The 72089-nt window shown below is 42.3% G+C and overlaps 2 protein-coding genes across 2 annotated transcripts in view; both read right to left on the bottom strand.

The window, feature by feature from the left end:
• The window catches only part of EndoG (Endonuclease G), a 17596-nt gene extending 15350 nt beyond the window's left edge, over positions 1-2246 (bottom strand). The window contains exons 1-2 of the mRNA XM_070084805.1: positions 2106-2246; positions 575-815 (exon numbers count right to left, since the gene is read on the bottom strand). Coding sequence (XP_069940906.1) covers positions 575-796 — 222 coding nt within the window. The 5' untranslated portion in view covers positions 797-815; positions 2106-2246. The remainder of the gene's footprint in view (positions 1-574; positions 816-2105) is intronic.
• Positions 2247-29442: 27196 nt separating this feature from the next.
• LOC128695788 (probable glutamate receptor) lies at positions 29443-67302 on the bottom strand. The gene is made up of 9 exons (XM_053786622.2): positions 66557-67302; positions 66252-66347; positions 55417-55722; positions 52943-53046; positions 50837-51010; positions 40593-40807; positions 36841-37058; positions 35296-35552; positions 29443-31609 (listed from the first exon to the last, which is right to left on the bottom strand). Exons 1-9 carry the CDS (start codon positions 66830-66832, stop codon positions 31390-31392), a joined length of 1866 nt encoding a protein of 621 aa, XP_053642597.2. The 5' UTR covers positions 66833-67302; the 3' UTR covers positions 29443-31389.
• Between the last annotated feature and the right edge of the window lie 4787 nt (positions 67303-72089).

Genomic DNA, 72089 nt, shown 5'->3' with positions numbered 1-72089 from the left:
GGTTTTTGGAAGTTTATTTTGGGGTATTCTGACAAAACAAGTGTGGTCCTCAACATGGCATGGCAAAATCTAACCTAACACAGTTTTAAGAATTAGGTTAGCATAGCCTCTCCTCACTTAGTAACGTACTCGTTTATCAACGACTCAGATTTACGACAGGCTCTATGACTAGACTGCATACCTAAATAATGTATGTTAGAGCTGATTTCCTCTGTTCTGTTTATTAAAATATACAGTACACTACTGAATGAACATTTAAAAATATACCAGAAATGTTATAAATGGTGCAAAGGTGACATTAAAACAATATCCGAGATGGTATGGTATGCTCCTCACTTAGTGGCGAATTCGTTAACCGATGTGGTATTGGGACTGGAACTCCATTGTTAAGTGAGGAGAGGCTGTATAAGAAATCTGGTCTGGTGTCATGATAATGACATGAGTGACTGGTCCCATTATTATTACAATCAAAGCTAAGTGCTAAACCCAAAAGGATCTTACAATGCATAACTGGTGCCAAAATTCAACCTAACCAATAGCATTGTAAAAAAAATTCTATACAACTAATGCAAACCTGTGATATCCGAGGAGCATTGGATGCAGGTGGTGGAATAACATCTGGAGCCGTGATGTTCATAACGCTGCCCTGAATAGCAGCTGCAGAAACAGTTTCCAGTGCAGGAAATGAAGATAATAAACTTGATTTATGTGAGCCATTCTGGCCCAGGAGGTAGCCCATGCCCACAGCCCCTCCTAGCCCAGCTAACTGGAAACCTCTACGTAGTAATTTTGACATTTTTGATAATCTTCTTAATCTGCAAAATGGTACAGTAATTAACAGTTTTAAATATCTGAAAATATTATATGCTTCACTGCTGAGTAATAAAACAATGCTAATTTAAATTTCTATGTTAAGTTTTGTAAGGTTATGTTATATCATGTTAGATTAGTGCTTACTGATAGGTTTACTAAATTTATAAATGGGAGAAGTCTTCACCAGCAGGAAACTGAACAATGGCTTGGCACTGTCGGTGAGATCTCTCACATTCTATTATATTTACAAGGAAGCTCATGCAATGCATGCATGAATGAATGGGAGAAGTGAAGAGTGATAGGGTTAAAACTGAGGAAAAGAAGAGTAGCACCAATTTTTTATATTAAGATCCCTTCACCAGCTTCAAGATCCTTTCACCAACATCGTGACCATCATCAAGAGACCTTCAAATAGCATCAAAACCCTTCACCAGCATCAAGAGACCTTCATATAGCATCAAAAAGCCCTTTGCCAGCATCAAGATCCCTTCACCAACATCAAGACATCTCTTGAATTATTAAATTAGTGGGTAGAGTGCTGAAACTTGTCTGCGTTATACAGCGCCTCTTATATATGCTCTTGCACTACCGTCCACAGGATGGATATGGGTTGCACAATAAACTAGCCACTTCGGTGGCAAAATCTAAATCTCTATCTTGGAGTAAGTGGCAATCAGGCTAGATCCAAGGAAATGAAGCGTAAGTCCAATTTCCTGGATCAAGAGCCGTTCACTGACATCTTGGTACTCTTTAAGTGTCTCACTGAACATTATCCTCCACACCTTTACATGTCAGTTTCCCTTAATTTGCATGTTAGATTTCTTGTGGGACTAAACACGTAGGAAGCACTAAACCCATAGGATTATAAAATGCCTGTGGGGGGATGTGGAAGGCATTCAGGTTTAATTCAGGGAACTGGAGCACAGATCCAATTCCCTAGATCAAGAGCCCCTCACCAGCATCAAGAAACCTTCCTAGAGGGGACACACCACAGTGAAAAATGGTTTAGAAATCCGATAAGTTGAAGAATGAGACACTTATGCAATACACAGGAGTCTTTATTTAGGAAACATTTCGCCAGACACTGGCTTCATCAGTCCAATACATAGGTGTAAAATAAAAGAGGAGTTTGAGGTAATCAGTCCCTCAGCCTGGAATCGAGGTGTTCAGTCTATCAATTCTTCAACACAGTAAAATAACCTCTTCCCTTACAATACATATTTATGCTTATTTTCTAGTTTGGAAAAATCTTGATCCTGATGCTACTTATAGATTACCAAGAGGTTCCTCACCTCCTGATGACTGAGCTGTGACTGAACTCTAGTTGGTTCACTGATGACTGTTGTTACTGTGGTTGTTTGTGGGTATCAACGTCCCGGTGATGGTCTTGCCTCTGCTGGCTGTAAACACGCGATTATTGACGATGTTCAGATGTTGTAAGATTTGTTGATTCCTATTCTTGTTGGGTTTGTAAGAGCCATTGACAGCTTACATAGTATCGGGCTCTTTTTCCCGGTGTATGGAGAAGATATATTGACCAGAGATGGGCAATATATCTTCTCCCTTCGTAAATAAAAAAAGAAACTAGAAGTTACTAAATAGACCAGGTGGACACCTTCGCTAAGCACCAGTAGAGCGGGACGCCCATACTTCACCCAAGTTTAGTAACCGGCTCTTCTTCAAAACCGTTAGTGCATCCGTAGAGCAAAAGACGGAACTGGCTAAAATTAAGCAGATGAAAAGTGTTCCTTCTGTATAATGTCCAGCGGGTAAAGTGGATGAGAGTAAACGTCTCAGAGAGAACGGGGAAATTTATCACTAATGCTCAGGCGAGAGAGACATCCACACTCTTTAGCTACATCTTTAATGTAGTCTAAGGTTGTTCAGGGCCACCATGGCTGACCGGCATCCAAACAGCCGCTACTGCCAGACGTACAACTAGCGAAGTGAAATTCTCATCTTTACTGACGTTCATCTGTTGACAGTAGCATCATATCTGTACCACCATCATATCACCTGTACCAGTGCTAACGAGAGGGAAACACAGGAGACATCGTCAAATCAACAGTACAAAACTCCAAGGTTATAGGTCGGATATCCCTCAGTGCCAGACGTGAGAAAGAAGTGAATAGTTAAACAGTCAAGGTTAATGTTTTAGTAGCTGACCTATATTCAGCTGACCAGTGTACAGTGAGAGAATCATAGCAGAAAACGCCAAATATATCTATAAACTCAAGGAAAGTCAGGTTGTAGGTGGCGTTACTCCCCTCAGTGTTTTAAAAATGGCTGAGTCAGCAGAACAGGTCAGGCAGACAACAACACCACACAACCCCCGATAAATGGAATTGAGGGGGATTTGGAAGGATAAAACCATGGATTAAACCTTTCTGATCTACCAGAATGGAAAGGAGTTAGAAGTTAACTGGGGAAGCCAGACTGTGAAGTGAGATGGGAAGGGGAGTGTGTAATAAGGGGTTAACAGTAAGGGTTTTGTGAAGTTAAGGGAAAAGTGAGCAGTGAAGAGGGTTTTGAAGAGGAAATTTTACTAGTAATTCAGTGGTGATTGCTAAAGCAGATACTAAGTGTACTAGGGACTGGAAAAGAGAAATAAATATTATTGTATATGAGTAAAAGAGCGAAGAGTGAAAATGGCAGGCATTAGGGAGGTACAGGCTGCCATAATTATATTTATATTTCTTCTTCAATTCCATGAAGAAAGAAATCAGTCATGGGGGCTGGAAAAGGTGAATGGAGTAACAGCGCCCTGGACAGTAAAAGCCCAACAGTTGCCATCCTACCAGAAAAGTAAATGTCACTATCGCTGCAAGGTATGGCACACCGCATACCCAAACAAAAACAGTGGCACACAGCTCTTATTGTAGCGCTCTTAAGTGGTGATATCCAAATTAATCCAGGACCTCAAACTATTGTGCAGAGGCAAAACAGACAGATAAATGACGGCGATAATGATGGTCTAGTAGCTAGGAATGATAACCTTAACTCCATATGTAATGCATACATAAGTCAATGTGAGACAATACAGCCATTATTATCTCAAACACTACCAAACAGGTGCATACACTGTACTAAAGTACGCATGAAAAACAGAAAAGGCACCTTATGTAAAATGTGTAAGGGGTGGGTGCATGATGGATGTATGTACAATTATAGCAACGGTGCCAGAATTCATTTTGTGTGTAACAAATGCACTTTGGCACAGTTACCCTTTAGCAGTGATGACGTTGATTTACCTAATTTTAATACAAATGACCCATTGCCATATATTGATGATTATGATTGTTTTATGAAAACAGGCCTTCACTTTATTCATGTCAATGCAAGATCACTTCTTCCTAAATTGGCAGAGATTAGGATTCTAGCTAACAAAATTAGGGCGGCAGTTATAACCATCTCTGAATCTTGGTTGGATGATACGGTGACTGACGACGAGGTCAAAATAGATGGTTACAATATAAAACGCTTAGATAGGTACAGAAAGGGCGGTGGAGTATGTGCCTACATTAGAAATGACATAGCTTACAACCCAAGACCTGATTTGAATAGCAATAAACTGGAAATTCTATGGTTTGAAGTGCTGCTTCCTAAGACCAAACCCATCTTAGTAGGAACTAGTTACCGCCCTCCTACCCAGGACCAGTTCTTAGAAGACTTTTCCAGAGTCTTGTCCGGAGTTGAAAACAATTGCGAGACAATAATACTGGGCGACTTCAATATCTGTTTTCAGCAGCAAAATAACGGGCTATGCAAAAGGTATAAGCAAATTCTAGGATTAAATAGTTACACTCAACTAATTAATACTCCAACCCGGATCACACAGTTCTCAGCCACCCTAATTGACCACATACTTTGTAACCGCTCTGAGAACATTAGTCAGTCAGGCGTCATTACCACAGGTCTTAGTGATCAATTCATCATTTACTGCACCAGGAAAATCACTAGGGATAGGATAGGCCTATACAGGACAATAAAAATGAGGTCAACTAGAAACTACAGTAAAGAAACACTGGTAAATAGGCTACACAATTGTGACTGGACAGAGATAACAAGTTGCATGGACGTAAACGATGCCTGGGAAAAATTCAAAACAATGTTCACTACAATCCTTGATAATATTGCACCAGTTAAAGAGGTTAGGATTAAACGAAGAACTGAACCCTGGATGAATACTGAGATATTAGATAATATGAAATTCAGAGACCAGCTGCTAAAAAGATTTAAAGCAAACTGACAGGATATTGCAGCACTAAATGAATTCCAAAGGGTGAGGAACAGAGTACAGAGACTTGCAAAAGGAGCAAAGGCAAAGCACTACTGCTCAAAAATTGAAGAGTATAAGCATAACCCCAGAAAGCTCTGGCAACAACTAAAACAGTTGGGGTATAGCCATAAGCCAGTAGATAGGTCTAACATAGTACTCACTATCGATAATGAGGTATGCCACGAAACATCTAAGGTGGCAAATTGCTTTAATTCCTACTACACATCTGTTGCATCAACACTAGTAAGTAAACTACCAGCTGCATCAAATACCTTTAAACGACTCTTATAAGTTTCAAACATACTATACCAATAAAGGGGTAACCCCAAACAGTTGTCAACTAGTAAGTGTATCTCATGACTTTATTCAAAAAGAACTAAGCAGGTTAAACACAACTAAGAGCACAGGCCCTGATAACATCCCGTCTAAGTTCCTAAAAGATGGTGCTTCTGAACTGTCAATCCCTATTGCTCACATAATAAATCTATCAATCACCACTAATACCGTACCGGAGGGGTTCAAGGAGGCCAGAGTTACTCCTATCTTCAAGAAAAATAGTAGGTCTGATGTAAGCAACTATAGGCCTGTTAGTATACTCAGTATAATATCTAAAATTCTAGAGAGGGCGGTGTATTCTCAAGTAGTTAAGTACCTTAATGACAACAACATTCTCCATAGCTATCAATCGGGCTTTAGAAGATCCTACTCAACCGACACCTCCCTTATTAATCTGATGGATTACCTGAGAACTGAAATGTCAAAGGGGAACCTCATAGGTATGGTAACCTTAGACCTGCAAAAGACCTTCGATACTGTCAACCACAATATATTATGTAATAAACTTCAAGCTATCGGTATAGGTTCTGTAGACTGGTTTAAGTCCTACCTTAGCAACAGGAGACAAATAGTCAAAATCAACAAAACAGAATCAGAACCCCTGCCGATAACATGTGGAGTTCCCCAAGGTAGTATTCTGGGTCCCTTATTATTCTTATGTTATGTCAATGATATGCCTAGCAGTGTCAAGTGCAAACTCCTACTGTATGCAGATGACAGTGCTCTGTTAGTGTCAGGTAAAGACCCACAAGATATTGCTAATGTTTTAACACTGGAACTGGAGTCCTGCAGCAAATGGTTAGTAGACAACAAACTATCATTACACCTAGGGAAAACGGAAGACATTTTCTTTGTCACGAAACATAAACTGAGAAGGGTAAATAATTTTAATGTTCAATGTAATGGGGAGCCCATCACTTTGGTTTCATCGGTAAAATATCTGGGAATCCCCTTTGACCCATGCATGTCAGGAGAATTGATAGGGAACAGTGTAGTAAAGAAAGCGAATGCCAGACTGAAGTTCCTGTATAGACAAGCACAGTGTCTACCTACTGAGGCTCGCAGGACCCTATGTCTAGCCCTTATACAATGCCATATGGATTACGCTTGTTCTTCTTGGTACTCTGCCTTGACAAAAAAACTGAAAGATAGACTGCAAATCACCCAGAACAAAATCGTAAGATTCATCCTGGGGCTGGGACCAAGAGAACATGTAGGCCAGGATGAATTACAGCAGTTGGATATTCTGAATGTTGAAGACAGAGTAAAACAACTGAAGCTAAATCATGTTTATAAAATTGCTCACAAACAATGTCCAGAATATCTTGCTGTCAATTTTGTCAAGGTTGGGAACCAAAGCAATCATAGTACTAGGGGGAGAGAGCACAACTTTGTAGTAGCCACAGTCAGTGGCCAGGCGTCAGACACCTTTTATTGTACAGCAATAAAGGAATGGAACAGACTGCCCGCACATGTCAAAGCCAGTCATAGCATGAAGCAGTTCAAGAAGAGTGCCAAAAGGTGTCTGATGAATGTAGCTACAGAAAGGGAGGGGAATGATTTTCTATTTTTTAGCTAACATACGTGTAAATTTTACCATATTCCTAGTAATGACCCTCGTATTGTAGATAGTGTTAATGACCTTGGTGTAGTAGATAGTCTTTTTAGTATGATAATAAGATGTTATCTTCATTGTAGAATAATAAGAAAATATTATAACCTTTATATTATAATAATAAGGTAAAAGGACCCCAATGGAAATAAATCACTCTGTCTGACTTTTTTGGGTTATCCCAGGTTCTCTACACATATGCTGCTATGTATGATAATTCTATGTAACTGTATTTGTGTATACCTGAATAAACTTACTTACTTACTGTTGTGATAGAAACACAGGCCTTATCTCTAGGCTTTATTGAACATAGAATCTTCATAGTACTTCTGCAACAACAAAATATAATGACTAGTACATCTAATAATGGCTTCTACAGGGATGGTGATGTCTTGCATATGTCAAGAGAAAAGTTATAACTACAGGCCACATATTTAAACTCACCATGTAATCTGCATCGGTGATAAATGGATAAAGTAGGAGAGAATCACACACCATATGTTGGTGCCCATGACGCACGCCAAACTGTTGTTGTTGTTAAGGGCCCCTAGAGGTGGTGCAGTATTATCCTGCTGCTGCTCCCCACAGGACCAGTATCACTACAATCTCCCCCTTCTAAAATATCAGAGACAGTAATCTCCCAAACTGTTAGGTGGGCGACGTACACGTCCCGACCTTCGTAGCCCTTGAGCCTCTTCACCAGGTTCGATATTTTCCAGCGGGGTTTGATTAACTGCTGGAGCAGAATCCTCTATTTCCATAGGGGTAGTCTCAAGGGGCTTTCCAGGAGAAAACGAAGCATCTTTCACATCTATTGGTGTATCTTGAGATTCCACACTAATAGGGATTTCAACTGGGGCTAAATGTCTTGTAGATACTGTAGTCTCTTCACCATTTTGGTAGCGAATGTGGGCGTAATGTGGATTAGCTTGCAGGAGCTCTACCTCTTCCACTAAAGGATCCGTCTTGTTCATCCTACGGTGACTCTTCAGGAGAACGGGTCCAGGATGACATAACCAAGTGGGCAAGGAGGCTCCCGTAGAGGAACGACGTGAATAGTTGAGGAGTCTTTCATGAGGGGTTGCATTAGTAGCTGTGCACAGCAGTGATCTAATAGAGTGAAGAGCATCAGGTAGGACAGTTTGCCAGTGTTGAACAGGTAGATTGTGCGACTTTAATGTCATTGTAACTGCCTTCCATATAGTACCATTGAACCGCTCCACTTGACCATTGCCTTGAGGGTTGTAGCTTGTTGTTCTGCTGCAGGCAATACCTTTGCTAGCCAAAAACTCCTGAAGTTCGTTACTCATGAACGAGGATCCCCTGTCTGAATGGATATAAGCTGGCATACCAAAAATAGAGAACAACTGTGAAAGACAACTAATAACAGTTGAAGCAGCCATATTTGCACAGGGGAATACAAAGGGAAACCTTGAATATTCATCTACTATGTTAAGGAAATACTTATTCTGATTTGTGCTTGGTAGAGGTCCTTTGAAATCTATATTCAATCTTTCGAAAGGCTGGGTGGATTTTATGAGATGAGTCTTCTCTGGCTGATGAAAGTTTGGCTTGCACTCTGCACATACTCTGCATGCTCTGATCACTTGTCGCACATCTTCCACTGAGTAGGGCATGTTCTTTGATTTGACAAAATGGTACAGGCGTTGTAGTGATACTGGTCCTGTGGGGAGCAGCAGCAGGATAATACTGCACCACCTCTTGGGGCCCTTAACAACAACAACAGTTTGGTGTGTGTGATGGGCGCCAACACACGGTGTGATTCTCTCCTCCTCTATTTATATATATATACATTAGTCATGCAGATTACATGGTGAGTTTAAATATGTGGCCTGTAGTTATAACTTTTCTCTTGACATATGCAAGACATCACCATCCCTGTAGAAGCCATTATTAGATGTACTAGTCATTATATTTTGTTGTTGCAGAAGTACTATGAAGATTCTATGTTCAATAAAGCCTAGAGATAAGGCCTGTGTTTCTATCACAACAATTTATTGAACATAGAATCCTGGGCTACCTGGTGGTGATCCTGCGCTAGACTACATCACAACATGGAGCGTTTACTGAAACCTGAGAGGCTAGACTGTGACCCCAGCTTATCAACGGCTGCTCAGGAATGGAAGCACTGGTTTAAGACTTTCGAAAACTTCTTGGGAGCCCTTCCTAAAGAAGATCTAGATAAACTAAGTCTGCTCATCAATTTTGTGTCACCTAAGATATATGAGGCTATTTCTGAGTGTAATACCTACGAAGATGCTATCAAAACCCTCAAGTCTCAGTATATTAAACCTACAAATGAAATCTTTGCACGCTATCGCCTTGCAACTCGCCGCCAGCAGATTGATGAATCCTTAGAGGAATACTTTCAAGCACTGAAAATTTTAGGTAAGGACTGTCACTTCCAAGCAGTGACAGCTGCTCAGTATTGTGAAGAGTCCATCAGGGATGCTTTTATCAGTGGCCTGCAATCACCAATAATAAGGCAGCGTTTATTGGAGAATAAAACTCTCGACTTAGCCGCTGCCTTTGACCAGGCAAGAGCTCTAGATTCAGCCCAGAAGAATTCTGAAGTATACAGTACCACTCAGCCTTCTCGAGTGATAAGTGCTGCAATTCCTGACCAAGACTCTTGCAATGAAGTTACTGTGGAACCTGCCTCAGTGACAGCAGCAGCAGGTACGGTGTGTTTCTTTTGTGGTTTTTCAAGACATCCACGTCCAAAGTGTCCTGCTCGTGAAGCAATGTGCCATAAATGCCACAAGAAAGGTCACTTTGCAAAAGTATGTCGTGCTAATGCATCAACAAGAGCTAGTGCCTCCACACATTCCAGTGATCATGCGACACTAGCAACAGTGACTTCTGCGGCTACTCCAAATTCACTGTCAAAGGCAGTTGTGAAAGTATTCATCAAAGGAACAGAAGTAGATGGTCTTATTGATAGTGGCAGCTCAGAGAGTTTCATCAACCTTGACTTAGTTAAACGGCTCTCCTTGACTCTACATCACTCATCAGGTACCGTTTCCATGGCATCAACATCTCTCTCTATTCAGACCTTAGGGTTTTGTAAGGTAAATCTCAGAGTTAATGGAAAGGATTATCAAGATGTACATTTAGCTATTCTGCCACAACTGTGCTCTGATGTTATCCTTGGTCAGGACTTTCAGAAGCTGCATGGTAGTGTCACCTTAACATATGGAGGTGAACTGCCTCCTCTTGTTGTCTGTGGACTTAGCACTTTAAGGGTAGACCCACCAAAGCTGTTTGCAAATCTTACCGCGGATTGCCATCCTATATCAGCTAAGTCACGCCGCTATTCTTATGAGGATCGGATGTTCATTGAGAAAGAAACTCAGAGGCTGCTGAAGGAGGGTATTATAGAACCAAGTGATTCCCCTTGGCGTGCACAGGTTGTTGTTGTTAAAGATGGTTATAGGAAACGGAGACTGGCTATCGATTACTCTGAGACAATCAACAAATTTACACTTCTTGATGGGTACCCTCTACCTCGAATTGATGATACAGTGAACAAAATTGCTCAGTACTATGTGTTTAGCACAATTGATCTACAGAGTGCCTATCATCAAGTCCCTATAAGGAATGAAGATAAACCATACACAGCGTTTCAGGCTAGTGATGGCCTGTATCAGTTTACCAGAGTCCCTTTTGGAGTCACCAATGGGGTAGCCTGCTTCCAACGAATTATGGATTCACTCATTCAGGAAGAGCAACTCATGGGAACTTACGCGTATTTAGATAATGTTACCATTTGTGGCAAGACCCAGGAGGAACATGATGCAAACCTTGATAAGTTTTTGGAAGCCGCCAAGAAGAAAAATATCAGTTACAATGAGGAAAAGTGCACTTTTTCAACTAAAAGGCTTAGCATCCTTGGTTATGTAGTGGAAGGAGGTTCAATATTCCCAGACCCTGAACGACTACGACCTCTACGGGAACTTCCAATGCCTCAAGACAAAAAGTCACTCCGAAGAACTCTTGGTCTCTTTGCTTATTACTCACAATGGATCTACAACTATTCAAGTAAAGTCCGCCCATTGAGTGCTACCACATTTCCTGTGACAAAGGAAGCAGAAGCCGCTTTCCATACTCTCAAACAGGACATTGAAAACTCAGTAGTTAAAGCCATTGATGAGTCCCTACCATTCGAAGTGGAAACGGATGCATCTGACATTGCCATTGCTGCAGTCTTATCTCAGGCAGGACGACCAGTAGCCTTCTTTTCGAGAACTTTTCAAGGATCAGAGAAATGTTATGCTGCTGTAGAAAAGGAAGCCCAGGCCATCATAGAAGCAGTTCGCCACTGGAGGCATTATTTAACTGGTAGACGTTTCACCATAAGGACTGACCAACGGTCCGTGATGTATATGTTCGACAAGAAGCACAAAAGTAGGATAAAGAATGACAAGATATTACGCTGGAGGATGGAACTATCGTGTTATGACTTTGATATTCTGTACCGACCGGGCCAAGAGAACATCTCACCTGATGCATTCTCTAGGTCCCACTGTGGAGCAGCATGTCATGATTTGCAATCACTCTCAGCGCTCCACAAGGCTTTGTGTCACCCAGGAGTTACACGCCTGTACCATTTTGTCAAATCAAAGAACATGCCCTACTCAGTGGAAGATGTGCGACAAGTGATCAGAGCATGCAGAGTATGTGCAGAGTGCAAGCCAAACTTTCATCAGCCAGAGAAGACTCATCTCATAAAATCCACCCAGCCTTTCGAAAGATTGAATATAGATTTCAAAGGACCTCTACCAAGCACAAATCAGAATAGGTATTTCCTTAACATAGTAGATGAATATTCAAGGTTTTCCTTTGTATTCCCCTGTGCAAATATGGCTGCTTCAACTGTTATTAGTTGTCTTTCACAGTTGTTCTCTATTTTTGGTATGCCAGCTTATATCCATTCAGACAGGGGATCCTCGTTCATGAGTAACGAACTCCAGGAGTTTTTGGCTAGCAAAGGTATTGCCTGCAGCAGAACAACAAGCTACAACCCTCAAGGCAATGGTCAAGTGGAGCGGTTCAATGGTACTATATGGAAGGCAGTTACAATGACATTGAAGTCGTGCAATCTACCTGTTCAACACTGGCAAACTGTCCTACCTGATGCTCTTCACTCTATTAGATCATTGCTGTGCACAGCTACTAATGCAACCCCTCATGAAAGACTCCTCAACTATTCACGTCGTTCCTCTACGGGAGCCTCCGTGCCCACTTGGTTATGTCATCCTGGACCCGTTCTCCTGAAGAGTCACCGTAGAATGAACAAGACAGATCCTTTAGTGGAAGAGGTAGAGCTCCTGCAAGCTAATCCACATTACGCCCACATTCGCTACCAAAATGGTGAAGAGACTACAGTATCTACAAGACATTTAGCCCCAGTTGAAATCCCCATTAGTGTGGAATCTCAAGATACACCAATAGATGTGAAAGATGCTTCGTTTTCTCCTGGAAAGCCCCTTGAGACTACCCCTATGGAAATAGAGGATTCTGCTCCAGCAGTTAATCAAACCCCGCTGGAAAATATCGAACCTGGTGGAGAGGCTCAAGGGCTACGAAGGTCGGGACGTGTACGTCGCCCACCTAACAGTTTGGGAGATTACTGTCTCTGATATTTTAGAAGGGGGAGATTGTAGTGATACTGGTCCTGTGGGGAGCAGCAGCAGGATAATACTGCACCACCTCTAGGGGCCCTTAACAACAACAACAGTTTGGTGTGTGTGATGGGCGCCAACACACGGTGTGATTCTCTCCTCCTCTATTTATATATATATACATTAGTCATGCAGATTACATGGTGAGTTTAAATATGTGGCCTGTAGTTATAACTTTTCTCTTGACATATGCAAGACATCACCATCCCTGTAGAAGCCATTATTAGATGTACTAGTCATTATATTTTGTTGTTGCAGAAGTACTATGAAGATTCTATGTTCAATAAAGCCTAGAGATAAGGCCTGTGTTTCTATCACAACAGGCGTGTAACTCCTGGGTGACACAAAGCCTTGTGGAGAGCTGAGAGTGATTGCAAATCATGACATGCTGCTCCACAGTGGGACCTAGAGAATGCATCAGGTGAGATGTTCTCTTGACCCGGTCGGTACAGAATATCAAAGTCATAACACGATAGTTCCATCCTCCAGCGTAATATCTTGTCATTCTTTATCCTACTTTTGTGCCTCTTGTCGAACATATACATCACGGACCGTTGGTCAGTCCTTATGGTGAAATGTCTACCAGTTAAATAATGCCTCCAGTGGCGAACTGCTTCTATGATGGCCTGGGCTTCCTTTTCTACAGCAGCATAACATTTCTCTGATCCTTGAAAAGTTCTCGAAAAGAAGGCTACTGGTCGTCCTGCCTGAGATAAGACTGCAGCAATGGCAATGTCAGATGCATCCGTTTCCACTTCGAATGGTAGGGACTCATCAATGGCTTGAACTACTGAGTTTTCAATGTTCTGTTTGAGAGTATGGAAAGCGGCTTCTGCTTCCTTTGTCACAGGAAATGTGGTAGCACTCAATGGGCGGACTTTACTTGAATAGTTGTAGATCCATTGTGAGTAATAAGCAAAGAGACCAAGAGTTCTTCGGAGTGACTTTTTGTCTTGAGGCATTGGAAGTTCCCGTAGAGGTCGTAGTCGTTCAGGGTCTGGGAATATTGAACCTCCTTCCACTACATAACCAAGGATGCTAAGCCTTTTAGTTGAAAAAGTGCACTTTTCCTCATTGTAACTGATATTTTTCTTCTTGGCGGCTTCCAAAAACTTATCAAGGTTTGCATCATGTTCCTCCTGGGTCTTGCCACAAATGGTAACATTATCTAAATACGCGTAAGTTCCCATGAGTTGCTCTTCCTGAATGAGTGAATCCATAATTCGTTGGAAGCAGGCTACCCCATTGGTGACTCCAAAAGGGACTCTGGTAAACTGATACAGGCCATCACTAGCCTGAAACGCTGTGTATGGTTTATCTTCATTCCTTATAGGGACTTGATGATAGGCACTGCAGATCAATTGTGCTAAACACGTAGTACTGAGCAATTTTGTTCACTGTATCGTCAATTCGAGGTAGAGGGTACCCATCAAGAAGTGTAAATTTGTTGATTGTCTCAGAGTAATCGATAGCCAGTCTCCGTTTCCTATAACCATCTTTAACAACAACAACCTGTGCACGCCAAGGGGAATCACTCGGTTCTATAATACCCTCCTTCAGCAGCCTCTGAGTTTCTTTCTCAATGAACATCCGATCCTCATAAGAATAGCGGCGTGACTTAGCTGATATAGGATGGCAATCCGCGGTAAGATTTGCAAACAGCTTTGGTGGGTCTACCCTTAAAGTGCTAAGTCCACAGACAACAAGAGGAGGCAGTTCACCTCCATATGTTAAGGTGACACTACCATGCAGCTTCTGAAAGTCCTGACCAAGGATAACATCAGAGCACAGTTGTGGCAGAATAGCTAAATGTACATCTTGATAATCCTTTCCATTAACTCTGAGATTTACCTTACAAAACCCTAAGGTCTGAATAGAGAGAGATGTTGATGCCATGGAAACGGTACCTGATGAGTGATGTAGAGTCAAGGAGAGCCGTTTAACTAAGTCAAGGTTGATGAAACTCTCTGAGCTGCCACTATCAATAAGACCATCTACTTCTGTTCCTTTGATGAATACTTTCACAACTGCCTTTGACAGTGAATTTGGAGTAGCCGCAGAAGTCACTGTTGCTAGTGTCGCATGATCACTGGAATGTGTGGAGGCACTAGCTCTTGTTGATGCATTAGCACGACATACTTTTGCAAAGTGACCTTTCTTGTGGCATTTATGGCACATTGCTTCACGAGCAGGACACTTTGGACGTGGATGTCTTGAAAAACCACAAAAGAAACACACCGTACCTGCTGCTGCTGTCACTGAGGCAGGTTCCACAGTAACTTCATTGCAAGAGTCTTGGTCAGGAATTGCAGCACTTATCACTCGAGAAGGCTGAGTGGTACTGTATACTTCAGAATTCTTCTGGGCTGAATCTAGAGCTCTTGCCTGGTCAAAGGCAGCGGCTAAGTCGAGAGTTTTATTCTCCAATAAACGCTGCCTTATTATTGGTGATTGCAGGCCACTGATAAAAGCATCCCTGATGGACTCTTCACAATACTGAGCAGCTGTCACTGCTTGGAAGTGACAGTCCTTACCTAAAATTTTCAGTGCTTGAAAGTATTCCTCTAAGGACTCATCAATCTGCTGGCGGCGAGTTGCAAGGCGATAGCGTGCAAAGATTTCATTTGTAGGTTTAATATACTGAGACTTGAGGGTTTTGATAGCATCTTCGTAGGTATTACACTCAGAAATAGCCTCATATATCTTAGGTGACACAAAATTGATGAGCAGACTTAGTTTATCTAGATCTTCTTTAGGAAGGGCTCCCAAGAAGTTTTCGAAAGTCTTAAACCAGTGCTTCCATTCCTGAGCAGCCGTTGATAAGCTGGGGTCACAGTCTAGCCTCTCAGGTTTCAGTAAACGCTCCATGTTGTGATGTAGTCTAGCGCAGGATCACCACCAGGTAGCCCAGGATTCTATGTTCAATAAATTGTTGTGATAGAAACACAGGCCTTATCTCTAGGCTTTATTGAACATAGAATCTTCATAGTACTTCTGCAACAACAAAATATAATGACTAGTACATCTAATAATGGCTTCTACAGGGATGGTGATGTCTTGCATATGTCAAGAGAAAAGTTATAACTACAGGCCACATATTTAAACTCACCATGTAATCTGCATCGGTGATAAATGGATAAAGTAGGAGAGAATCACACACCATATGTTGGTGCCCATGACGCACGCCAAACTGTTGTTGTTGTTAAGGGCCCCTAGAGGTGGTGCAGTATTATCCTGCTGCTGCTCCCCACAGGACCAGTATCACTACACTTACTTATTTACTTACTTACTTACCATAGCTGATCCTTTATTGAGCCCCGCCCCCGAAAGTCCGGGAAAAAAATAAGATAAGATAAAACCAATATTGCAAACTAGAAATACCACAGGAAATAGCAAACAAGAGGACTCCACTAGCAATAGTGAGGATATATTACCAAAAACAACTGGTGGGAGCTCCATTGTTGGTGCTAGGGAGGATAGGAATAAGACAGGGAAACATGCACCAACAGGGAATACAGTCACAGAAACCCAAGGCAAACGAAAACCAAGCCTGTGCACATACTATGCACTTGGTATCTGCAGACATGGGAAATCTGGAAAAACAGACGGGACGTGCAACTATGACCACCCTAGAAAATGCCATGCCCATATGACAACAGGAAAATGCAAACTCCCTTCCTGTAAGCTTTTTCACCCTGAAATGTGTACCTCTTCAGTACAGGAAAGACTGTGCTATAACTTAAATTGCCAGGCACACCATCTAAAGGGGACAAAAAGATACAAAACATCCAGGCCATGGGAAAACCTGGGTAGCCACAGCTACTCAAGAGGGAGAGGTTCTTTAGTGCCAGGAAGGAAAAAAAACTGGCAGGAAATGGCAGAAATCGTACACCAACTCAAGTCATTCCTGGAGTGGAACCACAGTCGATGGCCTTCACTCCAAACCAACAGATACAGATACTAATGCCGGAAAAAAAATCCATCCCCAGTACCAACAATACCACCAGTCCGATGACATTCTTCTTTGCAAATATACAGGGTCTAAAGCCAGCAACAAACAACAAAATACCTTTCATCCGTGGACTGCTTGCAGAGGCAAAGGCAATGTTCGCGGCTTTCACTGAGACCCACATAAAGGATCACTTGGACAACGAAATATGGATCCCAGGTTACAACCTATACAGATGTGACAGAGTGAACAGGCAAAAAGGAGGGGGGGGGTTGGCCTGTACATTGCAGAGTCACTTGTTTGCACAAAACTGCTTAATGCCTCAAATAATGTAGTGGAAGTTTTAGCAGTAAAGGTCGAGAACCAAAACCTAGTCATTGTGGTAGTCTACAAGCCTCCGGATGCAACATCCCAGCAATTCCAGGAACAGCTGTTAAAAATTGACCACTGTCTGGAAAATCTTCAAGCTCCTGCACCCAACATCTTGCTCCTGGGGGATTTCAACTTAAGGCACCTAAAATGGAGGAATATAGCAAATAATATTGTTGCAGTAATAACACCAGGAGGCAGCTCTGATGAAAACTCACACTCACACGAGCTTTTAAATCTCTGCACAAAATTCAATTTAAACCAGCAAATAATAGAGCCTACTAGACTGGAGAATACACTAGACCTCATCTTCACTAACAATGATGATCTGATAAGAAATATCACCATATCAAAAACAATATACTCAGATCACAACATAATTGAGGTTCAGACATGTATGCGTGGAGCCCCAGACCGACATAATGAGACTAGTCACGAGGGAGCATTCACCAAATTCAACTTCAATAACAAAAACATAAAGTGGGACCAAGTAAACCAAGTCCTAACCGATATAAGCTGGGAAGATATACTAAGCAACACAGACCCCAACTTATGCCTAGAACAGATTAACTTGGTGGCACTCGATGTATGCACAAGGCTTATTCCTCTAAGAAAAAGGAGGAGTAGATGTAAAATAGAAAGAGACAGGTGGTCCCTTTACAGGCGACGGAAAAGAATAACAGAGCGGCTAAAAGAGGTCAATCTATCTGAAATGCGTAGGGAGACACTGGTCAGAGAAATAGCAAGCATCGAACTTAAGCTAAAGGAATCTTATAGGAGTCAGGAATCGCGGGAAGAACTAAAAGCCATAAATGAAATCGAAAGAAACTCAAAGTATTTCTTCTCCTATGCCAAATCAAAGTCGAGAACACCGTCCAGTATTGGGCCCCTACTTAAACAAGATGGGTCCTACACAAATGACAGCAAGGAAATGAGTGAGCTACTCAAGTCCCAATATGACTCAGTTTTTAGCAAGCCGCTAACCAGACTGAGAGTCGAAGATCAAAATGAATTTTTTATGAGAGAGCCACAAAATTTGGTTAACACAAGCCTATCCGATGTTATCCTGACGCCAAATGACTTCGAACAGGCGATAAATGACATGCCCATGCACTCTGCCCCAGGGCCAGACTCATGGAACTCCGTGTTCATCAAGAACTGCAAGAAGCCCCTATCATGAGCCTTTTCCATCCTATGGAGAGGGAGCATGGACATGGGGGTCGTCCCACAGTTACTAAAAACAACAGACATAGCCCCACTCCACAAAGGGGGCAGTAAAGCAGCAGCAAAGAACTACAGACCGATAGCACTAACATCCCATATCATAAAAATCTTTGAAAGGGTCCTAAGAAGCAAGATCACCACCCATCTAGAAACCCATCAGTTACACAACCCAGGGCAACATGGGTTTAGAACAGGTCGCTCCTGTCTGTCTCAAATATTGGATCACTACGACAAGGCCCTAAATGCACTAGAAGACAAAAAGAATGCAGATGTAATATATACAGACTTTGCAGAAACCTTCGACAAGTGTGACCATGGCGTAATAGCGCACAAAATGCGTGCTAAAGGAATAACAGGAAAAGTCGGTCGATGGATCTATAATTTCCTCACTAACAGAACACAGAGAGTAGTCGTCAAGAGAGTAAAGTCCGAGACAGCTACGGTGAAAAGCTCTGTTCCACAAGGCACAGTACTCGCTCCCATCTTGTTCCTCATCCTCATATCTGACATAGACAAGGATGTCAGCCACAGCACCGTGTCTTCCTTTGCAGATGACACCCGAATCTGCATGACAGTGTCTTCCATTGCAGACACTGCAAGGGTCCAGGTGGACATCAACCAAATCTTTCAGTGTGCTGCAGAAAACAATATGAAGTTCAACGATGAGAAATTTCAATTACTCAGATATTGTAAACACGAGGAAATTTAATCTTCATCAGAGTACAAAACAAATTCTGGCCACAAAATAGAGCGAAACACCAACGTCAAAGACCTGGGAGTGATCATGTCGGAGGATCTCACCTTCAAGGACCATAACATTGTATCAATCGCATCTGCTAGAAAAATGACAGGATGGATAATGAGAACCTTCAAAACTAGGGAGGCCAAGCTCATGATGACACTCTTCAGGTCACTTGTTCTATCTAGGCTGGAATATTGCTGCACACTAACAGCACCTTTCAAGGCAGGTGAAATTGCTGACCTAGAAAATGTACAGAGAACCTTCATGGCGCGCATAACGGAGATAAAACACCTCAATTACTGGGAGTGCTTGAGGTTCCTAAAACTGTATTCCCTGGAATGCAGGAGGGAGAGATACATGATTATATACACATGGAAAATCCTAGAGGGACTAGTACCGAACTTGCACACGAAAATCACTCACTACGAAAGCAAAAGACTTGGCAGACGATGCACCATCCCCCCAATGAAAAGCAGGGGTGTCACTAGCACGTTAAGAGACCATACAATAAGTGTCAGGGGCCCGAGACTGTTCAACTGCCTCCCAGCATACATAAGGGGGATTACCAACAGACCCCTGGCAGTCTTCAAGCTGGCACTGGACAAGCACCCAAAGTCGGTTCCTGACCAGCCTGGCTGTGGCTCGTACGCAGCCAGCAGCAACAGCCTGGTTGATCAGGCTCTGATCCACCAGGAGGCCTAGTCACAGACCGGGCCGCGGGGGCGTTGACCCCCGGAACTCTCTCCAGGTAAACTCCAGGTAAAAGAAACAAAATTTTCTAAAAAAAAAAAAAAAAAAAAAAAAGGCGACATCTAATTTCCAATTTATAACAGGTGGACCCCAGGCCTAAACATCTGCAAGCCAGATATTTTATAAGTCACTCTGCCTGACGTTTTTGGGTTATCGTTGGTACATATATATGCTGCTATGTATGATAATCTATGTAACTGTATTTGTGTATACCTGAATAAACTAACTTACTTATTCCCTGAGAAAACATGTCTTAACTCTAACGTCTTTGTTGCTTGCTGCTTTTTGTTGCTGGTGTTTATTGTTATTGTTTTGTTTGTTGTTGTTTTAATGTCTGTTGTTATTGTTAATGGTAGTACATTATTAAAGGCACTCACATCTTGAGCCGTATTGAGCCCCAGCTCCCGGTTCCCGAGGATTAGGGAGTTCTCAAGCCTTTCTTTGATCCTATGAGTGATCCTATGTGTGATCCTATGTGTGATCCTATGGGCGATCCTATGGGTGATCCTATGGGTGATCCTATGAGTGATCCTATGTGTGATCCTATGGGCGATCCTATGGGTGATCCTATGGGTGATCCTATGAGTGATCCTATGTGTGATCCTATGGGTGATCCTATGGGTGATCCTATGGGTGAACAGGGACAGCAGAGAAATGGCCAGAGCTTTCGTAAACTCCAGGTAAACCTGCAGCTCACAAGACTGCCATTCCCACGAGCCTCCGTTGGGCGGGGAAGATGGCAGACCAGTGGCCTAGCTTCTCCTTACGAGTCCCGTGAGGGCGGCGAATGGGGCTAGGCCTGGGGACAGTTGGTCCCAGAAGATGAGGAGGTACTTGTACCTCCTCCCATTGCAGACATAGGTCTCGGACACTCCCAGGACAGGGAGCCCAGGCCGGGTCACCATCTGGAAAAGACCTGGGCCGGGAGAGTACCGACGAATCAAGAAGAAGGGACAGCAGGTGTCTTAAAGGAAACACGTCCTAATGTTCTCACCCGTACCGGGGATCGAACCACGGACTTCACCTCGGAGGATCTTGGTTGTGTTAGACTGAAGTTTAGTAATGACGGCATAAGTCTGAGATTTAGAAATATTCTTAAGGTCTTCCTGGATTTTCTTAGATACGATTTTTTTTTTTTCGAAGTGGGTACTTAGCTGGAAGAGTGTGATGATTAATTACCCTTCAGTTAAGGCACGTTGGAGCACTGGTAATGGTCGTGCAGGATTTGAAATCGTGTACTTCTGTCCCACAGTTTGTAAAAAATTTCTTTTCCTTGATGAGGCAGTCCTTGGTAGTGTGGTTGTATGACTAGTAGGTCCAGCAGTGAGAGATATGTTTGAAGCGTTCAGGTTCGATGGCCAGTCCGCCAGATAAAGTTTGAGCTGCCATGGCAGTGTCCTAAAATGTGATCTTAATCACTGAGGAGGCGTTGGGAATTACAATATTGATGTCCACCGAGGCCTAGGCATTCTGGTCTTCGATGGATGACTTGAGTTCTTCAGTAGAGAGAGCCGCGATGATCCTGTCTAGTCATTTTACGAAAATAGAACGTTTCGCCTTCAAGTATGGAGAGTTAGAGATGAAATGGTATAAAATACCGACAGGTTGTTAGGTAAGACACATATGCAACAGTTAGGTATCTTTATTTCGAAACGTTTCGCCTACACAGTAGGCTTCTTCAGTCGAGTACAGAAAAGTTGATAGAAGCAGAAGATACTTGAAGACGATGTAATCAGTCCATCACCCTTGAAGTTTTGAGGTCGTCAGTATCTTCTGCTTCTATCAACTTTTCTGTACTCGAGTGAAGAAGCCTACTGTGTAGGCGAAACGTTTCAAAATAAAGATACCTAACTGTTGCATATGTGTCTTACCTAACAACAGAGTTAGAGATGACAAAGCCATGATCCTTAAGTCGTGATAGCGGTAGTAATGAGGAGTTTTTCGGCCTCCTTATCGCTGGTGCAGGCAACTAGGAAGGAGTCTTTGAGGAAGGCAGTGCTGGAGAACTTCAAATTCAAATTCAAATTCAAAGTTTATTCTCTATAAGGATTACAATGCTGAGTTTACAGAAATTTGGTTATTGTTTGGTTTACATGTAGTAAAATTGTGATTACAGAGTGTACCACTAGAACGCTTAGCATGGCTAGGCATTTCGGGCATACTTAGTTTTATTCTTAATTGTAAAATATTACAAATTATGAGGTAAGTTGGTATTATGGCTAAGTGACTAAATACTATTTTGTGAGTTTAGCAATGTGAATGCTTTTGTTTTGGCACAGTATATAGTTTCAGTATTGGAGTATCACAGGATTCATTATTTTAAGACTGAGATTAATATTTCTGTTTATGGTCAAATGAGTGAGCGAGTGTAAGTGTGAACCACCAGGTGGTATTCGTGTAGTTAGTTGATGGGGTGTATCAGGGAGATAAGATGTTTTCTAATGGTAGTTTTGAAGGTGATGAATGTGTCTGCAGTTCTAGAGTTCTCAGGTAGGGTATTCCAGATTTTAGGGCCTTTGACATACATTGAATTTTTGTAAAGGTTTAGTCGGACACGGGGAATGTCGTAGAGATGTTTGTTTCTGGTGTTATGCCTGTGGCTTCTGTCACAACTATCAAGAAAGCGTTTTAGGTCAAGGTTGATATTAGAGTTTAAGGCCCTGTAGATATAGATTGCATAGTAGTAAGTGTGGATGTACTGAACTGGGAGTAAGTTTAGATCTTTGAAGAGTGGGGGGTGTGCTGCCAGGGATGGGATTTAGTGATTATTCTTACTGCAGCTTTTTGTTGGGTTATTATTGGCGTTAGGTGTGTTGCTGCAGTTGATCCCCAAGCACAAATAGCATAGGTGAGGTATGGATAAATAAGTGAGTGGTATAGTGTGAGAAGGGCATTTTGCGGCACGTAGTATCATATCTTGGAGAGGATCCCAACCGTTTTGGATACTTTTTTGGCTATATGCTGGATATGGGTGCTGAAATTCAGGTTGTTGTCAAGGTATAAGCCTAGGAATTTTCCCCCATTATTTCTGGTAATTGGAGTGTTGTCAATCTTAATGTTAATTTGTGCATCTCCTGCTCTGCTACCAAACATAATATAGTAAGTTTTGTCAGTGTTAAGCGTAAGTTTATTGGCTGTCATCCAAGTCGATATTTTAATCAGCTCCTCATTCACAATGGTGTTGAGGGTGGCAAGATTAGGGTGAGAGATGACATAAGTCGTGTCATCAGCAAAGAGAATGGGTTTCAGGTGTTGGGATACGTTTGGGAGGTCATTGATGTATATGAGGAAGAGCAGGGGACCAAGGACACTTCCCTGCGGAACTCCAGTATCAAGTGGCAGTGTTGCTGATGCTGTGTCTTTAATGGTGACGTACTGATACCTATTAGTAATGTAAGATTTGAAATAAGCAAGCGCATGGCCTCTTATACCGTAGTGGTCAAGTTTGTGGAGTAGGATTTCGTGGTTTACTGTGTCAAAAGCTTTTCTTAGGTCAATAAAAATTCCTAGTGGATATTCCTTATTTTCCAATGCTGTGTAAAGCAGATCTAGCATTTTTATGATTGCATCATTAGTGCTTTTATTTTTCCTGAATCCAAACTGGCAGGGGTTGAGTATGTTTTGAGCCGTTATAAATGAATACAGTCTCCTGTGCACGAGTTTCTCAAAGATTTTGGATAGCAATGGTAAGTTAGATATTGGCCTATAACTTGACTTGCAAGCTGCTTGTAGGGGCGTCATTTACCATCGAACTGGTAGGTGTTATCTTCACACGATGTGATATGGAAGAAGAGAGGTGATACTGTAGACTATAAATTTCCCTCCTCAACGGGGATCGATGGGAGACTTCTTCAGTGGGAGCTGTGTCCTGCCAGTAGCGAGGTCAAAGGAGTAGAGGATGGAGTCCTTTAACGAACATGGTATTCTTGTTCGTAGATGTAATACAGAATAGTAGGTGTTTCCAGGTGAGGCCTGGCGGGTATGGTCGTCGACTTCTTCAATTTTTTCTTTGGGAAGTGTTGCTGTTGCTACGGAGGTGGTAGCAGGCGGGGCAGCTGGAGTGGCTTGGGCTTCATGAGAGACGGTAGGTGGAAGATCTGAAGTGGCTTCGGCGGCAGTGACTGAGGATCTGTTGGAACAGTGACGTCTATATCAGGGAGGATTTTTAGTATGTCTGTGGACGGTGCAATATCAGGAAACTTGAAGCTAGGCAGGCCGTTGAGGCGAAAGAGTTGGTTGATGATAGAGTTGAAGGTCCAAGGGAAAATGACATTTCCATGTGGACATAATCATGCAGCGTATGATCTTGATGGGAGCGCCATCTGAGAGTGTTGGATTAGCACTGACTGCTGAGTTACTTAGAGAATCTGCTGAATATCAGCCTGGAGTCGAGTGATGGCAGAACAGTGTGTGTACTCACCTAATTGCGCTTGCAGAGGTCGGTTCATAGCTCCTGGCTCCGCCTCTTCACTGGTCGTGTGTACTCACCTATTTGTGTGTGTGTGTGTGTGTACTCACCTATTTGTGGTTGCAGGGATCGATTCACAGCTCATGGACCCTCTTCTTCACTGGAAGTTACTAGGTCCACTCTCTCTCCCTACTCCAAGAGCTTTATCGTACCTCTTCTTAAAGCTATGTTTGGATCCTGCCACCACTACATCACTCTCCAGACAACTCTATGACTGAAGAAATACTTCATAACATCTTTGTGACGCACCTGTGTTTTCAATTAGAGTTTTGACCCCTTGTTGCTGTGCCCCATCTCTGAGACATCCTGTCCCTATCTACCTTGTCATTTCCTCTTAATATTTTTGTTGTTATCATGTCCCTCCCCCATCTCTCCTGTTCTCCAGTGTCGTCAGGTCGATTTCACTTAATCTCTCCTCACAGAACATATCCCTTAGCTCCGGGACTAGTTCTGTAGCAAACCTTTGCACTTTCTCAAATTTTTGACGTGGTTGACCAGGTGTGGGTTCCAAACTGGTGCTGCATACTCTAATATGGACCTGACGTACACGGTGTACAGAGTCTTGAACGATAACTACTGCAGCATATGGGTGTCAGGTACTCATATGCTGCAGCAATTATTTGGTTGATGTGCGCCTCAGGAGATGTGCTCGGTATTATACAGAAGCAGCAGTAGCAGCAGCAGCAGCGAGGGTTGTAGTAGTAGTAGTAGTAGCAGTAGTAATAGTATTATTATTATTATTATAATCAAGGGGGAAGCACTAAACCCATAGGATTATACAGTGCTTGGGGGAGGGATGGAAGGTATTCAGGTTTAACTCAGGGAACTGGAGCACAGATCCAGTTCCCTAGATCAAGAGCCCCTCACCAGCATCAAGGAACAGTAATAGTAGTAGTAGTAGTAGTAGTAGTAGCAGTAGTGGTGGTGGTAGTAGCAGCAGCAGTAAAAGAAAATTGTTGCCATGTGACGGTAGGGTTTGTTTTAAGGTTGGATACTGTTAATATTTCAGAGGTGACATACCCATACCCATCATTAAGAGGTGACAAAGCTGCCGTCATTTCTTTGCTGTGTCTGAAGTGGGGATTAATGACGCTTCGAGATACTTTCACCAGCGGGCATCATTCCATCTCAAGTGGTCGGTGGTGTTCCACTATTGTTTACCTGGAGTTTACCTGGAGAGAGTTCCGGGGGTCAACGCCCCCGCGGCCCGGTCTGAGACCAGGCCTCCTGGTGGATCAGAGCCTGATCAACCAGGCTGTTGCTGCTGGCTGCACGCAAACCAACATACTAGCCACAGCCCGGCTGATCCGGAACTGACTTTAGGTGCTTGTCCAGTGCCAGCTTGAAGACTGCCAGGGGTCTGTTGGTAATCCCCCTTATGTGTGCTGGGAGGCAGTTGAACAGTCTCGGGCCCCTGACACTTATTGTATGGTCTCTTAACGTGCTGGTGACACCCCTGCTTTTCATTGGGGGGATGGTGCATCGTCTGCCAAGTCTTTTGCTTTCGTAGTGGGTGATTTTCGTGTGCAAGTTCGGTACTAGTCCCTCTAGGATTTTCCAGGTGTATATAATCATGTATCTCTCCCTCCTGCGTTCCAGGGAATACAGGTTTAGGAACCTCAAGCGCTCCCAATAATTGAGGTGTTTTATCTCCGTTATGCGCGCCGTGAAAGTTCTCTGTACATTTTCTAGGTCGGCAATTTCACCTGCCTTGAAAGGTGCTGTTAGTGTGCAGCAATATTCCAGCCTAGATAGAACAAGTGACCTGAAGAGTGTCATCATGGGCTTGGCCTCCCTAGTTTTGAAGGTTCTCATTATCCATCCTGTCATTTTTCTAGCAGATGCGATTGATACAGTGTCATGGTCCTTGAAGGTGAGATCCTCCGACATGATCACTCCCAGGTCTTTGACGTTGGTGTTTCGCTCTATTTTGTGGCCAGAATTTGTTTTGTACTCTGATGAAGATTTAATTTCCTCATGCTTACCATATCTGAGTAATTGAAATTTCTCATCGTTGAACTTCATATTGTTTTCTGCAGCCCACTGAAAGATTTGGTTGATGTCTGCCTGGAGCTTTGCAATGTCTGCAATGGAAGACACTGTCATGCAGATTCGGGTGTCATCTGCAAAGGAAGACACGGTGCTGTGGCTGACATCCTTGTCTATGTCGGATATAAGGATGAGGAACAAGATGGGAGCGAGTACTGTGCCTTGTGGAACAGAGCTTTTCACCGTAGCTGCCTCGGACTTTACTCTGTTGACGACTACTCTTTGTGTTCTGTTAGTGAGGAAATTATAGATCCATCGACCGACTTTTCCTGTTATTCCTTTAGCACGCATTTTGTGCGCTATTACGCCATGGTCACACTTGTCGAAGGCTTTTGCAAAGTCTGTATATATTACATCTGCATTCTTTTTGTCTTCTAGTGCATTTAGGACCTTGTCGTAGTGGTCCAATAGTTGAGACAGACAGGAGCGACCTGTTCTAAACCCATGTTGCCCTGGGTTGTGTAACTGATGGGTTTCTAGATGGGTGGTGATCTTGCTTCTTAGGACCCTTTCAAAGATTTTTATGATATGGGATGTTAGTGCTATTGGTCTGTAGTTCTTTGCTGTTGCTTTACTGCCCCCTTTGTGGAGTGGGGCTATGTCTGTTGTTTTTAGTAACTGTGGGACGACCCCCGTGTCCATGCTCCCTCTCCATAGGATGGAAAAGGCTCGTGATAGGGGCTTCTTGCAGTTCTTGATGAACACAGAGTTCCATGAGTCTGGCCCTGGGGCAGAGTGCATGGGCATGTCATTTATCGCCTGTTCGAAGTCATTTGGCGTCAGGATAACATCGGATAGGCTTGTGTTAATCAAATTTTGTGGCTCTCTCATAAAAAATTCATTTTGATCTTCGACTCTCAGTCTGGTTAGCGGCTTGCTAAAAACTGAGTCATATTGGGACTTGAGTAGCTCACTCATTTCCTTGTTGTCATCTGTGTAGGACCCATCTTGTTTAAGTAGGGGCCCAATACTGGACGTTGTTCTCGATTTTGATTTGGCATAGGAGAAGAAATACTTTGGGTTTCTTTCGATTTCATTTATGGCTTTTAGTTCTTCCCGCGATTCCTGACTCCTAAAGGATTCTTTTAGCTTAAGTTCGATGCTTGCTATTTCTCTGACCAGTGTCTCCCTACGCATTTCAGATATATTGACCTCTTTTAGCCGCTCTGTTATTCTTTTCCGTCGCCTGTAAAGGGAGCGCCTGTCTCTTTCTGTTTTAAATCTACTCCTCCTTTTTCTTAGAGGAATAAGCCTTGTGCATACATCGAGTGCTACCGAGTTAATCTGTTCTAGGCATAAGTTGGGGTCTGTGTTGCTTAGTATATCTTCCCAGCTTATATCGGTTAGGACTTGGTTTACTTGGTCCCACTTTATGTTTTTGTTATTGAGTTGAATTTGGTGAATGCTCCCTCGTGACTAATCTCATTATGTCGGTCTGGGGCTCCGCGCATACATGACTGAACCTCAATTATGTTGTGATCTGAGTATATTGTTTTTGATATGGTGATATTTCTTATCAGATCATCATTGTTAGTGAAGATGAGGTCTAGTGTATTCTCCAGTCTAGTAGGCTCTATTATTTGCTGGTTTAAATTGAATTTTGTGCAGAGATTTAAAAGCTCGCGTGAGTGTGAGTTTTCATCAGAGCTGCCTCCTGGTGTTATTACTGCAACAATATTATTTGCTATATTCCTCCATTTTAGGTGCCTTAAGTTGAAATCCCCCAGGAGCAAGATGTTGGGTGCAGGAGCTGGAAGGTTTTCCAGACAGTGGTCAATTTTTAACAGCTGTTCCTGGAATTGCTGGGATGTTGCATCCGGAGGCTTGTAGACTATCACAATGACTAGGTTTTGGTTCTCGACCTTTACTGCTAAAACTTCCACTACATCATTTGAGGCATTTAGCAGTTCTGTGCAAACAAGTGACTCTGCAATGTACAGGCCAACCCCCCCCCTTTTGCCTGTTCACTCTGTCACATCTGTATAGGTTGTAACCTGGGATCCATATTTCGTTGTCCAAGTGATCCTTTATGTGGGTCTCAGTGAAAGCCGCGAACATTGCCTTTGCCTCTGCAAGCAGTCCACGGATGAAAGGTATTTTGTTGTTTGTTGCTGGCTTTAGACCCTGTATATTTGCAAAGAAGAATGTTATCGGACTGGTGGTATTGTTGGTACTGGGGGGGGATTTTTTTTCCGGCATTAGTATCTGTATCTGTTGGTTTGGAGTGGAGGCCATCGACTGTGGTTCCACTCCAGGAATGACTGGATTTGGTGTACGATTTCTGCCATTTCCTGCCAGTTTTTTTTCCTTCCTGGCACTAAAAAACCTCTCCCTCTTGAGTGGCTGTGGCTACCCAGGTTTTCTCATGGCCTGGATGTTTTGTATCTTTTTGTCCCCTTTAGATGGTATGCCTGGCAATTTAAGTTATAGCACAGTCTTTCCTGTACTGAAGAGGTACACAGTTCAGGGTGAAAAAGCTTACAGGAAGGGAGTTTGCATTTTCCTGTTGTCATATGGGCATGGCATTTCCTAGGGTGGTCATAGTTGCACGTCCCATCTGTTTTTCCAGATTTCCCATGCCAGCAGATACCGAGTGCATAGTATGTGCACAGGCTTGGTTTCCGTTTGCCTTGGGTTTCTGTGACTGTATTCCCTGTTGGTGCATGTTTCCCTGTCTTACTTCTATCCTCCCTAGCACCAACAATGGAGCTCCCACCATTTGTTTTTGGTAATATATCCTCACTATTGCTAGTGGAGTCCTCTTGTTTGCTATTTCCTGCGGTATTTCTAGTTTGCAATATTGGTTTTATCTTATCTTTGACTACACTTGTTTCCCTACTATGGCTCCTGTCCCCTATGCGGTCATTCATATGTATTCCTTCCTGCGTATAATTCCCGACTACCTGGACAAAATCTCCAGCTTCACCATTACTGTCTCCCAGGACAGCATCTCCAGCTTCCCCATTACTGTCTCCCAGGACAGCATCTCCAGCTTCACCATTACTGTCTCCCAGGACAGCACCTCCAGCTTCACCATTACTGTCTCCCAGGACAGCACCTCCAGCTTCCCCATTACTGTCTCCCAGGACAGCACTATCAGCCCCCCATTTACTGACTACCAGGACATCATATGAATAAAACTTCCATTTGCTGCATATTTGTTTTTATTGGAGAACATACAGAGAAGAATGGAAAAATTAATCAAATGTATAAGAAATGATTCATAAAAAATAGACTGAGAGCCCTGAACTTGCGCTCTTTAGAAAGATGTAGAAGAGGAAGATAATGACTGAAGTGTACAAAACGAAGATTATTTTTTATTAACACATCGGCCTTTTCCAACCAAGGCAGGGTGGCTTGAAAAAGAAAAACTTTTATCATCATTCACTCCATCACTGTCTTGCCAGAGGCACACTTACACTACAGTTATAAAACTGGAACATTACCACCCCTCCTTCAGAGTGCAGACACTGTACTTCCCATCTCCAGGACTCAAGTCCGGCCTACCGGTTTCCCTGAATCCCTTCATTAATATTACCTTGCTCGCACTCCAACAACACGTCAAATCCTAAAAACGAGGATATAAGATAAAAATGAAGTACTGATGGCGTCTGATTAAGAAAGAACTCGAAGTAGATAGATTCAAGTTAAATCAATTTAGGCTTAGGAACGATGTAAGAAAATACTGGTTGGAAAACAGAGTTGTGGATGACTGGAACAAACTCCTGAGTTAAGAACATGATGTTATGGACCTACCAAACACCTTAATTAATTGTCACATGTGTATAAATTATCTTGGTAAAAAAATCTTTAGAAATATTAATTATCTGTATTATTATTATTATTATTATTATTATTATTATTATTGTTGTTTTTGTTATTATTAGTATAGTAGTAGTAGTATTGTGATATATTTTCATTGTTTACGTCTGTACAATAGTGAGAAAAGTCATTGTCAGTAGTAGTGAACATGAGCAGTGTAATATTAGTAAACCTTTATTAATTAACTGTATTATAAAGAAAGTGTTAACGGAAATATATTGATCGCTTGAAGACTCAGGCTTGTCGAGGAAAATTTAGCGTTCAGTGAGCAATGTGAAGGTAGTTCTGTTTGTCACTTGATAAATCCCACTGTGGGCGAAACATAGTCAATAAGGGATGGCAATACATTTCAATTATATCTTCTCTCATCCTATATCTTACATGAGAGTGAAGGTTCAGGACTCTCAGGCTTCATACGAAAGATTTCTTAAAGAGTGGATTTATTTTGTTATCCTTCTCTGTATGTTCTCCAATGACTTTATATCCACTCTGTAGTATGAGCCACAGATTCTAAGAGAAGCCTTATTAATGAAGTAGACGGCTGAATTGAAACTAACACCTTGGGAAGCTTTAAAATAAAAAGTTGGGCAGATGTAGGAATTTTTGTTAAAACAGTCAAATGGGTGACTGTTGACGGAGCCTTGAATCGTTGTAATGTGGCATAGTAATTAATGAGCCAAGTGCAGTGGCTGCCTGTTTTCCGTTCGTGTGGTAAGGTATCTTAATTGTCTTTTATAGTTTTTTTTATCTGCCGTACCCTGACTTAAGATAATTTAGAAATGGGCAGCAAACCCTATGTGAAAGTGTGACACATTTATTAGAAGGATGCGTTGAAGTTAGAGCTCGGGTTTGAGAAAGACATACCTAGCATGGGTAAGTGAATCTACGTACTAAAGTCATAGATTTAATAAGTTACTGTTCTGGGTTACTTAAGCTAACTAGTCTGACCTAACAAATCGAATCTAATCTAATTTAAATTAACCTAACGTAAATTAATTTAACCTAATCCAACATAATTTAAAATCATTAAATTTGTTCAGTGACGTTTTTCAACAATGATTTTTTCTACTCATCCCCACCTTTCCAGCCTATTTTAAAAGCTGCACAAAGTTCCCACTTTAATATATCTGACAGTTTTTGATCATCCATAACTCTATTCTAAGTCCCTTCTCTCCTACCTCCTTCCTAAATCTTACATTCATCTAACCTGAAACCATTTCTGTGTGTTCTCATTTGCTCAGATATCTTTCATCACTTTAATTATATCTCCTCTATTTACGAGGAGCTCCGAAAAGAAATTTTGCCCTGAGGATCTCTCCAGCGAGGATAAGGAAGCTGATGACTAGGGTGCCGCCCAGCATAAGGAACACCGTGAACAAGGTCTTCAGCTGGATGGGTTCCGTCTGTAGCTGGTTACAGTCTATGATGTTGTGAGGCGTATATTGTTCCTCAGCCTTCTTGACGATCCCAGCTGACAGCAGCTCCATCAACCTGTCAGCCCAACCACCTCAGTATCATAATAATAATAATAATAATAATAATAATAATAATAATAATAATAATAATAATAATAAAAGCAACAGCAGGTAAAAAGCGAATAGTGTTAGTTGAAAATGTCGTACATTAAGTGCATTGCGCCATGAAGGTATTTAGCTGTTTACCTGGAGTTTACCTGGAGAGAGTTCCGGGGGTCAACGCCCCTGCGGCCCGGTCTGTGACCAGGCCTCCTGGTGGATCAGAGCCTGATCAACCAGGCTGTTGCTGCTGGCTGCACGCAAACCAACGTACGAGCCACAGCCCGGCTGATCCGGAACTGACTTTAGGTGCTTGTCCAGTGCCAGCTTGAAGACTGCCAGGGGTCTGTTGGTAATCCCCCTTATGTGTGCTGGGAGGCAGTTGAACAGTCTCGGGCCCCTGACACTTATTGTATGGTCTCTTAACGTGCTAGTGACACCCCTGCTTTTCATTGGGGGGATGTTGCATCGTCTGCCAAGTCTTTTGCTTTCGTAGTGAGTGATTTTCGTGTGCAAGTTCGGTACTAGTCCCTCTAGGATTTTCCAGGTGTATATAATCATGTATCTCTCCCGCCTGCGTTCCAGGGAATACAGTTTTAGGAACCTCAAGCGCTCCCAGTAATTGAGGTGTTTTATCTCCGTTATGCGCGCCGTAAAGGTTCTCTGTACATTTTCTAGGTCAGCAATTTCACCTGCCTTGAAAGGTGCTGTCAGTGTGCAGCAATATTCCAGCCTAGATAGGACAAGTGACCTGAAGAGTGTCATCATGGGCTTGGCCTCCCTAGTTTTGAAGGTTCTCATTATCCATCCTGTCATTTTTCTAGCAGATGCGATTGATACAATGTTATGGTCCTTGAAGGTGAGATCCTCCGACATGATCACTCCCAGGTCTTTGACGTTGGTGTTTCGCTCTATTTTGTGGCCAGAATTTGTTTTGTACTCTGATGAAGCTTTAATTTCCTCGTGCTTACCATATCTGAGTAATTGAAATTTCTCATCGTTGAACTTCATATTGTTTTCTGCAGCCCACTGAAAGATTCGGTTGATGTCCGCCTGGAGCCTTGCAGTGTCTGCAATGGAAGACACTGTCATGCAGATTCGGGTGTCATCTGCAAAGGAAGACACGGTGCTGTGGCTGACGTCCTTGTCTATGTCAGATATGAGGATGAGGAACAAGATGGGAGCGAGTACTGTGCCTTGTGGAACAGAGCTTTTCACCGTAGCTGCCTCGGACTTTACTCTGTTGACGACTACTCTCTGCGTTCTGTTAGTGAGGAAATTATAGATCCATCAACCGACTTTTCCTGTTATTCCTTTAGCACGCATTTTGTGCGCTATTACGCCATGGTCACACTTGTCGAAGGCTTTTGCAAAGTCTGTATATATTACATCTGCATTCTTTTTGTCTTCTAGTGCATTTAGGACCTTGTCGTAGTGATTCAATAGTTGAGACAGACAGGAGCGACCTGTTCTAAACCCATGTTGCCCTGGGTTGTGTAACTGATGGATTTCTAGATGGGTGGTGATCTTGCTTCTTAGGACCCTTTCAAAGACTTTTATGATATGGGATGTTAGTGCTATCGGTCTGAAGTTCTTTGCTGTTGCTTTACTGCCCCCTTTGTGGAGTGGGGCTATGTCTGTTGTTTTTAGTAACTGTGGGACGACCCCCGTGTCCATGCTCCCTCTCCATAGGATGGAAAAGGCTCGTGATAGGGGCTTCTTGCAGTTCTTGATGAACACGGAGTTCCATGAGTCTGGCCCTGGGGCAGAGTGCATGGGCATGTCATTTATCGCCTGTTTGAAGTCATTTGGCGTCAGGATAACATCGGATAGGCTTATGTTAACCAAATTTTGTGGCTCTCTCATAAAAAATTCATTTTTATCTTCGACTCTCAGTCTGGTTAGCGGCTTGCTAAAAACTGAGTCATATTGGGACTTGAGTAGCTCACTCATTTCCTTGCTGTCATCTGTGTAGGACCCATCTTGTTTAAGTAGGGGCCCAATACTGGACGTTGTTCTCGACTTTGATTTGGCATAGGAGAAGAAATACTTTGGGTTTCTTTCGATTTCATTTATGGCTTTTAGTTCTTCCTGCGATTCCTGACTCCTATAAGATTCCTTCAGCTTAAGTTCGATGCTTGCTATTTCTCTGACCAGTGTCTCCCTACGCATTTCAGATATATTGACCTCTTTTAGCCGCTCTGTTATTCTTTTCCGTCGCCTGTAAAGGGAGCGCCTGTCTCTTTCTATTTTACATCTACTCCTCCTTTTTCTTAGAGGAATAAGCCTTGTGCATACATCGAGTGCCACCAAGTTAATCTGTTCTAGGCATAAGTTGGGGTCTGTGTTGCTTAGTATATCTTCCCAGCTTATATCGGTTAGGACTTGGTTTACTTGGTCCCACTTTATGTTTTTGTTATTGAAGTTGAATTTGGTGAATGCTCCCTCGTGTGCAAATGCAAATGGTGTGGGTGGTAGTCACACCATACCCATGGTGTGGGTGGTAGTCACACCATACCCATGGTGTGTGTGGTAGTCACACCATACCCATGGTGTGGGTGGTAGTCACACCATACCCATGGTGTGGGTGGTAGTCACACCATACCCATGGTGTGGGTGGTAGTCACACCATACCCATGGTGTGGGTGGTAATCAAAAGATAACAGAGGTACATAATGGGTCCACGGACCGGGCCACAGTTCTGACAGCTGAACAAGTTACACTGGTAATGAACTATTTACATATTTATATTTGGTTACAATCGTAATGAATTATTTATACAGATATGAATTAGGTCACAAAAATATCACAAAATATTGCTTCACTGAGAACCACTTTGATTCACGTGATGATTAACAATGTGATTATTACAGATGCAAGGGATAAATGCTCTAAAATCATAGAACAATGAATTAATGTACATTTTATATAAATTCCATCACACATTGACTTACTCCTTCATGAATGCTTGATAAGTTTGCCATAGAAAGTGTGTTGAAGGAAAATGTTAAATATAACTTCAGCATATATGTGTATGGAATAAAGGAATTAATGGGAGGAGAAAAGTATTGAAAGTGTGATATTATTAAACATAGTCTTGTAATTACCACAGTGATCACTGCAGCTCGTGCACATTTTCCACTGTTATTTTTTCCGATGTTATGACCAGGGTAACACTGAACTTAGTTACATACATGTACATTTAAAGTAACCGCTTTATTTACTGGAGCATAAAGCGCAGTGTATGTTTATTGTACATTATATTATATAGTGATAGTTCTTCTTTCAATTTTTTCTATGTTTTCTTTTATTCTAATTCAAATGTGTTACAATAAGTTATATGAAGCTTGAGGAGCAGCAGCCAATTAAATCATGCAGTGCGTGATTTAATTCAGTGAGTGTAAAGTGAACTGTTTTATATTTCTGAACATTTGTTAGATGCCGAAATTCAGCTGCTCTTTTAAAACAACAGTTATTTAATAGTTTTTAAAGTAAGTTGTCATCTTGAATCTAGATACATGTTGTTGGGGATAGAAAGTTGTGTGCGGCTCACTGAAGGGCCCCTAGATGCTTACCATCTAATTACTTGCCAGACCTAATTAACGATTTTAACATCATCCACCACTATACCAATGTCGTGCATAGACCAGAGCAATGACTTACAAATTGTTAAATACTGGAACGAGCGGCGAGCCTTTCTTGAGAGCGAATGATGCCTGTGCTGGGAAGTACCCTGTTGGGAGACGATATAATCGGCAATCTTGACCAAATTTGTAGAAGAGTGTCACCTCCCACTCCATGAACACATACGCCTCCTTCAGGACTCGCTCAATTCCTTCATCCATACTTTCTACTATACCATCGAAGTTTCGAGACACTATAGTCTGGTATGTTCTTTGGTATACCTGCGCCGGAGAGTCCTGAGAAATGTGGAAAGTCTTACAGAAAGTGAACATCAAAGTACTTTTTCTGTTGGTAAATTTAGTTTCAAGAATATTGGCCATGTATGAGCTACTCATTCTTTCCTATACACCATCGAAGAAATTAGGATATTAGTGTCCGGGTGATAACTTGAAAATACCAAATCTGATATGCTTCGAATTTCCGATAATAATACCCAACTGTATTAAAAACTTTGGCACACACTGCACTTATATTTTGACGTGTACTGCAGCACAAGGGACTGGCATTATGCAGTATGGAGATACCTTTCTCAGGTTGCCCATAGACAAATACGTTTAATTTGCTACGGAGATAGCTTCTAATCTTCTGCAAATTCTGTCACTGAATTTTGTTACCAGTAATTATTTCACTATGGTTCACTTAGCACAGTTTGTTTCGCTACCCTTTTCTATAGAGCATTCAGTTTTGACTTACTTCTAAAAGTGTTTTCCTGGTAACGTACATATTTCTTCCCCCTAGCCCATAGGATTTCAGGAGATAACTTAGTAGATGAGGCTACAGTTTATGCAAAACGGTTCATAACCCAGTATTTCATAAGGTCCAGTGTTAATTAACTGTCTACATTATTACACCATAAGTCTACTGGACCCGAGTAACCCTTCATCGGTGACCTTTATATTACCTTCGTCAGTGGTACTGCATTCTGTTTAACATTTTTAGATGTGGCAGAGTCTGTCACAAGCAATATTTACTGGAAGGTGGAACTTACAGCAGCCTCACCTCTTATAATGCTTCAGAAACCCAGACTGTCCTACAGTCTGGAAGATCAGCAAAGGACTCCAATGGAAATAAGTCACTGCTTTTTTGGGTTATCCCAAGTTCTCTACACATATGCTGCTATGTATGACAATCTATGTAACTGTATTTGTGTATACCTTAATAAACTTAGTTTATCTAGTTAGCTCGATGGAGAAACTTCATTAGATATTAAAAGTATTGCAACTTTGATCCACCAAATCTATACCTTCCAGTTGACATTAGAGTATTCTTGACCAATATATATTTTGGTTATTAATTTATTATTTTTCTTAAGCATAAATATATAGTCATTTTTCAATTTATTAATATTATTAAAAGTATTAATTTATTTTTAAACTGCTTATCTACCCACCCACGTGTTTATTTACACATTTATAGTTATCATTCACATCTTTTTTCACAAAATGGAATATTTATGTAGTGGGGGTCAAGTTTCCCTTACATTTGGCAACTCTCTCCCTTACAATAAATAACTAAGTCACTTACTCTAAAATACTCGATGAGGGAAGAGCCCTTCAAGTAGCCGAGAGTGAGCGAGGGACTGCGGTTGATGTCTTCTAAGTTGGTGATGGCAGGTAGAGGCGGTCCCACAGCCAGGGCGGTGATCAGGTCACTAGTGTAGTGTTGCAGTAGCAACATGTGTAGCAACATGCAACTCACTGACACCATCCGTAGTGAAGTTGGTACCTCACTTAAGTCAGCACCTACCGTTGTTGGAAGAATTACATTAATTATAATTTATTGTTGTAAAAAATGCTATTATTATTATTGTTATACATCAAGTAAAAAATATGAAGGACTTTGGGTAGTTATACTTGACTGACTGTTAACTAAAGTCACTCAGTTCACCTAGAGCCCACCAGACTCTTCACGAGCTCTGTCAGTTATTTGGTGAACACTTCCCCACAGATGGCTGTCAGAATACAATTACTGTACCAGTATGATGTCCTTGTTGACACCTGGTTCCTGGTTAATTACCAGGTAGAATGGTCCAACACACTTGGTCGCTGGTTGAAACATGACCTCATGTGGATGTGACAAACTGACCGGCTCTAGAGATTAATTACCTCACTTGTCCTATATCGTCATTGATGTGCTTACTTATGCTCTACCTACGCTAAAAGACAATAAGTGTTAGGGGCCCAAGACTGTTCAACTGCCTCCCAGCATACATAAGGGGGATTACCAATAGACCCCTGGCTGTCTTCAAGAAGGCACTGGACAGCCACCTAAAACCAATACCTGACCAGCCGGGCCGTAGTTCGTACGTCGGCTTACGTGCGGCAAGCAGTAACAGCCTTGTTGATCAGGTCCTGATCCATCGCGAAGCCTGGTCACAGACCGGGCCGCGGAGTCGTTGACCCCAGAAACCCTCTCCAGGTATGCCTGGATGTACAAAGTGGGGAAAATTGGACTTACGTGCAGCCAGGACTTTGTCTACGTAGAGACTTTGACATCTTGGATGTGTGGTGACGTCAGACACTCATCTTAATAATGAACTGTCATGGTATCCGAATGTCAATAAATCATTATAGCTGACACTCAGCACTTACACTGATAAATTCATCGAAATCAAGTCCAATTTAAGAGTGTGGATTCCGGCTTAAGTCCTGGAAGTTCACTGACTTTAATGATTCTTGTTACTCTCACACACCTCACTGAGTAAATGTTTGAAGCACACGTCACATTAGAGGCACCGATGATTATTAATCCGGCTCCATGGTGCTCATGTTATTTATTTATTTATTTATTTATTTATGTCTTTGCAATTAGTACATTGAGATTATGTATTTACAATAATGGGTTGCAATGCCAAGAGAGCCTCTATTATGCCTAGGCATTATGGGCCAACTTAACATTATTGGCTTACTGGCTACTTAACACTAGGAATTATATCAATACTTGTACAGTAGATTATTAATTATTTGAGAATTTAATTTATATAAGACAAAGATATATTCATATATTCAAAAATGCTTTTTGTGAAAACAATGATTCAATTATATTCCTGTTGACAATGGATAAAAGGTTCAAAAGTAATTGTTGAAAGTATGATGTGGGAATACATATTGAGTGTGTACTGAGTATGTAGCATTTAGTCTAGGATGATTAAGTGGCTTTTGAGAAGAGTCTTAAATTGATTTTCAGGCTGGGTTACTTTAATATCTTCTGGTAATGAAGTCCATATTTTGGGGTCCTTTATGTGCATAGAGTTTTTACACAGTGTGATATGGACACGAGGTATATCAAAAAGAGATCTGTGTTTTGTGTTATAGTCATGTGTCCTGTTAAGGTTGGTGATGAGAAGTTTGAGTGGAGGGTTTATATTTGCGTGTAATGTTTTGTGTATGTAGTAGGCACATGAATAAGTATGGATGTTTTTAATGGTGAGCATTGTTATAAGTGTTCTGTTTGTCACAAAGCTGAAGACCGCTGTGGAGAGCTGGTTAGATATAGCAGTCGCTACTTATCTGTTAACAGTACTATATCCAGCAGCCTCTCCCTGGACATCCCGTCGGTGTGCCGTCCTAGAGTCCACAGTGGCTCTGGATTAACAAGTGGGTTATTTACCAATTTGCCTGAAAGGACCGTATATCCAGCATTTTACTATCATCCGAAATGCGCAGTGATACTCACTTGGTTTGGGCTTAAAGCCCTCCAATTACAACCTCGAATAGGACAGCACTAATCAACTTGTTTCTGCCTAAGGACTGCAATTCATATTTGGTGATACAAATGAGAATAAGCCTTATCTTGCTCGTGTAACGTGAGCTAATGGTGTTGACAGCGCCATTAAGGCCGATGTGTGCAAGAAAGGTATACAATGCCGACAAGATGAAAGTAAAGACATATGTGCAACATCTGGTAATCTTTATTGTAGACGTATCGCCATCCAGTGGCTTTATCAATACAAATTCTAGGACATAATTAGAAGACAGTAGAGCTATATACAAAAGCTGAGGTAATCGGTCCCTCAGCCTTGGAGTGGAGAGCACCGTGGTTGTAGAGATTCACTACAACCACGGTGCTCTCCACTCCAAGGCTGAGGGACTGATTACCTCATCTTTTGTATATAGTTCTAATGTCTTCTAATTATGTCCTAGAATTTTTTTTTTTATTTATTCGCCGGTATTCTCCCGGCCCGGTCTTTTCCAAGTAGTGGTGACCCGGCCTTGGCTCCCTATCTGGGAAGTGTCTCTCCTAGAATCTGTATTGATAAAGCCACTGGATGGCGATACGTCTACAATAAAGATTACCAGATGCTGCACATGTGTCTTAACTTTCAAGGCCAATGTAGGTGACTTGACTGAAGGCTTGAGTGTCTTGGGGAATGTTGCACTAATGTTCGCCACTACATCAGGAATGTTCGTTGCAATCACTCACAATACCGGTTGCAGTTCATCATTCAGCATCATCTTTTGTTCATAGTTTCGTGTATTATCCACAGCAGGGAGAACACGGAGACACAATAAACACTACGTGACTAATTCTACCACGAATTTCCTGACTCGTATAAGGAAACTAGTCTAACTTTCCTAGTTTCCTGAGATTGCCAATATGAACAAGAGTCAAGAACACACTGGTCACTACTGTCCCTTTGTCTTTTAACAATAAGGAGGCAACGGCCTCGTGGCACACAAGTCGTCGCCCTCCAGCTCAGCTCATTATCCACACAAATGATATGCTGAACTCAGCTTTATATCTCTTCCTTGCTACACATTGCAGCAGTATTCAGTACAAGAGGGTAGGTTTCTTGTTATTTAGCTACAGACTACAATTTATAATAGTCTCAACTTGTAGATAGTGGAGTGCAGGTTTTCCCTTAGTTTTCCTGCTATGGAGACGAGTAATTAATCTCGTTTAACAACGTTAGGTCTTAGCCCCACGAAATTCAGCTTTTTTGTAGATTATTAGCATCATACTGCTAGTAAAGTGCAAAACTAGAACTGAGAAGATGTTGTTTACTTGTCATTTCCGTAATGCAACATGTGAGGTGACCCTCCAGTGTTGTTTAGAGTGTATATTACAGTGAGGAATTTCCACTACTTGTGAATTTCCATTTCCTGTGAATCTCCATTACCTGTAAAACCCCCATTACCTGTGAATCTCCATTACATGTGAACTTCTGTCACCTATAAATCTCTATTACCTGTGAATCACTATTACCCACGAATTTCCATTACCACTCTCCTCTTTCTATCTGACCATATTTGTGTGTGTCTCTGCCCACGACGCACCTTGGCCTACCAGGAAGGCGGTGACAGTGATGAGTGTATCAGAGAGGGTGAGATGGATCCCCCGCCGCCTAGAGCAGTACACCACCATGACTGTGACCATTATAGCGAGCATCACCACCATCCCTGCTGCTGCCCATGCCCTCCCTTCAAACTGCTTGGTATACGCCCTCCACACCACGTCACTGCTCGATGGTCGTCGCATCACCAACTGATATCTGACAGAAAACATCAGTTAAATTCATAAAGAATATTACTTCGTTCAGAACAAGACTCGGTGATCTTCATCATAAAGTAACCAATGAACCCATTAATGTTGTGTATCTCCAGGAGTGTTGAGTCCCTGTATGCACCCCATACCCATCCTGTGGGTGGTAGTCGAAAGAAACCATACCACGGGTGGGGTTAGAACCCGTGATCATAGAGTCATAAAACTCCATACCGACCTCTGTAATCTTTTGACTACCGCCCACAGGATGGGTATGGGGTGACTACCGCCCACAGGATGGGTATGGGGTGACTACCGCCCACAGGATGGGTATGGGGTGACTACCGCCCACAGGATGGGTATGGGGTGACTACCGCCCACAGGATGGGTATGGGGTGACTACCGCCCACAGGATGGGTATGGGGTGACTACCGCCCACAGGATGGGTATGGGGTGACTACCGCCCACAGGATGGGTATGGGGTGACTACCGCCTACAGGATGGGTATGGGGTGACTACCGCCTACAGGATGGGTATGGGGTGACTACCGCCTACAGGATGGGTATGGGGTGACTACCGCCCACAGGATGGGTATGGGGTGACTACCGCCCACAGGATGGGTATGGGGTGACTACCGCCTACAGGATGGGTATGGGGTGACTACCGCCTACAGGATGGGTATGGGGTGACTACCGCCTACAGGATGGGTATGGGGTGACTACCGCCTACAGGATGGGTATGGGGTGACTACCGCCTACAGGATGGGTATGGGGTGACTACCGCCCACAGGATGGGTATGGGGTGACTACCGCCCACAGGATGGGTATGGGGTGACTACCGCCTACAGGATGGGTATGGGGTGACTACCGCCTACAGGATGGGTATGGGGTGACTACCGCCCACAGGATGGGTATGGGGTGACTACCGCCTACAGGATGGGTATGGGGTGACTACCGCCCACAGGATGGGTATGGGGTGACTACCTCCTACAGGATGGGTATGGGGTGACTACCGCACACAGGATGGGTATGGGGTGACTACCTCCTACAGGATGGGTATGGGGTGACTACCTCCTACAGGATGGGTATGGGGTGACTACCGCCCACAGGATGGGTATGGGGTGACTACCGCCTACAGGATGGGTATGGGGTGACTACCGCCCACAGGATGGGTATGGGGTGACTACCGCCTACAGGATGGGTATGGGGTGACTACCGCCTACAGGATGGGTATGGGGTGACTACCGCCCACAGGATGGGTATGGGGTGACTACCGCCTACAGGATGGGTATGGGGTGACTACCGCCTACAGGATGGGTATGGGGTGACTACCGCCTACAGGATGGGTATGGGGTGACTACCGCCTACAGGATGGGTATGGAGTGCATAATAAACATGTTAAAAACCTGTAAGATCCTCCCCCCACCTAAATTACCCTCATTTGTTACATTTAACCTCAAATCAATTAAGTCCTGTGTTCTCTCTGCTTTAAAATGGGTTCCACATCAACTTCTTGCAATTATGAAGATCGATGTGCATCAATACCAGGTCTTACGATTGATGTAGGGAACTCTGCTCTTAAGTTGTATATGTATGTTCTTGCTGATACCTTTAATTATACAGCCCTTCCACCTTGTGCTGAGTCAGAACCAACTAACATCGTCGGTGATTACAATGACACACACAAAAACATTGAAAATTGATAATATAATTTTAATAAACAAAGCTGATGCTCATAAACTGGGCTCCAACGTAATTTATCTATGCAGAATTTATTATATAAAAGTGGCACAAGTTCTTTGACTTTAGTCAAACAACTTGTCAAACAACTTGTGTCACTCTTATATCAGTCTTCCAACTCTCTTCAAGACAATATAAAAAACTTCTCTATCTTCCACCTGCTTAAAAAAAAAATAGGTAAAAATCACCTTCTTTATCTAATGTAAATTCTGCGTAAATAAATTACGTTGGAGCCCAGTTTATGACCATCAACCTTGTTTATTAAAATTATATTAATATTCACACTACTGTAGTCACTACCACCAATATATTTCTACTTAATAAACAAAAATATGTTCTACCTCAGCATTCAACCGCTACAAGTTTCTTAAACCATCCCAAAATGTCATAAATTATAAAGAAAACTGTTATATATAGTGTCAAGGATTGTAAACCACAATATTCTAGTAAACTAATAAATAAATTGTTTAGTAGTCATAAGTTAAATGTAATGTTGCCTGAAATACTCTGCCCAACCACAGGCTTTCAGTGAAATATATTTACCATGACAATCCTAAACAGGTAAGCCCCACTTTACAGCGCTTTGCTTTACAGCGTTTCACTAATACAGCAGTTTTCAATTATACCCATTCTTCATTTATTCAGACTTCCTACAATAAATATATTCAACACTCATTATAAGCTTAGTACTGTATATGCATGTTTTACACCTACCTCTATTGCTCATTTAATATATTATTGTGTAAACATGTTATCAGATTTTTATATGCATTTGAAACTGAAAAAAAAAAACACTTTACAGCAATTTTTGCTTCACGGCGATAACCTGAAACCTAACTTGCTATATAAGCAGGGCCTGCTGTATAAGCGGGGCCTGCTGTATAAGCGGGGGCTCCTGTATAAGCGGGGCCTGCTGTATAAGCGGGGCCTCCTGTATCAGTTGTGAGCCGTACTTTATAGAAATACAGATTATCAATTAATATTTACACTAATGACTCATTACAACTGTGACCAGGTGTGGACGTGTCAGTGGCTCATTACTTTGTAATTTGTTTATGATTGTAACCATGTATAGGAGTGTAGATAGTTCGTTACCTTTGTAACTTGTCATGATTGTGACCAGATCTACCTGGAGTTCATTACCTTTGTAACTTGTTCAGCTATCAAAACTTTGTGGCCCAGTCCCTGGACCCATTATGTACCTCTGAAATCTTTTGACTACCGCCCACAGGAAGGTTTTGGGTTGTATAACAAAGATGTTAAACTAACTGATTATCAGTGTCAGTGTCATGATGTGCAGACTCTGAACCTACATTTAACTATGACAGTGTCAACACTTGGCTTTCAGCACTTCTCTCGCTGTGAGTTTATCATTGTAACATACGCTTAGACCACTGCCCACCCTCGACGTGCGAAACGTCAACAACCAGAGTCAAAACTGCGTCGACTGAACTGCTGAAGTTTAGTTTAGTTTAATATGTTTATTATACACCCTATATCCATCCTCTGGGTGATAGTCAAAAGATTACAGAGGTACAGAATGAGTCCAGGGACTGGGCCCCAGAGTTTTGACAGCTGAATTGCTGAAGCAACTGCTTCAGTCTCTCAGGTTTCTGACTGAATCTGAAACTTCACATTTTCATTCAGTACGAGATCTATTGCAATTAAACGTGTGTCTCGTGCAGTAAGTAGTTTAAAGTCATAATCTTTACTTCCGCGTGATACATCGTTTGCACAATGGATGACGTTCAATATTGCGCATGGCAAACCTCGGGTTATGCAGAGCGTTGTGGGGCAGCAACCATCCAGGTAGGTGCTACCACCCTCTCATGACTCAGCAACCACCCAGGTAGGTACTACCATCCTGTCATGACTCAGCAACCATCCAGGTAGGTGCTACCACCCTGTCATGACTCAGCAACCATCCAGGTAGGTGCTACCACCCTGTCATGACTCAGCAACCATCCAGGTAGGTACTACCACCCTGTCATGACTCAGCAACCATCCAGGTAGGTACTACCACCCTGTCATGACTCAGCAACCATCCAGGTAGGTGCTACCATCCTGTCATGACTCAGCAACCATCCAGGTAGGTACTACCATCCTCTCATGACTCAGCAACCATCCAGGTAGGTGCTACCACCCTGTCATGACTCAGCAACCATCCAGGTAGGTACTACCATCCTGTCATGACTCAGCAACCATCCAGGTAGGTGCTACCACCCTGTCATGACTCAGCAACCATCCAGGTAGGGGCTACCATCCTGTCATGACTCAGCAACCATCCAGGTAGGTGCTACCATCCTGTGATGACTCAGCAACCATCCAGGTAGGTGCTACCATCCTGTCATGACTCAGCAACCATCCAGGTAGGTGCTACCATCCTGTCATGACTCAGCAACCATCCAGGTAGGTGCTACCATCCTGTCATGACTCAGCAACCATCCAGGTAGGTGCTACCATCCTGTCAGAAATCAGCAACCATCCAGGTAGGTGCTACCACTCTGTCATGACTCAGCAACCATCCAGGTAGGTGCTACCACCCTGTCATGACTCAGCAACCATCCAGGTAGGTGCTACCATCCTGTCATGACTAAGCAACCATCCAGGTAGGTGCTACCACCCTGTCATGACTCAGCAACCATCCAGGTAGGTACTACCACCATGTCATGTCTCAGCAACCATCCAGGTAGGTGCTTCCATCCTGTCATGACTCAGCAACCATCCAGGTAGGTACTACCATCCTGTCATAACTCAGCAACCATCCAGGTAGGTGCTACCATCCTGTCATGACTCAGCAACCATCCAGGTAGGTGCTACCACCCTCTCATGACTCAGCAACCATCCAGGTAGGTGCTACCACCCTGTCATGACTCAGCAACCATCCAGGTAGGTGCTACCACCCTGTCATGACTCAGCAACTATCCAGGTAGGTGCTACCACCCTGTGATGACTCGGGAACCATCCAGGTAGGTGCTACCATCCTGCGATGACTCAGCAACCATCCAGGTAGGTGGTACCATCCTGTGATGACTCTGCAACCATCCAGGTAGGTGCTACCACTCTGTCATGACTCAGCAACCATCCATGTAGGTGCTACCACCTTGTCATGACTCAGGAACCATCCAGGTAGGTGCTACCATCCTGTGATGACTCAGCAACCATCCAGGTAGGTGCTACCACCCTGTCATGACTCAGCAGCCATCCAGGTAGGTGCTACCATCCTGTGATGACTCAGCAACCATCCAGGTAGGTGCTACCATCCTGTCATGACTCAGCAACCATCCAGGTAGGTGCGATCATCCTGTCATGACTCAGCAACCATCCAGGTAGGTGCTACCATTCTGTCATGACTCAGCAACCATCCAGGTAGGTGCTACCACCCTGTCATGACTCAGCAACCATCCAGGTAGGTGCTACCATCCTGTCATGACTCAGCAACCATCCAGGTAGGTGCTACCACCCTGTCATGACTCAGCAACCATCCAGGTAGGTGCTACCATCCTGTCATGACTCAGCAACCATCCAGGTAGGTGCTACCACCCTGTCATGACTCAGCAACCATCCAGGTAGGTGCTACCACCCTCTCATGACTCAGCAACCATCCAGATAGGTGCTACCATCCTGTCATGACTCAGCAACCATCCAGGTAGGTGCTACCATCCTGTCATGTCAGTGTGAAACATAAGCCATTGAAAAACTTTTGCAATTTAAAAATGCTCTTGGGAAACAATCTAGAATCACATGCAACCTTTGCTTTTCAAAACATCATGTTACCTGTGCAAGAATAAACACTGCAACCAAAAATGACATCTATCTAGATAGGTATTTCTGGATCTGCAACAGGGATGTGGAACTATGGATAGATATCAGGAAAGCACTCAGGAGGTTAATAAACAATAAACACGAGAAAAAGGAGGAACTATTGAATAGTCTACCTGGAATATATAGAGCATGGGAAGATAGGAGAGGAGTAAAGTCTAACACAGAGAACGCCCAGTCTACAACAACTGACCCAAAAATAAGCAGATACACACTAGAAAAAACACGGGAAACAAAAACAACAGCTAGTTCAGTGCCCAGCCTTAGGGCTGACCCAGACCCAGCCCCCAGCCATTGTGAAAATCTGGATTCAGTTAAAGACTCCTCCACAGCTACCAATGCCATATCCCCTAGTACAGATGTAGTAGAGGAGCCCTCCTCTGGAGTAGACTCTTCTGCAACCATCACAGTCATAGCCCCAGCCCCATCCCCCAGCCCTAGTGCTGACCCAGACCCAGCCCCCAGCCTTACTGCCAGCCCAGACTCTCCTAGGGACACTACCCAAACCACCACAAAAACAGTAAATATACAACCATCATTGCACAAGACCGTGGCCCACAGTACAGATGTTGGAGAGGAGTCTCCTTCCTCTACTGGGGAAAGTAGATGGAATCCAGGACGGGGTGGCCCTGGCTTGGATACTGAGGATTATAGTGCAGTCCCAGAACCTGCAGAAATTGACAACACACCTCCCAACAATTCTCAACCAAAGGTGAATTTGTGCAAATATTATGCTTGGGGCATCTGTAAGCATGGAATAACAGGGGAAAAAAATGGGACATGCAACTTTGACCATCCCAAAAAATGTAGCGACCTCCTGTCTAAAGGAGTGTGTCGCTCTTCTTCCTGTACTTTCTTTCACCCAAAAATGTGCCACTCCTCGGTCCTCCAGAAGCAGTGTTACAACATCGAGTGCCCTGCATACCATCTAAAAGGAACCAGGAGGCACAGACCCCACAGGACAAACAATAGTAGCTACGACTACCCAACTCCAGGTGATTTTTTAGTGGCAGGAAACGAAAAAAGAAAATGGAAGGAAATAACAAAAATAGTCCACCACCTTGGAGCCTTGTTGGACTGGAGGCGCAGCCAGTGGCCACCCATGGCCCTCCAGAATTACAACTACTGATGCCAATAACAAAATCCCCCCAACAAACACAGAATACAACCTCGTTCATATTTGCTAATATACAGGGCCTTAAGCCATCCACCAACAACAAAATACCTTTTATCAGTGGACTTCTAGTGGAGTCTAATGCAATGTTTGCAGCCTTCACAGAGACTCACACAAAAGATCACTTTGACAGTGAAATATGGATAAGTGGTTACAACCTTTTTAGATGCGACAGAAAAAACAGGCAACAAGGGGGGGTTGGCCTGTATGTCAAAGAGTCCCTTATCTGCACGGAGTTGCTGAACACCACAAATGAGGTAGTTGAAGTTTTATCAATAAAGATCGAGAACCAAAACCTAGTCATTGTGGTTGTATACAAGCCACCAGATACAACCTCCCAACAGTTCAAGGAACAGCTACTGAAAATCGATTACTGCTTGGAAAACCTTCCAGCTCCATCCCCAAACATCTTACTGCTTGGTGATTTCAACCTAAGGCATACAAAATGGAAAAATGTAGCAAATAATGTTATAGCTGAAACAATCCCCGGAGGTAGTGCAGATGAAAGGTCTCACACACATGAGCTACTAAGTCTCTGCGAAAAACACACCTTAAGCCAGCAGATAGTGGAGCCAACAAGACTAGAAAACACACTTGACCTTATCTTCACAAATAATGAGGACCTGATAAGAGACATAAGAATATCAAAAACAACTAATTCCGATCACAATCTAATCGAAGTCCAGACGTACATGCATAGGGGTCCTGAACAGCAGAATGCATGTACCGGTGAAGGTGTCTTCACAAAATACAATTTCAACAACAAGAACATCAACTGGGACCAGGTAAACCATGTCCTAAACGAAACATGTTGGGAAGATGTCTTAAATGACATGGACCCAAACCAGTGCCTTGAAAGGATCAACTTCCTGGTAGCCGAAGCATGTTCTAGGCATATTCCCCTAAGAAAGAAGAAGAGCAGGAGTAAACTGGAGAGAAAAAGACGCTCCCTCTACAGAAGACGACGAAGAGTCACTGAGCTCCTCAGGAGTGCTAGAATATCTGATACACGAAAGGAGGCGCTGACCAGGGAAGTGGAAACTATCGAACTTAAGCTAAATGACTCTTATAGGAACCAGGAGAGGCAGGACGAGCTTAAAGCTATTAGTGAAATTGAAAGAAATTAAAAATATTTCTTTTCATGTGCCAAAAACAAGGCAAATACCACATCTAGTATCGGGCCCTTACTCAGACAGGATGGGACTTACACAGACGACAACAAGGAAATGAGTGAAATACTGAAATCCCAGTACGACTCTGTGTTTAGTGAACCACTAATCGGTCTGAGGATCGACGACCCAAATGATTTCTTCATGAATGAGCCTCAAAACTCCATAAATGTATGCCAGATTTCCGACATTACCCTAACTCCGATAGATTTCGAAAAAGCCATTGACAACATGCCTATGCACTCAGCCCCGGGCCCAGACTCGTGGAACTCTGTTTTCATTAAGAACTGCAAGAAACCCCTCTCGTGTGCCCTAAGTACACTATGGAGGAGGAGCTTGGACATGGGTGAGATTCCACAGTCACTTAAAACAACGGATATAGCCCCGCTCCATAAAGGTGGCAGCAAAGCATTAGCTAAGAACTATAGACCAATAGCTCTGACGTCCCACATCATAAAAATCTTTGAAAGAGTGCTAAGAAGCAGGATTACAAATCACCTGGATTCCCAAAATCTGCACAATCCAGGGCAACATGGGTTCAGGGCAGGTCGCTCCTGCCTCTCACAACTACTGGATCACTATGACATGGCCTTGGATGCACTGGAAGAAAATCAGAATGCAGATGTAATATACACAGACTTTGCAAAAGCATTTGACAAATGCGATCATGGTGTAATAGCCCATAAAATACGTGCTAAAGGAATAACTGGGAAAGTGGGGAGATGGATCTTCAACTTCCTAACAAATCGAACACAAAGAGTAGTGGTCAACAGAGTTAAATCGGAGGCTGCCATAGTGAAGAGCTCTGTTCCACAAGGCACAGTACTCGCCCCCATCTTATTCCTTATCCTCATATCAGACATAAACAGAGATATACACCACAGCACCGTATCATCCTTTGCGGATGATACTAGGATCTGCATGAGGCTGTCATCTGCTGAGGACGCGGTTAACCTCCAAGAAGATATAAACAAAGTTTTCCAGTGGGCAACGGTAAACAATATGATGTTCAATGAGGACAAATTCCAACTACTCCGTTACGGAAAACTGGAGGAGATAATAACTAGAACAGAGTATACTACTGACTCCGGCCATACAATAGAGCGGAAAAATAATGTAAGGGACCTGGGAGTAGTAATGTCTGAGGATCTCACTTTCAAGGATCACAACAGTGCCACGATCGCACGTGCAAAGAAAATGATAGGATGGATAATGAGAACTTTCAAAACGAGAGATGCCAAGCCCATGATGATCCTTTTCAAATCACTTGTTCTCTCTAGGCTGGAATACTGCTGTACATTAACATCTCCATACAAAGCAGGTGAAATCGCAGATCTAGAGAGTGTACAGAGATCCTTTACTGCACGTATAAGTTCTGTCAAGCACCTTAACTACTGGGAACGCTTGAAAGCACTTGACTTGTACTCGTTGGAACGCAGGAGGGAGAGATATATCATAATCTACACTTGGAAAATCTTGGAAGGAATGGTCCCAAATCTGCACACAGAAATCACTCCCTACGAAAGTAAAAGACTGGGCAGGCGATGCAAAATGCCGCCAATAAAAAGTAGGGGCGCCATTGGTACACTAAGAGAAAACACCATAAGTGTCCGGGGCCCAAAACTGTTCAACAGCCTCCCATCAAGCATTAGGGGAATTGCCAATAAACCCCTGGCTGCCTTCAAGAGAGAGCTGGACAGATACCTAAAGTCGGTGCCGGATCAGCCGGGCTGTGGCTCGTACGTCGGACTGCGTGCGGCCAGCAGTAACAGCCTAGTTGATCAGGCCCCGATCCATCGGGAGGCCTGGTCATGGACCGGGCCGCGGGGGCGTTGATCCCCGGAATAACCTCCAGGTAACCTCCAGGTATGCATCCTGGGTCTCTCCTTGTTATTGTTGATGTTGTTGTTGTTGTTGTTGTTGTTGTTGTAAACCTGGACACATCATTATTGTGCTGCTACCCGATTCTACAGGAAAGTTATATAGTGGGAACACAATTAGTTGTGTTTTCTTATCATATTCCATCACACAGACGAGAGAGAGGGGGAAGCTAAGGTAGATAATGACAAATAGATGTTGAAAGGGAGAGAAGAGGCTTGAGACTGGTCACAAGAAAAACGTCAGAATGAACATACTTAGCGTATATGAAGCCTAGGAGGAAGTCGACTGCGCTCTCTCTCTGCTCAGTGATGTCTAGGGCAGCCACAGCAATATCAGCCTCGTCCCTCACTACCTCACCTATCATGCCACTCCAGCCAGTGCTCAGTAGAGTGCCCCACCCATGATCTTTCACCACCTCACACCGGTACCTAACACATGTATAATAATATGTATAATGATAATAGTAATAATTTTAATAATAATAATAATACAAATAATAATCAGTCAGTATATAATGTCAGAGACATTTATGTACAGAGCTTACTTTATCCTTCGTGACAGTCTTGTGGGATGTGTGATGGATAATGATGGAGAGAGAGCTTTAAATTCTTCACCTCTTTGACAAATAAAACAAAATCTCAACGAATTTCCTGATGTTACTACCAGACGTGACACTAAGAGAGGTAAAGACACACTATGTTCAGAGCAAATCTTTGTTTAAAGACAACGTTATGCTCTGTGACAAGTTTCTCTTACGTTAACACACAACACACGCAACACATTATTATTATAATCAAAAAGAAGCGTAAGCCACAAGGACTATACAGCGACACACGCAACACAACATTACCAGTGTATACAAAAAGATGGTGGAAGGTGTGGTCAGGTAATAGATTATTGAGTGGTGACAGTGGCAGGCAGAATGCTTGGTCACCTGCACAGTATTTACGAGATTTTTTTAAAGATGAGCATAGCTAGACGTTTAGTGATGCTAAATGCGATTTAGATCTGTTTGACAGTATTGAAAATATGTACTACTTTCAACCGCCATCTTCTTGTCCCAGTTTCCTCTTTTTTTTTTTAATTATTTTTTAGGGTCTGTCCAGCCCATTAGGTTTGCCTGTTTGTACCACAGACTGATGTTTACTTTGTTCTAGTTGAATGTTTTGCAGGAATATTTATGTTCAAAGAGACTTGTGTAAAGGCCCCTTGTAGTCTCACCAATGTACACTTTGTCACAACCACCACAAGGAAATTCTGTGGAAGCCTACTTCAGTAGTAGTAAGCCTATGGGTAGATGGTCTAATTATATTCCAAGTGGTTTTTGAGGTAGCAACGGCGATGTTGATGCTACTCTGGTGGAGGGTCTAAACAACCTGGTTGATCACATCACCAATGAGGAGTGAGTCTCTGTTTGTGGTGTGGTTAGTTTTGGGCTTTTGGAGAATATATATTTTGCTGGTTTTATCTTCTCTCATCACTTCAGTGGTGGCTGCCTCAGGATACACTGTACTCTGTATCTATATTTGCTCTTCTATGCTTTATGGTGAGTGTTGGACAATGTGTATACAAAAATGCTGGTACCAGACCCATATACGTACCTGTTTATCGACTGCTACAAACTCAGTGTGTTATCATAGAATTAATACAAATGGGGCAAGTTGTGTTATAAGACACAGTAGAATGTGCCACTAATCTTAGTACCCAAGAAAGATGGAACATGGCACTGTCATTGATGTGTGGGGTGCCTTCACAGTGAGTCATCCACCGCAGTGTAAGCTGAGGAACTTCGTCTGCAGCCTCTCCTAATGTTTCCACCCAAGGATGACCATGATAACTGGGTCACCATGATGACTGTCTGGCTGGGTCAACATGATGACTGTCTTCCCAGGTCACCATGATGACTGCTGGGTCGACATGATGACTGCCTTTCTGGGTCACCATGATGACTGCCATGCCAGGTCACCATTGTGACTGCCTTGCCAGGTCACCATTGTGACTGCCTTGCCAGGTCACCATTGTGGCTGCCTTGCCAGGTCACCATTGTGGCTGCCTTGCCAGGTCACCATTGTGACTGCCTTGCCAGGTCACCATTGTGACTGCCTTGCCAGGTCACCACCTGGACAATACCCGTGCCATGACTCTGCCAGAGAATCACAAACGATGCAATGAATGTCAATAATCCGAGATAGAACCCCCCATTTCATCCCTGGATCACACCTGATTGCTTCCCATTCAATATGTGCTGGAGAGGGGGTCAATACCCCCGCTGTCTTCTTTAACAGTAAGTTAATGTGCCACCATGAAAGATAACCGGAAGTATAATAACATGCATGAGACGAGGCTACGTGGTGACTTACGTGAAGTTGGTGAGGTCGTGCAGTAGAGTCAGAATGTCTCCCATTACTCCCGTCACCACGACGCTACCGTCCTGCTGCTGCGTCAGCAGTGTCATGGGCTGGAACTGAACCAGAAAACACAAGTCAGCACTGCTGCTGTGGCTGTCAGCTTGACAGGGAAGTATCCTCACACAGATTAGATTTTAGATTTTGCCACCGAAGTGGCTAGTTTATTGTGCACCCCATATCCATCCTGTGGACGGTAGCGCGAGAGCATGTGAATACACAAAAGGCCTAGGAACTAGGCCCCAAAGGGTTAACAGGAATACATATGGATTTATGTCTACATATCTATAGTTCACTTATCTGTTACAAGCAAATTTAGGAAATTTGCTTAGTATATCTGGTATCTTATTTTCATTAATAAGATATCTTGACATGTCACATAGGTTATTATACTGTCTGTCTCTGTATTCCTCAATAAGTGGACAATTAAGCACATAGTGTTCAAGAGAGTGACCATATGCCTGATCACATAATTTACATTTAGTTTGATCATCATCTGTGTGTCTCCCAAACTGCCAGAAGTACTTGTAACCAAGCCTAAGCCTGGCCACTACATCAGTCAGTCTGTTCACATTGCAAGTTGCTCCATAAACATACTTATCTACGTTCATGTTATCATAGTGGGTTATAGATCTACTCAGGCAGATTTCTAACTGCATTCCTATAACAATCATCTTCATTATTTACTTCTCTCCTAATATTATTCCTAATGCTAGACACAGTTATACCAAAATTATATTCTACGTTCTCCTTCTGGATACTCTTCTTGGCTAACATATCAACTTTATCATGAAGGAATAATCCAATGTGTGATGGGATCCATAGCAATTGTACATTAATTCCTTTGTCCCTAATTTTTGAGTATCTATACCTGGCTTCCCCAATGAGCATGTTGTTGGAGTCATTATATGAGTCAAGAGCCTTCAATGATGACATAGAATCAGTAATGATGATAGAGTCAAGCTCAGTGTCATAGGTTAGCTTTAGCGCCATTAGGATTGCAAACAATTCAGTTCACACAGTGTGGCTGATACCATGAGAATATCCTTACAATGATGCTCATGTCATCAGTGATGGTCAAGTCATTAGTGATGGTCATGTCATTAGTGATGGTCATGTTATCAGTGATGGTCATGTCATCAATGATGGTCATGTCATCAATTCAAATTCAAATTCAAATTCAAAGTTTATTCTCTATAAGGATTACAATGCTGAGTTTACAGAAATTTGGTTATTGTTTGGTTTACATGTAGTAAAATTGTGATTACAGAGTGTACCACTAGAACGCTTAGCATGGCTAGGCATTTCGGGCATAATTAGTTTTATTCTTAATTGTAAAATATTACAAATTATGAGGTAAGTTGGTATTATGGCTAAGTGACTAAATACTAGTTTGTGAGTTTAGCAATGTGAATGCTTTTGTTTTGGCACAGTACATAGTTTCAGTATTGGAGTATCACAGGATTCATTATTTTAAGACTGAGATTAATATTTCTGTTTATGGTCAAATGAGTGAGTGAGTGTAAGTGTGAACCACCAGGTGGTATTCGTGTAGTTAGTTGACGGGGTGTATCAGGGAGATAAGATGTTTTCTAATGGTAGTTTTGAAGGTGATGAATGTGTCTGCAGTTCTAGAGTTCTCAGGTAGGGTATTCCAGATTTTAGGGCCTTTGACATACATTGAATTTTTGTAAAGGTTTAGTCGGACACGGGGAATGTCGTTAGTCATGTCATTAGTGATGGTCATGTCATTAGTGATGGTCATGTCATTATGATGGTCATGTCATCAGTGATGGTCATGTTAGTTAGTTAGTTAAAGATTAGCCGGTATTCTCCCAGCCCGGGCCTTTACCAAGTGGTGGCCCGGCCTTGGCTTCCTCTTTAGGGAGTGTCTGAGACCTAAGTCTCCCATGGGAGGAGGCACAAGTACCTCCTCATCTTTGGGACCAACTGTCCCCAGGCCTAGCCACAAGCTAGGCCTCTCTGGTCTGCCATCCCTGTCCCAAGGGGGCAAATGGGAATGACAGTCTTATGAGCTAAAGGCTCGGGCTCAGGCACCTACCCTACCCTAGAAGGGTTAGGCATGGCGTCGATCTGATGGTCATGTCATCAGTGATGGTCATGTCATCAGTGATGGTCATGTTATAAAAGTACTAATTTGTTTATGTTACTAAATATTAACACTCACTTAATTTGTTATATATTCAGCACAAAATTTCCTCAAATATTCACCAAATTTATTATAATTTGGTGAATATATGAATAAGTTAAATAAAAATTTAAACCTTGTGTAACAGAAAATAAATTATGCATTCTACATGCATTTCCGGTTCTATAATAAATTAAGAGAGGCTGAATCTAGAATTAGGACGGGTTAGTGAGTTAACTTCTGCAGTGTTAATTTAAGTAAAGCGCTAAACCTGTATTACCTCAATGGTCGTACATCTAAGGTGTAGTCCCGTCAGGTTACGTCTGTTGATGATTGGATCATTCCTGGGAGCCTCCAACACACCGTATCGTGTCACCATTTTCTCCACTTGCAGAAGCTCTGCTCTTCCCTCCTGTAGGAACCCTGGCTGGTTACCTGGGTCTGCATCAGGAGTCACTTGTCCAGGTGGGGTGGCTAGCGTCCAGCGCCCCAGCTGCTGCGTGTGGTGCTGGAGGTGGGGACTTGCCTGGTAAGTCTCCCACAGAGCTGCAGTCACCCTCTCGTCAGAGACTGTGGCTAACACCACCTGTAAGAAGCAACAGTCATGAAAGTGAATCTTTGCTACAGTAATTAGAGACAACAGTGAAATCATTTATTATGCTCGTCCAGTGGAACTAAGAAAGAATGAATTTTTCTGATTGTCAAGTGTTGAATACTTCTGAAACATTATTTAAAAGTCTTTCTCAATCAGTGGATCATGGAAGAATTTGATTTGCTGTACTCGACTACTGCCGTGTGTCGACACTTACATCAGTCAGTGAAGCAAGGAAGCTGCCCTACCTTTCGCAATCGCCAACTAAAAAAAAAAAATAATACCACTTAGCAGAGGTACACTAATACATTGTTATTATTATTATTATTATTATTATTATTATTATTATTATTATAATCAAGGGGGAAGCGCTAAACCTGGAGGATTATACAGCGCCTGGGGGGGGGATGTGGAAGGCATTCAGGCTTAATTCGGGGAACTGGAGCACAGATCCAATTCCCTAAATCAAGAGCCCCTCACCAATATCAAATGCAACATGTGAAGTAAGCTTTATACCAGCCCAACCATATCTGGGATGCCTCCTGATTCCTAGTAACAACACTAACATAAACATAACAACACTAACATAAACACAACAACACTAACATAAACATAACAACACTAACATAAACATAACAACACTAACATAAACATAACAACACTAACATAAACATAACAACACTAACATAAACATAACAACACTAACATAAACACAACAACACTAACATAAACATAACAACACTAACATAAACATAACAACACTAACATAAACATAACAACACTAACATAAACATAACAACACTAACATAAACATAACAACACTAACATAAACATAACAACACTAACATAAACACAATAACACTAACATAAACATAACAACACTAACATAAACATAACAACACTAACATAAACATAACAACACTAACATAAACATAACAACACTAACATAAACACAATAACACTAACATAAACACAACAACACTAACATAAACACAATAACACTAACATAAACATAACAACACTAACATAAACATAACAACACTAACATAAACATAACAACACTAACATAAACATAACAACACTAACATAAACATAACAACACTAACATAAACATAACAACACTAACATAAACACAACAACACTAACATAAACATAACAACACTAACATAAACACAATAACACTAACATAAACATAACAACACTAACATAAACACAATAACACTAACATAAACATAACAACACTAACATAAACACAATAACACTAACATAAACATAACAACACTAACATAAACACAATAACACTAACATAAACATAACAACACTAACATAAACACAATAACACTAACATAAACATAACAACACTAACATAAACACAACAACAATAACATAAACATAACAACACTAACATAAACATAACAACACTAACATAAACATAACAACACTAACATAAACATAACAACACTAACATAAACACAATAACACTAACATAAACACAATAACACTAACATAAACATAACAACACTAACATAAACACAACAACAATAACATAAACATAACAACACTAACATAAACACAACAACAATAACATAAACATAACAACACTAACATAAACATAACACTAACATAAACATAACAATAACATGAACATTAACTTCTGTATCGTACAATGTCTACTTTTTTTAGTTAGCAAATCTAGTATACATTTAGTTACATACACATGTTTCATGTATGTTTAACTTCTATGCTAATAATAATAGCAGTAATAATAATAATAATAATAGTAATAATAATAATAATAATAATAGTAATAATAATAATAATAAAGCCTGTAATTGTTTTACATGATGGTAGGATTGCTGGTGTCCTTTTTTCTGTCTCATAAACATGCAAGATTTCAGGTACATCTTTCTACATCTACTTACACTTAGGTCACACTACACATACATGTACAAGCATATATATACACACCCCTCTGGGTTTTCTGCTATTTTCTCACTAGTTCTTGTCCTTGTTTATTTCCTCTTATCTCCATGGGGAAGTGGAACATAATTCTTCCTCCGTAAGCCATGCGTGTTGTAAGAGGCGACTAAAATGCCAGGAGCAAGGGGCTAGTAACCCCAAAAAGAGAAACTTTCGTTTTTCTTTTTGGGCCACCCTGCCTTGGTGGGATACGGCCGGTTTGTGAAAAAAAAATAATAATAATAATAATCATGGTAAGGGAGTGTTCTATTTATTCAGCCAAATTTAGGCAAGGGTAGACCCTCATGGGTCAGATTTAGGAAAGCAGTGAGTGTTATGGTCATGACAGTGTGTTTACCTGGAGCAAACACCAGCGGCGGTGTGTAGCACTACACTGCTGCTGGTGTTTGTCTGGTCGATCATGTTCCTCCTACTGCAGCAACACTAAATTGTTTGTAGCACCTTCATTCACGGCTAAAACTACAATGAAGTAGGTGCAAGTTAGATCAAGCTTGGTTAATGGGGTTTGAAGCTTACCTACTACACGAGGGTCATTGAGGCTGCTCGTAAGCGTCATCACCAGACAAGAATAGTTTAATCCTAATAATAGGGATTAAAGTAAATCCCAGTAGATGTATACCGTGTATATAACCTGGGTTAGTTCATCATTAATATTAATAGTTGGAATTCATTTCCATGAGGGGGGGGAAAAGTCGTCAGTTTTGAAAATGAAAGAAATTTTGAGAGCTGGTGAAGAGGATATTTCTAAGTGATGTTGAATACGCAAAATACAACTACAGTAAATAACACTAAACCACAACAGTAAGGAAATATATTATATCTGCTACTGATATAAATAAAACTGTGTAATAAAAGCAGCAAACTGACCCCAAAGTTGAGGTCGCAATTGATCTGCCACGTTACTGGAAAACATAATTTTAAGAATTGTTTATTTACAGATCAAGTTCCATCAGAACCTGCAGCACAGGTAGTATAGTGAGTCACTCAAAACTTGCTCCCTGATTAAAAATAACTGGTGAATAATCTTTCAGGGATATTAATTAAGCAACGTGCTCTCACTGGAAGCATAAAATATTTAAAAATGTTTTAAACATTTAGCTTTACACTTGTGACTAACATTTCTGTCTCTGAAGACGCCAACAGTAGTCCCCCATCATGTTGTGACTAACAGTTGTGTCTCTGAAGACACCAACAGTAGTCCCCCATTATGTTGTGATTAACAGCTGTTTGTCTCTGAAGACACCAACAGTAGTCCCCAGCATGTTGTGACTAACAGTTATGTCTCTGAAGACGCCAACAGTAGTCCCCCATCATGTTGTGACTGAAACGCCCCTGACAGCGTACCTCCATTGTGCTGCTACAATGGTGAGACCTTTCACCATGCTCGCCACTAACAGTACCAATATTGGATGGGAAGAAGTTCAGGTGTGCAAGAAAAAAGTGCATTTTTAGGATCACGGGTCAACTCAGGGCTCCACGGGGCTTCTATCATATTTTACACTAACCTGACATAACTCTCTGCTCTGTGTCTTCTTAGGGAGTTCTGGACATCCTGTCTGAAAGCTTGCCATGCTACCAGCTCCAGTGGCGTCACTTGTGATAGTAAGACTGGGATGGATAACAGTTCACGTATTTGCGGCCCAACTAATACTCTGGACTTAAGTTTTGCATCAGTTAAAACCTCCTCCAAAATTTTCCTTTACCATCCATAGCTTTTACAAAATTTTCACCAGGCCGAACTTTTAAAGCAATGGATGAAAATATATCTTTTGAAGATGTACCAGTGGTATATGCTGAATTTTCCTGGAATAGGCTTTTTTTTCTTCTTGCAGTCCATTTTTTAATCTAGTAGTGGTTAACCTCGTCAAAAAAATTCCACAAAGAACGTATTTGTGTTTTATGTAACTAACTCAAATGACAAGGTCATTGAGTCCTGTAAAAATGAACTTGTTATTTAACTAATGTAGAATGATTATGTGAGATTGTTTTAAAGTTTCAGGTTCTGGTGGTTTATGAAGATCAGTGTTATCAGTTTCTTGACTGTTATCACGTTCAGTGTTATCAGTTTCTTGACTGTTATCACGTTCAGTGTTATCAGTTTCTTTACTGTTATCACGTTCAGTGTTATCAGTTTCTTTACTGTTATCACGTTCAGTGTTATCAGTTTCTTTACTGTTATCACGTTCAGTGTTATCAGTTTCTTTACTGTTATCACGTTCAGTGTTATCAGTTTCTTTACTGTTATCACGTTCAGTGTTATCAGTTTCTTTACTGTTATCACGTTCAGTGTTATCAGTTTCTTTACTGTTATCACGTTCAGTGTTATCAGTTTCTTGACTGTTATCACGTTCAGTGTTATCAGTTTCTTTACTGTTATCACGTTCAGTGTTATCAGTTTCTTTACTGTTATCACGTTCAGTGTTATCAGTTTCTTCACTGTTATCACGTTCAGTGTTATCAGTTTCTTCAGTGTTATCAGTTTCTTCACTGTTATCACGTTCAGTGTTATCAGTTTCTTCAGTGTTATTAGTTTCTTTACTGTTATCACGTTCAGTGTTATCAGTTTCTTCACTGTTATCACGTTCATTGTTATCAGTTTCTTTACTGTTATCACGTTCAGTGTTATCAGTTTCTTCACTGTTATCACGTTCAGTGTTATCAGTTTCTTGACTGTTATCACGTTCAGTGTTATCAGTTTCTTCACTGTTATCACGTTCAGTGTTATCAGTTTCTTCACTGTTATAACGTTCAGTGTTATCAGTTTCTTGACTGTTATAACGTTCAGTGTTATCAGTTTCTTCACTGTTATCACGTTCAGTGTTATCAGTTTCTTTACTGTTATAACGTTCAGTGTTATCAGTTTCTTGACTGTTATAACGTTCAGTGTTATCAGTTTCTTCACTGTTATCACGTTCAGTGTTATCAGTTTCTTTACTGTTATAACGTTCAGTGTTATCAGTTTCTTGACTGTTATCACGTTCAGTGTTATCAGTTTCTTCACTGTTATCACGTTCAGTGTTATCAATTTCTTCACTGTTATCACGTTCAGTGTTATCAGTTTCTTGACTGTTATAACGTTCGGTGTAATAAGCAACAGGTGAGACAGGTGAGAGAGTGTCCTCATTATGTGGCACAGGTGTTAATACTGACTAACAATCTGTACATGTTATTTAGTTCTTGTTATTTGTTGAGAAAGCAGCCATATTAACCACGCAGAAGTGTCAGTCATTCAAGTGAATCTGGTTTTCTCCACACCTTTGAGATTACATATATAACACTGAAGCTGAAGTCTTCTCCAGGCTGAGGGACTGACCACCTCAAACTAATACTTTAAGGTTGACAGACTGATCACATCATCTTTACCTTTCCACTGCTTGTGTTGTCTCTGTATTTGTCGCCGTTGTATTTAACTGATGAAGCCTGGTGTGTAGGCGGAAAGTTTCTGAATAAACCTACCTAACTGTTGTGCATGTTGTTACTGCATGCCATTATTATATTCACAGGAATGTTGCATGTTGAAAACGACCTCATGTGAATGCATGATGCATGACATAGTGAACATGAGGAGGTTGGTCACAAGAACAGCAAGAGGCAAACAAAGAAATACAAATAAATATAAAATGAAAAGTAGAAAAAAAGGACAAAAAAACATAAGAACTACGAAGAAAAAATTCTTAAGCTTCAACCGAGGAAAGTGAGTAGGTAGTCTGAGTGGTCACTACCAGCGTTCACCCTCTCATTACCTCATTAATGTACTCGCACAAAGCATGTTAAATGGCCCACGTACAACCATGATCCAAGGTACGTTGACCTTGATGACACCTCACTCATACTAGATCCTGTACTCACCTATTTGTGGTTGCAAGGGTCGAGACATAGTTCATTACTTTGCTCAGTGTCAGATGACACGTCAAGTCCCGCAGGTAAAGCCAGTCCTCTTAATTCCAAACCTCGATTCACCTTTGAAAAGACAAATCATATGGAAGACTGATAAAGGCCACTTAAACAGTGACATTCTGAGTGTTACATCAACCAAGCTCAGTGGTTCCGTTTTCTACTCTCTCAGCAGGATTTTTAATCGCCTTTATCTAATATATTTTTGTTTTGTTTCGGTGTCATATTATTTGTTATCCTTCGTGAACAGAGAACAATCTAACCTACCCTACCTTTGTCTAAGCGAGATATTTACAACAAACCTTAATTAAATTGAGAAAACACATAGATTGATATTGGGATAACTTAAAGAAACAGTAATCAAATCACAGAACGGGTGAGACTCGAACCCATGGCAAGTGAGACATAAAACTCACAGGCCAGTATGTTAACCACTGGGCCAGCTACGTATATTTCTGTACACTGTGGGAAGGTTATAATGGGCCACCACTGTGGCAACAAATAATTTTTTTTACAGACGAATCCCACACCAGCGTGTCGTGCTCTACCTCAGGTCCCCTCAAGACAGGACTGACTGGTTGATGGAGCGTCCAGTGTTCACCTCCAACTCTGTCTTCCGTGACGTCACTCGATCTCTAAAGATATTATAAATTTCTTTATTTTCTAAGGCAGACTGAAACTAATTATTAATATTAATATATTCCTAACGCCAGTCTTAATTCCTAAACCCACGAGGGTTGTATACAACCTTGAGAATGACAAGTAATCAGGTTTAATCCGAGGAATGTGATGACGCCTCTAGTTTCCTGCAAGAAGCAACTCTACCTGAAGACAAAGTAAGTTATTTATTATGTAATAATCTTGGTATAATAACCGACACAAGTGTTAAGTCAAAGGTCACACGTGCAGACAAAGGCCACACGTGCAAAGGTCACACGTGCAGACAAAGGCCACACGTGCAAAGGTCACACGTGCAGACAAAGGCCACACGTGCAAAGGTCACACGTGCAGACAAAGGCCACATGTGCAGACAAAGGTCACACGTGCAGACAAAGGTCACACGTGCAGACAAAGGCCACACGTGCAGACAAAGGCCACACGTGCAGACAAAGGTCACACGTGCAGACAAAGGCCACACGTGCAGACAAAGGCCACACGTGCAGACAAAGGTCACACGTGCAGACAAAGGTCACACGTGCAGACAAAGGTCACACGTGCAGACAAAGGCCACACGTGCAGACAAAGGCCACACGTGCAGACAAAGGTCACACGTGCAGACAAAGGTCACACGTGCAGACAAAGGTCACACGTGCAGACAAAGGTCACACGTGCAGACAAAGGTCACATGTGCAGACAAAGGCCACACGTGCAGACAAAGGTCACACGTGCAGACAAAGGTCACACGTGCAGACAAAGGTCACATGTGCAGACAAAGGTCACACGTGCAGACAAAGGTCACACGTGCAGACAAAGGTCACACGTGCAGACAAAGGTCACACGTGCAGACAAAGGCCACACGTGCAGACAAAGGTTACACGTGCAGACAAAGGTCACACGTGCAGACAAAGGTCACATGTGCAGACAAAGGTCACACGTGCAGACAAAGGTCACACGTGCAGACAAAGGTCACACGTGCAGACAAAGGCCACATGTGCAGACAAAGGTCACATGTGCAGACAAAGGTCACACGTGCAGACAAAGGTCACACGTGCAGACAAAGGTCACACGTGCAGACAAAGGTCACACGTGCAGACAAAGGCCACATGTGCAGACAAAGGTCACACGTGCAGACAAAGGTCACACGTGCAGACAAAGGTCACACGTGCAGACAAAGGTCACACGTGCAGACAAAGGCCACACGTGCAGACAAAGGTCACACGTGCAGACAAAGGTCACACGTGCAGACAAAGGTCACACGTGCAAAGGTCACACGTGCAGACAAAGGTCACACGTGCAGACAAAGGTCACACGTGCAGACAAAGGTCACACGTGCAGACAAAGGTCACACGTGCAGACAAAGGTCCTGGAGAGCGGAACGTCGACACAATAAACATGTCGCATTAATTAATTGTCTGCACGTGTGACCTTTGTCTGCACGTGTGGCCTTTGTCTGCACATGTGACCTTTGTCTGCACGTGTGACCTTTGTCTGCACGTGTGACCTTTGTCTGCACATGTGACCTTTGTCTGCACGTGTGGCCTTTGTCTGCACGTGTGACCTTTGCACGTGTGACCTTTGTCTGCACGTGTGACCTTTGACTTAACACTTGTGTCGGTAATTGTACCAAGATTATTACATAATAAATAACTTACTTTGTCTTCAGGTAGAGTTGCTTCTTGCAGGAAACTAGAGGCGTCATCACATTCCTCGGATTAAACCTGATTACTTGTCATTCTCAAGGTTGTATACAACCCTCGTGGGTTTAGGAATTAAGACTGGCGTTAGGAATATATTAATATTATTTATTATAGTTATAGAAATGCCAAATTGTTGCAGTTAATCCAGTTACAGTTACGCCACACTGTCACAGTTACGTCACACTGTCACAGTTACGTCACACTGTCACAGTTACGTCACACTGTCACAGTTACGCCACACTGTCACAGTTACGCCACACTGTCACAGTTACGCCACACTGTCACAGTTACTCCACACTGTCACAGTTACGCCACACTGTCACAGTTACGCCACACTGTCACAGTTACGCCACACTGTCACAGTTACGCCACACTGTCACAGTTACGTCACACTGTCACAGTTACGTCACACTGTCACAATTTACGGGTCACCAGATCCACTGAACCTTGCAAATGAGTCATTTTTTTGAACAGAAACAAATACAAGTGAAATACTCAACATTTTGACAACCATCAACAAACCTGCCATGAATGACAACCATCAACAAACCTGCCATGAATGACAACCATCAACAAACCTGCCATGAATGACAACCATCAACAAACCTGCCATGAATGACAACCATCAACAAACCTGCCATGAATGACAACCATCAACAAACCTGCCATGAATGACAACCATCAACAAACCTGCCATGAATGGCTCAGTTTACCTGTAAACATAGAACAATGTTCACATTTATTCATATCCAGCAAATATGTCAAACATAAATTGTCTTCGGTGAAGCGCAGAACAGATCACAGAGTTATCATGATCCTCATTGTTTGGTTACCTTATTGACACTAAAGTCCACAAGTACAAACATGTCTGACAGTTCTAGTGAATCTGAGATACTTACAGTGTTTTGGGAAAGTCTAAAGACAGAAGATACAAAAATACTTTTATTCTTTTATTGGAATGTTTTGGGTACACAGTATAATTCACATCACACATGTGTGTATATCCTAGTTGTGGTTGCGGGGGCCGAGTCAAGGCTCCTGGCCCCGCCTCTTCATCTGGCCGCTACCCGGTCACTCTTCCCTCTCCGTGAGCTTTATCATACTTCTTTTTAAAGCTATGTATGGATCCTGCCTCTGCTACATCACTGCCCAGGCTATTCCACTTCCTGACAACTCTGTAACTGAAGAAATACTTCCTAACATCCCTGTGATTCATCTGAGTCTTCAACTTCCAACTGTGACCCCTTGTTGTTGTGTCCCATCTCTGGAACATCCTGTCTCTGTCCACCTTGTCTATACCTCTCAATATTTTATATGTAGTTATGATATCCCCCCTAACTCTCCTGTCTTCCAGCGCCGTCAGGTCGATTTCCCTTAACCTCTCCTGGTAGGACATACCCCTTAGCTTCGGGACTAGTCTTGTTGCAAACCTTTGCACTTTTTCTAGTTTCCTTACATGCTTGGCTAGGTGAGGGTTCCAAACTGGCTCTGCATGTGTACTCACTCACCTGTGTGTGTGTGTGTGTGTGTGTGTGTGTGTGTGTGTGTGTGTGTGTATGTGTCTGTGTGTGTGTGTGTGTGTGTGTGTGTGTGTGTGTGTGTGTGTGTGTGTGTGTGTGTGTGTGTGTGTGTGTGTGTGTGTAAATATAGATAGACAGATAGACAGCGTGTATATTTGAATATAATGCCAGAACAACCATGGTGAGTTATAGTGTGCTAGGTAAGCTTAGCTGCCTCTTTAGCCTTGTAGACTATTGTAGACATCAGTGCAGGTCAATATTATATTCACTATTTACCAAAACATTGGTTTCATAAACTGAGTGACAAGTGTAATAGATGGTATGACATTAAAAATGAATTTACGAGTATGTATAACACAAATTTATTGGTCAATAAATTTGTTAGTCAATAAATTTGTTGGTACCAATAACACATCATAATGACAGCAGTACAACATATATCGTCCCTTTCAATAATATTAATTATTTTAAGTCTGAGTGGAGTATTTCGTCAAGAATTTTTAACCATCAATGTATTTTAACACCTTAATACCAACACTGAAGTAACAATAATGATATTATGGTGCTTATATATATATATATATATATATATATATATATATATATATATATATATATATATATATATATATATATATATATGTAAAGTTGACTTTAAACTTTCAGAATATTGTACTCTTGATTGTTTGTGTACATATAACCTGCTGCTTTAATGACACACGTGCAGTCGATAGATTTGAAACCTAATATACTGAATAAAAGGCAGACTCACGTTGTTATTGATGGGGAAGTAGTGTTGTGTGAGGTGTGGCAGGTGGGAGCCACACACCACCAGCCACCGCACTCCTAGCTCCTGGCCTTCGTACATCTGTAAAAAGATATCATTTATGTGTATACAGTGCTCCTTATATTTATTAGAAAATCTTGCTGTAGGAGAGCATAACCACAAATTTTCCTTGAGATATGCAATTATCAGTTTTCTCACACGGCGGCGGAATGTAATGGATTTTAATTGGGTATAAATTGTTGTAGTGTGTCATCTACCATGCCAAACCAACGATGGTTATTATACTATACCTTCTGAAACAAAACTTCGTCATCCTGAGTCATGACTCGCTGGACCACCAGCCCGTTCGTGATGGCTGGCGGGGCAGTGAGAGGCAGGTGGCGTGGGTCCTCGTTGACATCTTCACGACCTCCAGCGTCTGTGAGGTGATCACCACCACCTAGCTGGTGACGACTCAGCACGGAGACGTAGGTGGCCTGGGAGGCCAGTAGGTGAGCTACCACTCCCAGAACCCACCTCACTGTACCACTCTCTGTACCTTCACGATCCATCAGACACAAAAGCATTAACTCCGTCCTGTCACTCAAATGACATTTGAAATTTTCATAAAGTGTTCTTTCTATTTCACTATATTCCTAAGAAGCGAAGCAGCTGAAATCGATAAACATATTGACAGAGGAATTAGGCACATGTGCAACACCTTGGTATCTTTATCTTACCTTCATTTGAAAACATTTCGCCAACTAATTCCTTCATCAGTTCAATAGAGAGATGATATACAAAGACAGTAGAAGATTAGATAACAGGTCTTGCAGAACTATATACCGAAGACAGTGAAAGAAAAGGCTGTCGGATTGATTACTTCATATTTTACTGTCATCGCATATCATCTGGGTATTGAACTGATAAAGCCAGTGGTTACACAACGTCTTCAAATAAAGATTCCCAGGTGTTGCACATGTTTCTAATTCATCTTGTCGGTAGTTATACCATTATTGTAGTGATATTTGTTGATTACGTAGACAAAATTTCTCGCTAGTAGGGAGAGGTGATGATGGACCATAACTTTCTGGTGAAGGAGAACAGTGACTTGTGACGTTTTACTGTCAAGCTTCGTAATCCATTGATGGGATTTCGTCGGCACAACAGACCTATGTATCAGTTTCAACTGCTTCTCTTTCGATGACTAAGTTGTGCATAGAGCACCTGGAGGAGGAGAAGCTGAAGTCATACATCCCCAGAGATGTAACATGACTACGTTATATGAGTTACATTCTGGTGATCGTGCCCAGACGTCCAGACGTCCAGACGTCCAGACATCACTGCTCTTCTCAACATCAACTCTGTGGAACTTTTTTTTTTTATCAAAGTTACAATGAAGAAGGAGCAGAATAATTGGCCTACCCTTTCTTGATGTTTTACTTGGCAGAAATGTCCGGCAATTGGATTTTAAAAGTTTACAGAAAACCTGCAATGAATGATGATTTACAGCATTACTTATCATACCATAACACTCCTGATAAGAGAGGAGTCATTACAGAGGCTTTATTTGTGAGCTTGTAATGTAGATTATTGAGTTTTGTCTTCCTCGAAGAATTCAGCCGCATAAAAAAGACTTTTTCCAAGCTATAGAACCCAGCAAATTTCATCAACGATTTCTAGGAGAAAGGCTCTTAATATTTGTACTTATAACTCATTACAGTTGTGACCGGGTGTGGACGTGTCAGTGGCTCATTACTTTGTAATTTGTTCATGATTGTATCCATATATAAGAGTATAGATGGTTCATTACCTTTGTAATTTGCAATGATTGTGACGAGATCTACCTGGAGTTCAATACCTTTGTAAATAGTTCTGCTATCGTACCTTTGTGGCCCAGTCCCTGGACCCATTATGTACCTCTGTAATCTTTTGGCTACCACCCACAGGATGGGTATGGGGTGCATAATAAACATTAAACTAACTGTGGTACTGTATACCTGGAGTATGCCTGCAGAGGGCTTCGGGGATTAATGCCGCCGCGGTGCGGTCTGTGACCAGGCCTCTTGGTGGATCAGGGCCTGATCAACCAGGCTGTTACTGATGGCTGCGCATAAACTGACGTACGGACCACAGCCTGGCTGGTCAGGTACTGACTGTAGGTGCCTGTCCAAAACTTTCTTGAAGAGAACCAGGGGTCTATTGGTAATCCCTCTTATGTAGGGAGTGATTTTCGTGTGCAAATTTGGTTCTAATCCTTCAAGGATTTTCCAGGTGTATATAATAATGTATCTCTCCCGCCTGCGTTCCAGGGAGTACAGGTCGAGGAACTTCAAACGTTCCCAGTAATTTAGGTGTTTTATCGCTTAAGGCACAGTACTCGCCCCCATCTTGTTCCTCATCCTCATATCGGACATAGGGATGCCAGCCACAGCACCGTGTCTTCCTTTGAAGATGACACCCGAATTTGCATGACAGTGTCTTCCATTCCAGACACTGCAAGGCTCCAGGCGGACATCAACCAAATCTTTAAATGGGCAGCAGAAAACAATATGAAGTTCAATGATGAGAAATTCCAATTACTCCTATATGGAAAACGTGAGGAAATTAAAACTATATCGGAGTATAAAACAAATTCCAATCACACAAAAGAGCGAAAAACTAATGTTAGAGACCTGGGAGTGATTATGTCAGAGGATCTCACCTTCAAGGACCATAACATTGTATCAATCGCATCTGCTAGAAAAATGACAGGATGGTTAATGAGAACCTTCAAAACTAGGGAGGCCAAGCCCATGATGACACTCTTTAGGTTGCTTGTTCCATCTAGGCTGGAATATTGCTGCACACTAACAGCACCTTTCAAGGAAGGTGAAATTGCTGACCTAGAAAATGTACAGACATGTACCTTATCATAGAACTCCAGTAGGTTTGTGATACAGGATTTCCCTTCCCTGAAGCAGCACTGGTTGTCATGTGTTGCAGAGGTTTGAGCTTCTCTCAGAACTCTGCAACACAACTGGATAATGAGAACCTTCAAAACTAGGGATACTAAGCCCATGATGACACTCTTCAGGTCGCTTGTTCTATCTAGGCTGGAATATTGCTGCACACTAACAGCACCTTTCAAGGCAGGTGAAATTGCTGACCTAGAAAATGTACCGAGAACCTTTACGGCGCGCATAACGGAGATAAAACACCAGGAAAGAGTAAGGTTATGAGGATAACAAACAGATTAGGTGATGAAAGATTGGATATCAGATTGGAGGGAGAGAGTATGGAGGAGGTGAATGTATTCAGATATTTGGGAGTGGACGTGTCAGCGGATGGGTCTATGAAAGATGAGGTGAATCATAGAATTGATGAGGGGAAAAGGGTGAGTGGTGCACTTAGGAGTCTGTTGAGACAAAGAACTTTGTCCTTGGAGGCAAAGAGGGGAATGTATGAGAGTATAGTTTTACCAACGCTCTTATATGGGTGTGAAGCATGGGTGATGAATGTTGCAGCGAGGAGAAGGCTGGAGGCAGTGGAGATGTCATGTCTGAGGGCAATGTGTGGTGTGAATATAATGCAGAGAATTCGTAGTTTGGAAGTTAGGAGGAGGTGCAGGATTACCAAAACTGTTGTCCAGAGGGCTGAGGAAGGGTTGTTGAGGTGGTTTGGGCATGTAGAGAGAATGGAGCGAAACAGAGTGACTTCAAGAGTGTATCAGTCTGTAGTGGAAGGAAGGCGGGGTAGGGGTCGGCCTAAGAAAGGTTGGAGGGAGGGGGTAAAGGAGGTTTTGTGTGCGAGGGGCTTGGACTTCCAGCAGGCATGCGTGAGCGTGTTTGATAGGAGTGAATGGAGACAAATGGTTTTTAATACTTGACGTGCTGTTGGAGTGTGAGCAAGGTAACATTTATGAAGGGGTTCAGGGAAACCGGCAGGCCGGACTTGAGTCCTGGAGATGGGAAGTACAGTGCCTGCACTCTGAAGGAGGGGTGTTAATGTTGCAGTTTAAAAACTGTAGGGTAAAGCACCCTTCTGGCAAGACAGTGATGGAGTGAATGATGGTGAAAGTTTTTCTTTTTCGGGCCACCCTGCCTTGGTGGGAATCGGCCAGTGTGATAATAAATAATAAAACACCTCAATTACTGGGAGCGCTTGAAGTTTCTAAACCTGTATTCCCTGGAACGCAGGCGGGAGAGATACATGATTATATACACCTGGAAAATCCTAGATGGACTAGTACCGAACTTGCACACGAAAATCACTCACTACGAAAGCAAAAGACTTGGCAGACGATGCAACATTCCCCCAATGAAAAGCAGGGGTGTCACTAGCACGCTAAGAGACCATACAATAAGTGTCCGGGGCCCAAGACTGTTCAACTGCCTCCCAGCATACATAAGGGGGATTACCAATAGACCCCTGGCTGTCTTCAAGCTGGCACTGGACAAGCACCTAAAGTCCGTACCTGACCACCCGGGCTGTGGCTCGTACGTTGGTTTGCGTGCAGCCAGCAGTAACAGCCTGGTTGATCAGGCTCTGATCCACCAGGAGGCCTGGTCACACACCGGGCCGCCGGGGCGTTGACCCCCGGAACTCTCTCCAGGTAAGCTCCAGGTATGAATTAAGGAAAGATCGTGGACTTCACCTTACGAAACAAAGCAAATGTGATAGTAATTATGGACAAGGTAGATTATAGTGGAAAAATCAACATGTAATTAGAAGACAGTAGTACTTACGTGCCTCTTAAGGTGTTATACACACACACGAGGGCGCATGCACAGACACAGGCACACAAGCATACAAACACAGTAAAAAACGAGTATGCAGCACCAGTCTGGAACCCACACCTGGTCAAGCACGTCAAGAAGTTAGAGAAAGTACAAAGGTTTGCAACAAGGCTAGTCCCAGAGCTCAGGGGAATGTCGTACGAGGAAAGGTTGAGGGAAATCGGACTGACGACACTGGAGGACAGAAGGGTCAGGGGAGACTTGATAACGACATACAAGATACTGCGGGGAATAGACAAGGTGGACAGAGATAGGATGTTCCAGAGAGGGGACACAGAAACAAGGGGTCACAACTGGAAGCTGAAGACTCAGACGAGTCACAGGGACGTTAAGAAGTATTTCTTCAGTCATAGAGTCGTCAGGAAGTGGAATAGCCTAGCAAGTGAAGTAGTGGAGGCAGGAACCATACATAGTTTTAAGAAGAGGTATGACAAAGCTCAGGAAGCAGAGAGAGAGAGGACCTAGCAGCGATCAGTGAAGAGGCGGGGCCAGGAGCTGAGTCTCGACCCCTGCAACCACAATTAGGTGAGTACACATACACACACACAAGCACGCACACATACACAGGTGGTAATGTTTTATTTACAGTGAGCAAAGTCAGGGTATTTCTCCAGAATGGTCTGTAAAATACCACTGTGGATAAAATACTTTGCCATTTCTTGAACATTTCTGAGTTGTCTCTTAATTCATTAATTTGATCACACTCCAGTACATAATGACGTAGGGTGTGACAATAGTCCATCTGGCAAAGTTTACATTTCGTTTGGTCTACATCTGGTGGTGGTGATTTAACCTGCCATAGATACTTGTAACCCAGCCGGAGCCGGGCAGTAGTGACATCCAAGAGTCGGCTTATCTTGTTGGATGCACCATAGACAGTACCACACAAAAGACTGGTTGAAAAGGTAGAGGGACAGGGTGTAAGTAAGTAAGTAAGTTTATTCAGGTATACACAAATACACTTACATAGAATTATCATACATAGCAGCATATGTGTAGAGAACCTGGGATAACCCAAAAAAGTCAGACAGAGTGACTTATTTCCATTGGGGTCCTTTTACCTTAT

Source organism: Cherax quadricarinatus, chromosome 14 (assembly GCF_038502225.1).
Source record: "Cherax quadricarinatus isolate ZL_2023a chromosome 14, ASM3850222v1, whole genome shotgun sequence".
Taxonomy (NCBI): domain Eukaryota; kingdom Metazoa; phylum Arthropoda; class Malacostraca; order Decapoda; family Parastacidae; genus Cherax; species Cherax quadricarinatus.
The sequence above is the reverse complement of the archived record's forward strand: the minus strand, read 5'-3'. Positions and strand labels throughout refer to the sequence as shown.

Excerpts from the sequence above, each read along its gene's own strand:
- LOC128695788 (XM_053786622.2), bottom strand. The coding sequence starts at position 66,832 with ATGCTTTTGTGTCTGATGGATCGTGAAGGTACAGAGAGTGGTACAGTG. Across the intron at positions 66,348-66,556 it reads ACGAAGTTTTGTTTCAGAAG|ATGTACGAAGGCCAGGAGCT; the intron begins GTATAGTATAAT and ends ATCTTTTTACAG. Across the intron at positions 40,808-50,836 it reads CTAGGCTTCATATACGCTAA|ATATCAGTTGGTGATGCGAC; the intron begins GTATGTTCATTC and ends GTTTTCTGTCAG.